The sequence below is a fragment of the Dryobates pubescens genome, chromosome 8 (genome assembly GCF_014839835.1).
Source record: "Dryobates pubescens isolate bDryPub1 chromosome 8, bDryPub1.pri, whole genome shotgun sequence".
Taxonomy (NCBI): domain Eukaryota; kingdom Metazoa; phylum Chordata; class Aves; order Piciformes; family Picidae; genus Dryobates; species Dryobates pubescens.
The window spans coordinates 26,069,617-26,138,821 of NC_071619.1; the positions used below are offsets into that span (position 1 = coordinate 26,069,617).

Here is a 69,205-nt window from a genome sequence, read left to right on the forward strand (position 1 = left end):
CATATGGAAGACCTCTTGTGCTGAGTAGAAAGGCTATTTAAATTACCAAAAATAACTCTTAAGTAGCAGTATATTATTGGATAACACTGGGAGGATAAACTTTTGCTAGCTACTGAAAAGTGAGTGTTTGTTGCTGACATATGGAAATCACTGTGACAGATTTTCTGTAGTGAGGATGACAAGCCCTATCCTGGAACCCTGACTCCCTCCCTTTAAGGTCAGCAGATGACAGTATGATGATTTTATTCGTATCATTATTTTTGATTAATTTAAATAGCAATACAAGGGGGAAAGTTCATGTTACCTGACAAGAGAAGGGAGGGGGGAAAAGAGGGGGAAAAAAAAAAAAAGTCTTATAATAAAAGTATTCAGGAAAGCTACTAAAAAATTCGGTGTTTTGGTTATTCCAGTTTATCAAACAAAGACAGAAACAAACCCAGCTTTAAAGAGCATCTCTGTTATTATGCTTATCACCAGAAGGTGGCATTAAATTGCCACAAATCCGCGCCAAGTGTCCTCAATTGCTGCCTGCAAGAGACTAGCGGGGAAGAGTCGTGGCACTTCACAAGTCGTGGCACTACAAATCTGTCATTTAAGCTACCACTTTAGCAGATTCTGTGGAAGAGCAATACAGCCAATAACTAACTCATGCTATACTGGCAATAAAAATGCTTTATTTCTTCCCTCCTATCTGCTCCCCTCGTGCAACCAGCTTCTAGCATATATGCCCTGGTTTTGCTGGAAGACTGCTAAACTCAGGACTCAGAATGACCCTAAACTCAGGACTCAGAATGACCCCATGCCCCTTAGTGTGCACAATACATGCAATACTTTCTTGTATCAGCAGTGGAGTAAAACCTCAAAAACTTTGGGGAGATTGAGAGGAATAGGTTCCCTTTATCCTTAACACTTACTCCCATCATCTCTAATGAAAAGGTCACACTACGAAAACCAATGGTTTGGCTACATCCTCTTGGTCTCCAGCAAGTCTGATGGCCATGCTGTCACCTTGCCTCTCCTACCATTTTTCTGTGTAGCTTCAGGGATGTGTTTGATTGATTTCCCAGAGTTTACTGAGAGAAGAGTTATCTCAGTAACTGGTTCACAGTCTACAGCACTACTGAAGTGCAATGGAAAGAATGCTGGGTACACAGGCCAATATCATCTCTCAGATGGCTGAAGTTTCAGGGAGGAAAACCCACACATACACACCTGTACACTGACACCAAAGAGAGCCTCAGAGCCCTCAAGGTTTCCTTCACATGGGCCACTTGAGCTAGAGGCTTGATTCCCTCCTGCACTGCTCCAGATCTGCACTGCTCCCCTTGGTCCCAGGGCTGATATGGACTTCTGAGCAGTGTGGCACCCTAGGGCAGGCACTGCTTTGGCTGCACTACCAGCTGTCAGTCATGGATGCATGAGAGCTGTCCTGCAAAGCATACATAAAAAGAGGTTAAAGGGATGCTAGAAATACCCTGACAAATCTGCTGTTACAGAGCAACATTCACTCCTGCACTGTATGGAAAGTGAATGGCAGGGTGTATGAGCAGCACTGGAGACAGGCACAGCTTGCCTGGCTCCATGCCATCTCATGGTGCAATGGCAAGAGCTCCAAGGAGACTGCAGCAAAGAGCAGAGCAGGCAGAGGTTTCTAAGTGTTTGGAGGTCTCTTTGTTTTGAAGAGAAGGAAGGGACTCCAGTGTCAAACATTTAAAGAGATCAATTTCACTCATGTAGCAGCCCAGACAAAATAAGTGCATGGAGAGGGAAAGCAGAGAAAATTCAGGGTTGGAAGAAGCCTTGCCATTTGGTTTGCCAGTCATCTGAATCAGTACAGCCTACTGACAACCCACAAATCTGCATTTCCTTTGCCTGGAACTTTGTGGTGGAAGGAGAGAGAGGGCAGTCAGCATGACATGAGTGAAATGTGGTCAAAAGCCACACCGGTACCCAAAGTACAAATATGGTGGTGGGAATTGTTTATGTGTGAGCCCCATTGCTGCTACCAGAGAAAATGTAAGGCAGGGAAAGGTTTGTAGTGAACAGGCAGTGGCAGACAGCTCTGACCAAAAGCACAGTGATGCTCAGTTTGTAGCACATGAAACTGCTGAAAGACTGAGTGCTCAGAGAGACTGAAGGAAATGCAAACAGAGCCCCCAGAGGGGAACTATTTTTCAGCAGGTCATGAGCAAGCCAATAATGATTTCCACTTCATTTGTATGTGTGCTAAACATACTTGGCATTACTTCAGAGACTGGGGTCAAAAGTTCGATGATTATAGATCTTTGCTAAAGGCATTTTGCTAGAAGATGCATCTAGATAGCTGCTAGGGGAGGGTCAGAGCTGGGTTTGCACTAACCCTTACCCCTGTACTGTCCTGGTAGGTTTTCCCAGTTGGAATCCATTATATATGTTAGCTGACAGTGAAAAACAGCACAATTCTTGTCTTGCATGTTACCTTACTGCCAGGATGCTTCAAAACAGAAAACAGGAAGCAGAGACATAGGGCCAGCATTCATTTTGCATCTCCCATGCTGCTCCCATGACTTTCCATGCTGCCAGTCTTCTGAGGCAGCAAGACATCCTTTGCTCCAGACCTTCTTCAGCACGTCCTCCAAAAACATATCTGAGTACAGCACACACAAAAATTAAGTCAAGCATATATGATGAAGAAGGAAGGATAGCCATCTTCCTTATTAGTTCTCAGGGAAAGTTAGGTAATTACAGAAAAGCAAACCACAGTAGCACCTGCATTGCAGTTAAGGCCCTTGTACAAGTTTTAACACCCACTGCTTTCTCACCACACAGTAGTACACCCATTTTCCAGGTACGAACGCCACATCTAATCTGGACAATATCCTTACAGGGTTTAAAATGGAACTTAACTAACTGCTGCTAAAAGAAGCTTTGGACTAGACTCATTCCCTCAAGGGAATAAGTAGCAAATGCCTGTTTCCAACCCCAGAGTATCTCTGCAGAAAGCCAACATCCCTCTGAGCACCCCAACACCCAGAGCAGTACCAGCAGGGAGCTCCCTCACAAACATTGCCACAGCTTCTCTGGAAATGGAGGATACTGCACCTTTAACTGCTTCACTGCTTGCCTCATTGTAATGAGGCAGCAGCAAAGTCAGTTCCAGCATTAGCTGATTTGCCTGGACCCATGAGAAACACGTAGTAAACAAAGGGTCAGAGAGCCAATCTTGGAAACACCCCCAACATTTTAACCTCACCCTTTAGGCTTTGGTGGTCTGGTGGACTCACATCATCAATGCCACATGCTCAGAGATACATGGTGCAGTTTCTCCAACACCTCCAAAAAAAGGGGTACTTACATCATGAATTCATAGCACTTGGCTGTTGCTGCTTGAGGAGAAGCTGAAGAGAAGGTGACCTGCAAGCACAGGTTTCTCTGTCTGAGGAAGGAAACAGCTGACGCAAAAAAGAGAGTCAAGTACATAACCACAATGCTGGAAGTGTCCATTTGCATCATCTCTTGATCTCTTGCCATTCTCTGAAACATATCTGTGTGACAGAGACTCTTAAGTCACTGCGTTTCAGCACACAGTTTGACTTAGTTTATACTGAACTGGCAGGAAAGAATATTTCTGTTGGCCCCAGGTGCTTTACACTGATTGTGTTTTCCAGCTGTAAATAGCCTCACAGAAAAAAAATCTTCCAGAGAAATCTCAATCAGCCTCAAGGGAAATGGAGGACCAGGGGGCCTTCATTAACTCACACAAGGTTTGGCTGAACTGGATTCAGGTAATGAAAACTGGTTGGGGAAGACTTGGGTTCATTTTTCAAGGATTCCTCATAATTGTGTTGAACTGTAATGGGAGCTCACAATACATGCTCCAAGGGTAGAAGCCTGATAGACACACATTGTCAACTTGAATTTTCACAAGCCAGGGGCAGGGGGGGCAGAAGCTACAGAAAATAAGCCCATTTCTTTAGAAATTCTCCACCCTTTGGTTTTGTTGGGGTTTTTTGTTGTTTTGTTTGGGGGGGTTGTTAGTTTGGGGTTTTGGGGGTGACTTGGGGGTGGGTAATTAAATTTACCATAAAGACCACTGTAATCTAAATTTAATAAGTCTGTTTTCCATTGGTAGCCATTTGCACCACTTGATTTAGGCAACTCACTAAAGCATATGAAAACATTGCGAGACAACCTTCTTGAGTCAGTGAGTAAGAAGAAAAGCTTACCTAGACAGTATTAAATCACTAAAATTGATTGTGCTCTATTACTCATGCTCTGATTCCACTGGCAGAAAAGGTATGAGCTGGCTTATTTACAAATATACACTAGTGTACTAATTCACACAGGGCTGCTTTCCATCTTGGAGCAATAAAAATTAATAATAAAAATAATTAAACCTCATCAGCCTTCAAGCATTTGAAAGCCCCAGAGCCCCATCACCAGATCCTCTGAAAACACAGCAGTCTCCTCATGAGAGAGACTGGGGCTCTGTTCCTGCAGGGACTAGCTACCAGAACTGCCATGGCGCCTGGTCGTCACACTCCAGCAGCAGATTATTCCCTGGTATCGACCCCTCTGCTCTGGGTTAATTCTTTTAATTGTCTCACCACATCTTTTCCCATTAGGCTGATGTAACTTGTTTAAGCATACAGAGATTGATTTATGATAGCACTAGGAATGTAAATCAGATGTCTGCTCTCCAGTTAATGCACACTCTGTAAGAGATGCAGGACCATAGTCTGGGAGCTCTAGCCTTTTGCCTTGAAATTAAAGGCAGCCTCACAGTAAGAGCAGAATTACACCACACTAAGAATAGGCAGTTTCCACCAGTGTTGTGGGTAAGGTAACACCATTACCTCCTGCTTTCAATTCTCAAGTGCCAACTTCTTTATATATATATCTGCATTCAAGGAAATAGAAAACCTCTCTTTTAAAAAATCATCATTATTAAATTATCGGAGGCAACTGAAATCCTAACATTTCTGCCTTCATATGCAACCTCATTTGTCTCCAATTAAAGACATACTTTCCTTCACACTGTATGTTCAAGATCCTTTGGCTCATTACTGCATGTTCCCTGCATTTTCCTTTTATGGAAGTGATGTGCATAGTGTAGAAGCTTGCATAAGAAAGCTTTCTTTCCCATACGTATACTTTAAGTCATGCATGCGCAAACAACATAACGTTCAGGTAGTATGGAGATAGTTGGAAAAGAGAGTTCTTAGCAATACCAATAAAAATGTCTTTGGAAAACTTAGGACACATTGCAGATCCAAGGTACTTTTCATTCTATAGCTGTTTTCAAAACTAAATCACTTAAATACACTCAGTATGAATTAAGTTCATCTGCAAGTGTTACTGTCTCACTTAAAATAGAAGAAATTTTGCTTTCTAACTTTGTGCTTCTAGAAAACAAACAAACAACAAACTCCCACACATCCACACTGCCAAAATTCTAAAGAAAACTGAAGCCCTGATTCTGACTCTAACCTACATAACTGGATACTCTTTGGGATTTCAAGCAGGACACCACCAGTCCCATCACATTTTGACAGCAAATCCCATGCATTTCCCCACCAGCCTGAGGGTTCAGAGCAGGAACTTTCTCAGCTGATTCTCCCAGGTACTCCTCCTGCTACACAGCTGGTCCTGCTTTGGTTAGCAAACAGATTTCATCTCCTCAGATCTACAGATCCTCCAGAGAGCTTTCAGTACAATATCTACAGACAAAGTTATCGGACATGCTGAAAAATATCAGCACTTCTTAAAAAATTTATTCCACTTATGGCCTATCATTTCAAATTCAAGAAGGGGAGGAATTTGTTTTAAATTTTATTTTAAATTGTAGAAATGGTATCTTGAACTGACTTCCAGATCCATCTCAGATTTATTCCCTTTTAAACACAGCAAAAGAGAAGCTAATTTGGATACAACCAAGAAAAGCAAATACAACAAGGCCTAAAACTGACCCAACTGACAGTAGCAACAGAAGCTTTGTGGAGAAGAAACATTCACCCAAAGCAGGGACATGTTTCCAAACCAAAGAAACAATAATTACACCCACCCTTTCACTGTCACTCACCTGACATTTTCTGCAGCCAAGCTCCAGTCAGCAATGTCTCTCCATCAATTCTATGCAACCTGGGGCCCACTAACAGCAGCCTTGCAGCCTAAGTAGGTAGCAGAACATCACTCCCACAGCCTTGGCCAGGCTCAAGCCCTAGCCAGCACTGCCTGTTGCTCCACTACCAGGCACAGCTCTTGCCCGTGAAGGGGTTCTAGAAGCATCAGTCCCAAGAAAGATTTCCCAAAGCCCCACATAAGCATAGCTGCACTAAGGATGAGACACTAGAGAGGATTTGGGAAACTGGCACTAATTCCACATGTTTCCAGCCCAGGCAGGGAAGCAGAAATGTTGCACAGCCCCTGAGAGCCAGTCATCACAGTCCAGGTTTCTAATGTCAGTTATCCTGGATTTACAGCAAGTTCTTTGAGTACAACCTTCATGCTGGGAGCAAATCACAACATTTTTCAAACAAAATAAGTACAACAGTTGTAAAAGTGCCTTCAGATGAATCATGAAAAAAAAAGGCCAAAGAAAAGTTTCTAATGTATTATTAAGTATGGAGTATTATTTATCACTATTAAAAAATAGCAAAGGCTGCTTTGATAGCTCTAAAAGCACCACTGCCCCTTGCTTAAGAAGAATCCCCAGCTGACAAGGCCCACATGGACCATAGGCTGCAGCACTGAAAACAGATAACTCAGCAGATACCCCAAATGACAAAAAGTTCCATGAAATAGCTATCTTCACTCTTCTGCCTCTACCCACAAGCTATTCCAGGCCCTCCCTCTAACGGCAGCTTTAAACCAGCACTGGCTTATTTCAGCCCAAGACTGGCCCCACCTGTTGCCTGAGCCCATCCTCCCTATCAGGATATGACTCAGTCTTACACCTTCCTGAGAAATTGTGACGCACACTTAATGTCCTTTCCTATATTTGTGTGGATACTAATGCTATACACCTACAAGTACCTACAAGGTGACTTCAGACTCTGCTGACTTTATCTGTGCTGCAAAAAGAAGCATTTTGTCCCCTCATTCTCAAGTGTTTCCAATACTTTGAAATGCCACAAGCATTCAAAATGTTAAAGCAAAGGATGGAAGATACAGAAATATAATTCCTATGAAAAAAAGAATGCAATGAGAAGAGATGGGAAGGACTGGTATTAAATCCAATGTGGCCACATCTAACATGTCCATAATATATGCACACAAGTAAATACCTAAGGCAGTGAATAATTAAGTAGGTTTCTCTCTTCTGACTTTCATAAGTCTCCTGGAAAAGTAAGATCCACTGCAACATTCTGTTGTTTTTTCTGCTGGCACTAATGTCTATTTCATTCTTACTCAGAATAATTTTGCAATAATTTTGTAAAGACATATTATATAAGTGTTAAATGCCAGAACTTTTCTTGAAGAGAAATTTCACTTAAATAGTACACAAGCTGATTTGTATCCTGTCACTGGGATATGTTACATACAATATGTCCTGCAAACACATTTCTCATTCTTTGCCCATATATTTGCCTCCCTATTTAAGTTCAGTTTGTTCTGCTTGGGACAACATCAATGACTTCACAGATTACCTAATCAAAATACTTGACACGTTATTGGAAGTATCCTTCTTCTGTAGCCAATACAAGCAGAATGCCCAGCATCATGGGAACCTACATTTAAACTGCTAGTAAATCAGATTGCCTATCTGATACACCTTTTAAAGCCACAGGAACTATTTGTGAGTGTGTAGAAGGTGTAGTTAATGTTACCATATAGTTCTTAGAGGTTGTTAGGCAATGAGGAGCTAATGAGTTATTTAATTTGGGCTAGAGAAAAGCCCCAAAAGGTAGCAGGCAGGAGTGGCTGGTCAGTCTTTCTCAAAAGAGAAAAGAAAGACATGATAGGAGAAAAATGATCAAGTACTAGGAAGAGAATCAGTGACTGGGAGAGCAGGATCTTCCCAGATTTTATAGCTGTTTCTTGCATCTCAAAGATGGACACCATTTGCTATAATCTAGTCCAGGACTGACAGAGTTGTTTGAAAGATGTAAAGAAGAGACAAGGAAGATGATAAAGGTGGTTTAAAATGACACACAAATAGACATAGGCAGGAAAAAAAAAAAAACAGGAAAAGACATTTCAAACTGAACATTAGGAGACTACTCAACCTGTGAATTTTCTTGAACAGCTAAGTAGTCTCCAAGGAGGAAAGTGGAAATTCCACTTCTTCAGCCTTTTAGAAGTAGAGGCATGAGTTTATCATAGACAATAGCCTGCATCTTTAGAGTTGGAAGACATGCTGTAATTTAATAGCTCTCATTGACTGAACAACTGTCTGCTACAACTAACAAGAACATCAACCATTACTGGAGCTAACATAAGATTAGACACAAACCCTTTTCTCCTCTTTTTCATACATTTTTCTGTGTCTCTATAAGTGTTATTGACAAAGAGGTAAGCAGCATGAAGTATGGGTGCAACATTTTAAAAAGTAATAGATAATTTGCCATTCCCAAAACCCAAACAAACAAAAAAGGTTATGACAATGCTTTACAAAGAGCAGGTTTTTTTACTGGACACAGCTTAAGCTCTTACAGAAATGAATGGGCATACTTTCGTGTACAGTCCCCATCACTCACCACACCTGCACCACACGTGAAGTTTTGACAGAGAACTACAACAGCCACAGTTTCCCCAAAAGGCTGTGCCTAGTGGCTACTCTCACTAATGCCAAAAGCCCTGTTGGGTGGGGGGGGCTAAGGTTTGTCTAGTCAGTACCACCAACCAGACCCGCCCAGTAGGAACTCAAAGCATGAACAGGGGCATTGAGCCCTGCCTGACATTCCCCTGCACAGCCACCAGACACAGAATTTGCCAGCCCTCTCTGTCTTTTCTCTACTCTCTGAAGATCCTTTGTGTGCCTCTGCCTGCACCCCTGTGTCTGACTGCCTTGGGAACAAAGATTTTAACTCACATCAAGGAAAGGCAGGAATCTCAACTACCACTGCTGCACAGGAATATGCAAATGGCTAAGGAAAAACACCCAATATTGTCTCAATAATTCTACTCATGGCTAAAATTTATTGGTGTCTGCTTGACACCCCAGACATTTTGTGCACAAAACCACTTTTGAAATTAAGTTGTTGAAAATTAATTCTGCTATGTGCTCCTTTTTCCTCTGTGACACTTCTAAAGACTATAACATGCTTGTCAAAGAAGGTGAGCCTCTCCTATTTGGCAGGATAAGATTAGCTGGTCTTTTAATCAGAAATTAAATTTGGAAAAGAAACACATAATTAGTTTAGCACTTAGTGCTAAAAACTACTTGCCATATCCTTAGGAGGACAAACTCTCTATTGCAGACATTAAGTACTCAGGCCATCAAGAAAATTAGTATTTTGCAGACATTTGGAACTCTTAACTCTCTGACTCATGGTGTTTGGACTCCTCACAGCAAAAAAGTTTTTCTTCTGTGGAAGAAAGACTCTTAAGGATGCAGAGTTAACTGAAGTCCATTCCTGACAGCAAGTCATCATAGTCCTTGTTGCTTCTCTTTTTCTTTCTCTGTAAAACTACCCTGATATAGCATCAAAAAAAAGTTGTCATTCCAAAGTGCAAGGGCTATCAATTCAGCAGGTAGCAGGACAAGCAAGTGCAGATTGTACACAAGCAGCTTTTACTGTTCAACTATTCAGATATTTAATTGATGTTTAGAGAGAAACTGTCTTCTTTTTTCCAGAACCCACAATGTAGGTAGGCCTTAGTTTTGAAACAGAAGTGCTTGTTGGCAGTGAGACCAGCTGGGTATACTAAACCCCACTTGCCCGTCTCTTTCAGCTTGAGCTGATACCATTACCAGATGTGTAGGTTTGTATAATTATGCGTGTGTTATATATTTTCTGTTGTTTCTGAAATCTTGAAGATCCTGAAGGTAATTTCCCTTTCTGGGCACTGGTCTTGTTTTGCACTAAAATAAATTCCTCTCTATGCCAAAACAGTCATTATTTTTGTTCATCTACAGTGTCTAGAACAATAAAGTAGTAAGAAGTCCTGGTGCAGTCAACTCTGGTTTTTATAGACCTACAATCTTTTCCGTCTCCTTGACATTAACAATGGCTTTCCAAAATCACACAACCTGTACTGGAGGTCAAATGAAGTATACCGCCTCTCCTGCATTCCTTCTTTTAAACCAGGAGTGTCACATCTTCTGGGCTTTGGGATAAAAATACAAAATTTTAAAAGTGGTCTCATCTCACCCTGAACTCCCTTCCAAATATAATGATGACTTTCTAAGCCAAACGCCAAGGAGACTTTATTTTTCTACTTTTAATTTACTGTGGGTCCATCAGCTTTGACCACATGTGAAGGTACATTTTCTCCCCATTAGTTCTGTCTAGTCAAAGAAGCTCACATAGGGATGACGCATCTCTTGCAGATAAGGGTATCTGCTGATTTGATTTACTAAGAAGGCTAAATTTATTATGCAACATTTTACAAGTATAATTCTGCTTTCCCTTGATGGTAATAAATTTGATATTAGCTCCCCTGAGACAAGAGAAACTGTCCCTTTATTATCCAGACATGACCCCCAGAGCCAGATTCCATTTTAGAGACGGGAAATGACCATATCTCTGATTAAAAGGGAAACTTTAATCAAATAAAGTGCCTCATCAAGCAAGAGCCAAGATTCCAATACTCCTGACTGCAGCACAGCAATGATCCAAAGTCATATCTGCCCCCAACCCATTACTGCTTACTGCAAACGTGATATCCATCCCAAATAGGAAGTGCATCCTTCAGCGATTTCTTTATTATCCTGGGAGCTGCTCCTTCTGTGCCCTCAGCGCCTTGGAGAAACATGTTCTCGGGCTGCTCCCCCGGGATCTGTTTGAGGAACCTGAGGAGGATGGACTTTGCAACAGCAGGAACATTTTTTTCCCCCAACTAAATCCATTTAGGAGGTGACAGCCTGGACCACACAGACAAATGCAGCACCCCTGGCCTTTGGCTCTGTGGTGATTTTAGGCTGTGCCTTTAAAATTCAGACTCTTGGGTTATCTCAGACACATTCCTTCTACACTCTGAAATGATCTTCTAAAGCATTTATTAGCTTTTTTAAAGTCCCAGGTTGAGAGCTTTGTCAGTCATGTCAATGCATACTTCCACGGTTTTACACCTGGGGTAGGGGGTAGTAGATGAATGACAATTAATAACAACGACAATGTGGATGTTTAGGGGTATTGTTATTTTAAGTGTTTAAGACTCCACTTTGGTGTAAGCAAAATCGGATCTCTGTGATACATCTATCTAGACAGTTTTCTTGCAACAGAGCAAGACACAGGAACTGACAGATAAATCATCTCCCTTTCAACCGTGGAAGCCCAGCTATGCAAGCAAATGAAGGTGCCCAAACTCCACATCTACTCAGGAACTGCTCGGCTGAGAGATCCGTACAGCCTTTTTCAGAGATCCTCCTTGGATCTGCCCGCATGTCGTTGCTGCTACAGGAGTAACAAAACTGACCCTCTGCTTTATGACAGGAGTATCTTCCTAATAGCGATGCTTCTGCACCGAGTGAGGCCCCTTGCTCCCCCGGGCTTCTAGCAGCAGCACTGGCCCGGCAAAATGCAGGAAGAGTGTCATATACCACTGCAGTTAAAGATTATTTCCCTGGTATTTGTCTGAGGGTTAGACACGCAGGCAGGAAAATGGTGACTGTGTTCCTCGCTGCTCCCCAGTACAGCTTCAGCGGTCTCTTAGGGGAAGGCGCTGTCGCCGGTAGGGCACACACCCTCTAAAGAGGGGTAAGGCTCAGCCCGGCCCTGCTGAGCTCCGTTCCCAGTTAGGTCCCCCGCGCCCTCCTCTGGCTCGACCACGCCGTCGAGGGGGCTTTCCGGGCGACGGAGCTACTCCACGTGTTGGCGGCCAGCCCTGGCGAATATCACCGGGGTTAAACGACGATCGTTTAACGGGCAAGCACGGGGTGTCCAGGGCGGTGGATCCTCACGGCGCCGGCGCGCGGGAAGAGGACACCTTTGCAGCATCGCAGACCCCCGGTAGCCGAGTTGGGCTCCGGCCAGCCGCGGCGCAGGGCTGCAAGGACAGAGGAGCGCTGCCCACAGTCCCGGCGGGCGCAAGTCGCACTCGGCCAGCTGGCCCCGTGCCACTCAGGCCCAAAGAGAACTATAGGACGAGGGCTCCGCGGGGGAGCATATGCTGGGGAAGTAGGGACTGCTTCCAGTGCCGCCTGCAGACCCACGGGTAGCCGCGCCGTCGGGGCGGCAAGAGCTGTGGTCAGGACTCCGCCTCCAGGGTGGGGCAAGTGTCGCCTGCACCGTCAGGGACACCCCCAGGGAGGACAGGGACCGGCGGCATTCCTAACATGCAGTGCCCTTAACTCTCAGCCAGCCCAGGCTGGCATCGCGGCCGCGGTACAGCGGGCGGGGCGCGGAGGGCGGGCGTGCGGCGGGGCCGGACTAGGGGGGGGTGGACGCGGGGCCGGCGCGGTCGCGGGGGCGGGTGGGGTTTCCGTGCGCTGTGCTTATTAGTGTGGTGATGGAAGGCCGGCCCCTCGGAGCCGCCTCGCAGCGGCGGCACGGGCTGGCGGCGGGCGCCGGGAGGTGAGCGGCGGCGGCTCGCGCGGCGAAGACGGCGGGGCCGCCCCCGCCGTGCCCCATGCGGGCGGCGGCGGGGCGGCGGCGGCGCTGAGGGCAATGTCGGAAGCGGGGGGCGCGGACCGGGCGCGTGCCGCCGTGGCGCGGCTCGCAGAGGCGGTGGGCGACCGGCGGCGGCGGCTAGGCACCGCCATGGGGGAGGCGCGGCGGCAGCGGCGGCTACTGTTGCTGGTGGTGTGCGTGGCACTGCTGCTGGACAACATGCTCTACATGGTCATCGTGCCCATCATACCCGACTACATCGCGGCCATGCGCGGCGGGGAACATGCCGCCCGACCGTCCACGCCCGCGGGGGGCAACGAGAGTGGCAGCAGCGGCGGCAACCGGAGCCTCCTGCCGGCGCGGTACCCTGCGGGCGCAGGGGGCAACGAGGACGTGCAGATCGGAGTGCTCTTCGCCTCCAAGGCCATGCTGCAGCTGCTGGTGAACCCACTCAGCGGCACTCTCATCGACCGCGTGGGCTACGAGGCCCCGCTGCTGGCCGGGCTGGCAGTCATGTTCCTCTCCACCACCACCTTCGCCTTCGCCCAGAACTACGCGACGCTGTTCACGGCGCGTAGCCTGCAGGGGCTGGGCTCGGCCTTCGCCGACACCGCGGGCATCGCGCTCATCGCTGACCGCTACGCCGAGGAGCCGGCGCGGAGCCGTGCCCTGGGTACGGCGCTGGCCTGCATCTCCTTCGGCAGCCTCGCGGCCCCACCCTTCGGCGGCGTGCTCTATGAGTTCGCTGGCCAGCGGGTGCCCTTCCTGGTCCTGGCCTGCGTCTGCCTCCTCGATGGTGTGCTGCTTCTGGCACTGGCGCCACCCTGGGCCTCTGGGGCGCGGGCAAACATGCCCGTTGGCACCCCCATTCACCGTCTCATGGTGGACCCCTACATCGCTGTGGTGGCAGGGGCCTTGGCCACCTGCAATATCCCCCTGGCTTTCCTGGAGCCCACCATCGCCAACTGGATGAAGGAGTCCATGGGGGCCAGCGAATGGGAGGTGGGCCTCACCTGGCTACCCGCCTTCTTTCCCCATGTGCTGGGTGTCTACGTCACTGTCCGGCTGGCTGCTGCATACCCCCACCTCCAGTGGTTTTATGGGGCCTTGGGCATGGCCATCATTGGTGCCAGCTCCTGCCTGGTGCCAGCCTGCAGGAATTTCGGGCAGGTTATTGTTCCCCTCTGTGGCATATGCTTTGGCATTGCCCTTGTGGACACAGCCCTGCTGCCCACCCTAGCCTTTTTGGTGGATGTGCGCCATGTCTCTGTCTACGGCAGCGTTTATGCCATCGCAGACATCTCCTACTGTGTAGCGTATGCTCTGGGGCCCATCGTGGCTGGCCAGATTGTGCATACCATGGGCTTTGCACAGCTCAACCTGGGCATGGGGCTGGCCAACGTGCTTTATGCCCCTGTCCTCCTCTTACTCAAAAACGTCTGCCAAATGAAACCTTCTCACTCAGAGAGGAACATCCTGCTTGAAGAAGGACCTAAGGGACTATATGACACCATCAAAATGGAGGAGCGCAAAGGCATGAGCAAAAGCCTCCAGCCAGTGGGAGAGACAGAAGAGAACAGCATGGACTCTTACCGTAGAGACCTGACAGGGGCATCTGAGGAGGACTCATCAGATTATGAGTATAGTTAAGTTCACCCACACAGCCCAGCTCCAGGAGCAAGAAGGGGGCATGTGGGAAAGAGGAAAAGGGGGAGAGGAAGGCATTATTGCATTGTATTTCTGTACCAACATGCAATATATACAGTTTAACCTTTGTCATGATGTAATGGCTTTCTTCTAGACTTATTTTTAGTCGTTATTTCCTTCAGCGTTCTTGCAAGGGGGAGGGGTTGGGGAATGGGGAGACAATCCTGAATACAATTATCTGAAGAATCATTATCATAAATCAGGGGGATTCTTCCAAAGGAACCCCCAATACTACCAATAAACCAAAAACTTCAACAGCCTTGTAGTTGGGATAGAATTGTGCAAAGTTTTTCAAGCTGAAACTGTGTGTGACATACTGTATATCTGTAAAAAAATAAGCAAAAAAGTGTGTAAAAATTTTTGAATGGTATATTCAGGGACTTAGTAAAATTTGTGTACATAGAGATTTTCATTTGATTTAATATATTTAAGGAGTGAAATGTCTATCGCAACATCTTATTCTTCCTCTGGAATAAACTGAAGTATTGTAATTTTTTCTCTTTCTTGTGCTGCTCTCTGGTGAGTGCAATATGCTGTATTATGTTGAAGTCCAAACTACAAGAATAATAAGATCTGAATAAATGGAAGTGAAGGTGATTGATTGTCTTTGTTTTGTTGTTAAGGGCTGCTTGAGGAAGGGAGCAGGTAGTGCTCAGTGTAACCCCTACGGTAACAATTTTTCTTAACACAAACCTCATCGGTTACCAAAATTGGCCAGGAGAAAACCCCGGTACAAAATGTTCTCATTCATTCTTCAAAACATATGTTAATGACTCTGAGCAAACAAAATCGCACTGCAAACACACTATCGATTGCTTAGAAAAAGCTCCTTGTATTCTCATGCGAGTTTAATCTTAACTCTCACAATCATAATTTTCGAATATTCTAAGAATTACATTAGCAGCAGTTTGAAACCCTACACTAGAAAACACCTTTCTTGGTGCTGAATGCCGTTGCAATTGCAATGTAACCACTGCAATGTAGCCGACAGGGATTAAGCAAGCAAAAGATAGGCGAAGCGTTTCATTCAAACCTTTGCAAAAAGTTGAAACCTTCGATCTAACCGCAATGGAGCCAGAGTGCACATTTTGCCCTGTAAATTTGTCTTTATATACAATAAAATCGTTTATTTAAATTCCTAGATTATTAGGAAACAAAATTAATCACTTGTAATCTCAAGAGAGTAAAAATATTACATCAACGGCTACAGCACCTATGAAAGGGCTCCCCCAGCGCCTGGGAAGCTGGTCGCGGTGGGGGAGATGCAGCAAAACCTCTGGCGGGGTCCGCCGAGATGCCGGGACGCGCGGCCCCGCCGCAGCTCCGGCCCCGCCGCAGCTCCTGCTCCAGCGGTCGGGTAGCTGCCCACGCAGCACAAAACTCCCGTGAATACCGCGACGGTGCTTTGTCACGGCGGGTTTGGCTAAGGAGCAACGGCCACGGCGGCGGGAGATAAGCCCCGGATCGCTTTGTGGTAAACGGCTACAGCGGCGCTCCTCTGGCCCACCGCCCCGGGGTCGCACCTGCTCCCGCTTCGGCATGACCCACTGTTGCCGCCGACCCCCTGCCAGGACCGCGCCGCCCCTCCTGGGCGCGATGCGGGCAGCCCGCTTGGCAGCGCCACCCGTGCTGCTCGGCCACGGAGCTTTCAGGAATCGCAGGTGCCCCACGGCGACACTGCTCGACGCCGGAGCCCCTTGGGTCACCGAGTGCTGCACCGCTCGGGAGTTTCCCTCGTTACTACCGTGAAACCTCTTAGCTAACCCCATCGACAGTAAGGGCCAGGGCAAACTCGCCTCTGCCCGGTTCATATCGCTCTCGCTCCCGGGCCACAGCCAGCACGGGGCGAGCAGTCGACGGTGCCACCGGTAGCCACCGGTAGCCGTAGCCTGCAGCAAGGACAGAACAAGAACAGCAGGACCCAGGCGGGGACGCGGAAGCAGCGCCTGTTGCGCGCAGAGGGAGGGGCGGGCAGGGCCTGGCCGGGCGGTGCCGGGCCGTGGGGTGGGGAGGAGCCAGGCGCCGGGGACGAACTGTGCTCCACACGCCCCCGCCCAGAGGGGACCTAGTCGCGGAGAAGGCTGCGGTACCTTGAACAGAGCCAGCACGGTACTCACCACGGAGCCTGCCCGGGAGCCGCTCCGGAGCGCCTCGAGGAGCAGGTACGGGCAGACGGGCTGCGTGCCCCGCGCCTCCGGCCGCCCCGGCTGCAAGTGTCGCCTTGGGAAAGTCGCGAGCCTGGGAGCGGAGGGTGGCGGGTCCCGCGGAGCGGAGCCGAAAGGATTCCCTTCGCCAAACTCTGCGGCGCCGACGGCACCCTCAGTGCCGTCGCGTTGCCATCGCCCGCGGGTGTCGCTGCAAGGGGAGGTCCTGGGGGAAGAGGGCTCCCCCAGGCTAATGCGTGGGAAGGTCTCGGGGCGCTCCGCAGCCTCCGGCGGAGCATGAGCTCTCTCCGACTGGCCCGGCCACTGCTGAGGTCCTCGGGAAGCTCACGGCAGGTGACAGGGCATCTCCCTCTTCCTCAACATGCCAAGGGCCACAGCAGCACACCTAGCACACACATTCTTGATAACGCACACATGCCACTTAACTTTAAATATAGCTTCCCAACAACTTAAAGCTTATCTTTTTGGTAACACTGAGAGTAAAGATGAATAGATAGGAGCCGAGTATAATGTTTCAACAATATTATATACTGCAAGCTGCCTCCCAAGTCCACAGTGTGTGGATAACTTGAGCATAAGCACATGGGCTTATTTCAGTCCCTTTGTGCTATCTGCTGACAGAGAGAGCAGTGCCTTTTGTTGTGGATTTGAACTGCTGCTTTGAGCTGTGGGGAAGGCCACTCAGCTCCCAGCCTGCTGTGACTTACAGCCACCCCACTAAGCCACTTGCCCTCACCCTCCTGTTAAGCCATCTGTAAATAAAACCAGCTAGGATTATTTTTTCCCCTAATAACTTTAACAGTGATCCTCACAGCTATTCCACTGAGCAAGTTCGAAGTCATCTTGAATTTCTGCAGGATTTTCTCTTGTGTAAGGTTCCTTGTCCTTTATTAAGCAAATACAGACTTGAGCATGATGCTAAGCTGGCAGCACCTGAACCACACACAAAGCCTCAGTTCATTCTCATGACAGAAAAATATATTGTTCAGTCTATCACCCCCAAACTCTTTATCACACATATTTTACAGCTCCTCGAGTCTGTTATTAATTGCATTTCCCATAGATAAAGAGCCAACATAGACTTGCAATTGGTGTGACCCCATATTGCAGTTTGCCAAAAAGAAAAAGAGAAGAAAGAACAAAAGTCACAGTGAAAGCAATACTAGCAGGATTTTTCCATTAGGAGAATACAGTTTTAGGGGCTATGAATACAAAATGGCTGCTCTCTATCTGAACACAGATGAGAAGCTGAGGCCAGCTTATTGGCAAGCCAGTCTTCCAAGAGTTACAGGAACATCCATAATTTGAAATGCCTTGAACTCATGTTGCTAAGGATAGAGCACATGGGCTAAGTGATGAGACCTGCGCAGCACACAAGAGGGAGAAGGGCAACACAGCGGGTTAATGTGGCCTTTCCATGAGGGAAATAATCTCTCACCTGGGTTGAAATCATGAGCAGATGACAGATCAACATGAGTTTGTTGTGTGGCTCATTGCAGGGCCCCAGGGATATCTCTCAATCTTATACAACCTATTTCACAGCACATGGCCCCACTGGCAGCCAGCTTAGGACAGGACCTACAAAAGGTGTCAGTGCCCACATGCACATTGGCAGAGCCATGCTGAAGCTGCAAATCTGGAATAAATCAAGCTGATTCCTTAGAAAAAGAATAATGCAAAACTCAATCTCACTTTCATACTCTAGGGTTTTATCCAAATTGTAATTATTTTTACAACAGCTTTTAAGAAAAGTGTCCGGAAAGCATAGTGCCAAGGGTTTCAGACAACATGTGTTGACTTTCCTTTCTTTTATATTTTGCATACAGAGTGTAAAGTAGTTAACAAAAAAACCCCATGATCCATCAAGTCCTGATTGAACACAAAGAAGTTATTCTGCTTTAAGTGACAGATGACTGCTCAACGTGGGCACTATTATAGTGCAAGAAATATGTATGTCATATAGCTTATTCTTGTGCAGAAAAGGAGTAAGAGACATCTTTAGAAGCAGAAACCAGGATGAGCACAATACCAGAGAAATATAAGTAGAAATACTTGTTTTGTCAGAGATGACTTCCGTGACTTTTGGCAGGTTAAGCCATTTCCCTGGATAGGTGTATGCTATTTAGAAATGGTGCTGTGCAAAACAGCTTCAAATGTGGTGAATGCCGTCCTTCCCAGTCCTCTCACAGGCAGCCCACCAGTCTAGGCAGGCTCAGGGTTTGTCCAGACCTATGCCCCAAAGCACTGGCATCCTGTGAACTTCTAGCCTGCATGTGGCAAAGGCACATCTCCATCAAGCTCCTTTTCACAGCTTCTATATCTTTAATGTGAATATGGCAGTATCTTTTTGTGTCCGCAGAACTACACAATGACAAATAACACTGAAAAAAACCCCAAAAGTGGTGGTTTCGTACCTTCATATTACCTGTGTCTGCATAAGTATAGTCAAAGAATAGTCACCTCTTTCTTCCAGATAACATAAAGCAGTAATACAAATCACACACAAAATGGCACAATGCATTGCAAAGTAAATTTGAGTGACAAAATGAACCATGCTGAGAAGGGACCATTTATGTACTTTAGATAGTTCTGAATAAAGAATTTACAGCAAAATGAGACAAGCAGAATGTCAGAGCAATCTCCATGGGGCTCAATTCAGCTACTTCTGAACGCTGTACTTCCATTTCTCTTCAGTTTTGCATTCTGGAGCTTCTGTGTATGTTTGTGCAGGGAATGCTCCCCTTGTACATTTTGGCTATAAATAAGGGGTACTGATGGGACTTTAAATCTTTTCTATTTGCAGAACTGAGGCGTGAGGCTCCATAAGTGCCCCCAAGCGGCCTCAGTTTCTGTCCTCAACAAAAGATACCAAAAGAAATGCAGGGATGCCTGTCCTAGAAAAAAGCATGCAGAAGAAAGAGAAAGATACGGTCTCATCTTTACTGCAGGTAAGTGACTGTTTCCAGGAGAACAGAAAGAAAGAGAAAACATTTATGAGTTCAAGACAGATGACTTAACAACTCTTGATGCTGTAAATCAGTGTAAAATAATATAATAATTGTAAGCCAAACTCTGTTGCAGAGCTGATTTCTTCATTTCAGGGAACACTACTTATTCTGCAAGCATTTTATAATCAGAAACTTTGATCTAACATTAGTGCTCCTCATATCCCAATACATTCTTCCTCCCAACATCCTGTGAAGAATTCCAGTAAATGAAATATTATTACACAACTGCAGATGCATTGCTACACAGTCAGAGATGACATGTAATTATTTCTTAATACTACAGAACTAGCAAACTATTATATGTGATTAATTTTCAAGCTGGTTTAAAAGATGCCAGATGTGTATGCATGTAAGTATTCAGCCCCGTGTGTTGAAAGCTTTTTTCCTAAGCAGAGTCATGAACTCCACAGTAATCTTACCCAAAAAGATAAAGCCATGTATTAAAACCAAATACTATTTGGCACATCTATTTCCAGTGACTGAAAAAATCAATGACAGAAAAGATATGCCCTGACTAAATATAGCTTGAAACTGTAGAATTTCCATTCTTTCCTTTCTGAGATCTGGGGTGCATTACAGGCTAAATTGGATTTGCATTTCCATTAATAATCCTATGACACTTTTTATGAGTATCTGAAATATTTGGTTTCGAGATAGAGAAACATAATGCAACACTGACTTGTCTGTGGATGCCAAAAGGCAGAGCTGCTATTTGAACTCAGAGGACAACCACTCCCTTCCTTCTGTTCAGAACACTTCCTCCACCATCTCCCCCTGTGCATGCTCTAGCAAAGGACTTTGCAGCTAGCCTTGCTCTGAGCAGCAGGTGGGACTAGGTGACTGCCAAATTTCTCTTCCACTGAAATCACACAATTACATTGGCAGCTATCAGGTGTCTCAATTGCTAAAAACGGAATAAATGGATTACGAAAGGGATAGAATATATTCATCAGCAAGAGAAGGAAAAAGAAGGGGGGGGGGGGAGCAAAAAAAGAAATAAACTCAGAGTTTGGGAACAAGTAGAATCACTTTCTAATATCTCTTTTTTTAATGGTTAGGCAGTGCCAAAACTTCCAGTCCCACCACTGCAACAGACCTTATGCACGTACCTGCAGTGCATGAAACACTTGGTGCCGGAAGAGCAATTTAGAAAGACCAAGGTCATTGTGGAGCAGTTTGGAATTGCAGGAGGCCTGGGGGAATCTCTGCAGCAAATCCTCGAGGAAAGAAGGGAAAAGACAACAAACTGGGTGAGCAAATGCAGATGAGAAAAACAATTTCCGTCTTGGGTGACGCTCATGTACAAACTCTTTGTGATGTCCTATATGCGATTACTGCTTTCTTTTAGTAGGTCAGTGCAGGTGGGGTCACATCACATTCTTCTACAGAGAATGATTATTTCAGACATATTGGGCTACGGTTATCAGACAATGTCAAAATCCAGGTCATTATTATGTTTTCAGATCAACAGTTGGTTGACATAAATGAGGGAATTCATGCACCTCGTGTGCATGCATGCAAGTGTCAGCCCTACCTGTAGGGAAGTACTATATTATACTATTTTTTAATGCAATTCATTCCTTTCTATTTAATAACATGATTTAGAGCTTTTATTTCAATAAAAAAATGCTTTCTGATGGGCCTTTTAAAAGTGCCCTGCATACCTGTGTGGCCAAAGCTCAGTAAAATTATTATGGAATGGAATACTTCAGGATGGGAGTTGCTATTTTAAAATTACACTGTTACTTGCCATTCATTGTCACATGTAAAAGATAGGTAGTTAGCCTGAACTATTTCTGTCAAACACATACATACAAGTATACATAGAGATTTATATAAAACACATAGATCATGAGAAGCCCTCAGCCTCTAAACGCATCCATCTTTCTGCTACCCAAGACATGAAACTTATTTAAGCCATAGATAAAACAGATTTTATCATTCCACTAAGTCACAGTTCATCCTGCCTTCACTAACCATGCTAGAATATGGCAGCTGAAAAGTAGAAACGCTGGTCCTACTAAAGTCCTTCCAACCCAGCAAGGGAGACACTCCATCAAATTCCTGCTGTAGTCAGGAGAGAGAGGGGGAAAAAAAGCCTATAGTACAACCAGCGCTTTCATTTTAAAAGCAGTGCTTGATTTTTGAACTACTTGTTGCCACAGTCTGAGGAGTCCACTAAATGCCACTCGCTTTAATTTTGTTATTCTGACCATAGAACACGGTGGCTATTCCAGGAGACAAGTGTTCATTTAACCATTCGCAGCATGCAAATCACAGAGGAACTATGTATAAGCATTTTCTGAAATGTCTCAGCTTTAATTACCAGTTATTAAAATCAAATATCCAATTCTTAAGATAAACTGGAAATGTTTTTATTTGGATTTTAACTTGCTATGAGTTTAGCTCTAGTCAGTTCTCCTGAAGACTCCAGAGACTATAGGGGAAGCATCTGTTGTAACAGCAATGAAATATCTCAGAGGAAAACTTTTACAACTGATGGATGCATTCATAATTATTTTTGCATAATTTCATTGTTGTTTATGGTTACTATATGCAACATATGCCTGCTCAGAAAGACCACTTCATTTTTTTATGAAAGCCTCCATTTTCCAAATGATTCTTCAAACTGCTCAGACATAAAGGATTGCAGTTACCATACATCTGTGTTTTCAATAAAAATGGTCAGAAATTTAATATGTGCATCTGTCTGGGTCAAGCATCAGTAATCTGCATTTGTGTCAGTGGACACAGAGGGAATTCTGCAGGGGCCCTATCCACATGCCAGTATCTGCAGGACTAAACTCTTAGGCTCAGGAAATTCTTTTCCCACTATCTTTCTACAGGACAATCTGATGACTAACATCAGAGCATCTCTGCTTCACTGACAGGTATCTGAAGCCCTCTGAGGAAAGCCATTGCTAGTAAAAATCTGTTTGTGTCTTAAATATATCCCAATCATTATTCAAGAGCCAGCAGTGAGCACATTGTACTCAAACACTTTTTTTTGTTGTTGTAGAGAGAAGCAAATAACAAAATACCCAAACCACCACAATATGGAGCTTGTTTACTTTTCAATGGAATACACTGGAAATTGCCATTGATTGAAAAATAGGATTATGGAGTTGCAGCTGATTTCAGCCGAACTGAGGTCACAGAGCCCAGACTGAAAATGCACAGCAGCCCTGTTAATCAGAGGCCATGCTTGACACCAGCAGCCCCAAGCACTCTCCCCACACTGCCAGACTGCATTTTTGCATGTTGTTCATAGTTTTCTTGTCCCTTTCCCTTAGGTGTTTAACTACTGGCTAGATGACATGTACCTCAACAACCGGCTTGCTCTTCCAGTCAATTCCAGCCCAGCAATTATCTTTGCTCGTCAGTATTTCAAGGATGTAAACGACCAGCTGAGGTAATCTGCTACAACTTTGCAGCTTTTACTAAATGAGAGGATATTTTCTATGTATTGCTTTTGCAAAAAGACAATCAACTTTCATTAAAAAAAAAATAAGGACTGTAACCATTAAACTATTTCCTTCTAGGGCTGCTGAGGTCAGTGTTTCTGAAATTACTCATACTGGTATTCAGAAATGAAAGTGTCCTTACATTTATTGCAAGAAAAAATATGCCATGGGATTTCTTTTTCTTTTTTCTTTTTTTTTTTTTTAAGGAATATTGCAAAGCTTTTAATTGCATAATTCAAGTAAGTGATTTTACAGTGGAAAAAGAATTACTAATTTCTGACACATTAAGGGATCTTTAACATGACATCACTGTGACTCATCATCACCCTGCAAACTGAAAAGACAATGCTGGCATTAAACTGTCCCTCTCAGGTGCCCAGGAATGCACCAGAAACACAGAGGATCTAAGAATTCAGAAATCATTCCTTCCCATAATACTGCTTCCTTCAGGACTATCCTTCCCAGCCCAGATCTGACCTTTGTCCTCTGAGCTGTTGTAGACAATTACAATAATTTTTAAGATGGAAAGGTAAGCAAGTAGCCAAGCACAGAACATGCCTCACAAGATGCCCTTGAAACAGGACGTCATTCTTCAGCCTTTGTCAAAACAGTTTTTCCTTTTAAAACAGTAAACCAGATCAAATCTACCTTCATATAGTGCAGTTTTCCTCTTTGCTTTTAGTACTCTCTAGCTGCTCATTACTGAAAGAATTAACTGCGTGCGGATTTATGCTATTATAAACCAGCCAAACCTTGAAGCCAATATGTGTTATTTTAACGTTTCACTTAGCCAGAGTATCTTTTTTATTTTAAACATAACTATAAATGCATCCATTCATTACCGACTACATTTATTGTGCATGCAGCTTTTGAAAAACCTCCACCTTGCATTTTGTAATGCACATGCTTTAGCAAAGAAATATTTTCCTCAGAGCCTCCCATGCAGGCACAGTGCAAATGGGCAGTGTCAGGATATAATACACCTGTCCGCAGCTCTGCAGAAACAATATCTGCTTAGGACAGGAAGTACTCTAATAAATTGGACAGCTTATGAGTATTGATATTGAAACCCACGTTAAGGATTCTATTAAATATTCAGCCTCTGCTCCCATTCTCTAAATAAATGCTTTCAGGCTTCCTCCTGTGGTAATCTGTTTAACCATTTGAAGGGATCATCTCTAGGATTTCATATTTCTCTTGACATGAATTAATTTAGGGCTTGGGTAGGAACAAGGGGCTCTTCTTGCCAAGCCAGTAGACTTTCTCACCTTATGCTGTGTCATCAGTCGTTCAGGCTCCCCTCTGTCTCTCAGAAACAGCTCAGTGTTGCCAAATGACAAAAGACTGATGTTACTTCTGTCTGCTACTTGCAGGTTTGCTGCCAATCTCATTTCAGGAGTACAAGACTATAAAGCTTTACTGGACACGTAAGTAGCTTGGATGGAGAGCTGCAGCTTGAGTATCTGCAGACCTTCTGATTCAAGGTAGCCATGTCCAAAGTCACACTTCATTGCACCTCTCCACCCACCCCAGGCTGGGGCTCCAGCATGCTTCAGGCGAATGCTTCTGCATTTTTTCCCCCTCCACTTTCTGCTTTATTGCTACAATCGAACAGGTAGGAGAAAGATCTTTTTTGAAGCCTGGTAGTTACCACTCTTGCATGCACAGTGAATGTCTCACACCATCTGCCTATCAGAGCTATTGATGATACATTGGGAAGTCTTTGCTCCCCACTGCTGAAGAGAAGCAGCACTGAGGTCACACAGCCTGCACACCTTCCTTGGCATCAGACACCTGCCAGAATGCTGATCCCTCTCCACATAACACATGCCATGTAGAACATCAGCCTCCCCAGCTCTCTCCCCACAAGAAAGAAATAACACATCCCATCCAGAAAAGGAAGCCTCCCCACAGACAGGCTAGTTAAAATAAGAATCTACTTATACCATTGTTACTTTATGTACATAAACACAGGGGAAGTCCATAATTCTTCAAGTGATGTACGAGGTAGCTCATAACAGCATTTTACATAGCCCTTCTTAACCTCACCAAGTGCATTCTGAACTTACTGCCAAAATCACTGCTTCCCAAAGAATAGGAATTGTGAAGAGCCAAGCACAACACACACTGCACCATAGTGGGGAAAGAGGTAATTTTCCTTTCTGGAAATACAAGAGTCCTGTTTGATTTGCTTTAACCAATGCTTACTGGGACAAGGAAGGCAAAGTTCCTATTCAAACAAAGTCCCTGTCTTCTATGAAAATAAAAGAAAGGAAGAGGCTATTTGATGTTTCACTTGAGAAGTCTGACAGCCACTGAGACTATAGAAGAGGTGCTTATTTAAGAACACATGCTTTTGTCCAAGGTATGACATGCAGCACTGGTGCAATGTGAAATACTACTTCACACTAATATAATTTGTGTGACAGCATCTGAGATGAGATAAAGTACACACCGCTCAGACAAAGGATAAATTCTTAGACCTAGATTAGTGAGCTCAAAATACTAAAGGTGCCTGTGATCAGATTTGCTTGCCTATAACCAGTAAACTCCCCACTACCATGTTTCCATACTGTTATTGCTGTTTCCTTATCACCCCTCTTGTATAATTATGATGGCACTATAATTGTAACATTTTCACTTCCCTTTTGCTCTTAAGGACTTCTACCCTTGACTGTGCTGATAGATTCTCTTGGCTCATCCCCCATGCAGATGCACAATATTCCAGTCCAAACTTGGGCTTTTGAACTGTACAGATATTTAGAATAGAATAGAATACAGATTTAACCAGGCTGGAAAAGACCTTCAAGATCACCGAGTCCAACCTATCACCCACCACCATCTAATCAACCAAACCATGGTAATAAGTGCCTCAGTCACTCTTAGTTTAAATACTTGCAGCGATGGCGACTCCATCTTAGATCTGGCAACTACATGAAGTATTTCAAACAAACCCAAACTTGGTCACATGAGAGTTACAGACACCTCCTAAATCAGTAGAAGATGTTTCTAGTGTCATGGATTAATAATCCCTTTCTCAATTGCTGTAATTACAGATTGACTCATCTAAATCTACCATGTTGTTCAACTCTTTCCAATCACCATAGATGCTCTTTAGAACTCTGTTAAATATAAGAGCACTTCTACATTATGCAAAATATGTGAGGAGAACATTAGTAACACTGTTTTGCTGAGAAGGAATAAAAGAAATTTTATTTTTTCACTTAAGCACCTATACAAGGAATTAAGTGATACAAGTTTGAGAGCTAGGAACTGAGAAAAATGTCCCTGATTTACAACTGCCACAGTTCTAAAAAGACAGTTAAGATAAAACAAGCATAAAATGTTACCCCACATTAGCTATATGACAGTAACCATTCTTGCATGCTTCTTTGCCTCTGCCTCCTCTCTAGCAGGCTGGAAGCTTAGCTCTGTTTTGCCGAGGGAAAACCTCCACACCACAAGACCTTCTTCCTGTGGTCTTTGCAGCCTCTCCCAAGTGACAGCACCGTTATTTCCTGCTGCAGTGCCAGTGGAATATTTTGCAATCTTTTTTTCCTTCTTTTTCTTTTTTTACCTTTTTTTTTTTTTTTTTTAAATTATTATTACTCCTGTCCACTGAAGAAGCCTTTTAGGAGGCTTGGTTTTCACATGTCTTCCAATAGAAAAGGAATAGGTTTTCAGCACTTACTCCCATATAGGTCTAAGTAAAGAATAGCATATAACTGGGGGTCTGGAAAACAGGAATACCCTCTGTATTGCCTGTCACTGCTATTTATCAGGCAAGGTCCTCTCAGAGACTCTCTAACCATTCTGCACAGTACAGGACAACAGTGATTTGCAGTGAATTTCATCAGTATGGTTTTTTTCCAAGGCACCATGAGTTTTCCTGCTGTTCTGCTAACTTACATCCTGGCAAGTTACTGGGGGCCCAACTAGGCAGGCTTACCACACATTGCAAAGCTGCTTGTGACCTGCTACTTTTCCACATTTCCACTAGAAGATATTGCAATTACTTAATGAATATGCATGAAGCTTCTAGGAATGATGCATTTAACTTTGGTATGGGAATTCATCTATTTTCCTTATACTGTAATCTCATTTTATTATTCAATTTGTGTTATACCTGATCTAATTGTAACAGAACAAAGGACAGATTAGATTTCCTTTCTGTCTCTCTCTCTTTCTCCCCCTCCCCTCTCCCCTCTTTTCCTCTGGCTTTGTTTTTCTCCTTCTCTCTCTCCAGCCATGCTTTACCTGTTGATTTTGCTCGTGGACAGCTGTCTGGTCATCCTCTCTGTATGAAGCAATACTATGGACTCTTTTCTTCCTATCGTCTTCCAGGACATACCAAAGACACTCTTGTGGCTCAGAAAAGCAGTGTAATGCCAGAACCAGAGCACATCATTGTTGCTTGTAACAATCAGGTAAATGAGTGTTCTTTTTTTATACCTTTCTATATTTCTTAGCTTACTTAAATTCACTCACGAAGAGGCTAATCTAATCACTGCTCAGAAACACAATTAGCATGCTATATATGAGCTCACTTCTTACTAAGCATTCACTGTCAATATATTCCAAAATCTGCTTCTGCAGCACTTTTGTCCTTAGCCCACATTATATTCCAAGTACAGCAGTGCAGAAAGGAGGAATGTGGCAGAATCAGTTTGCTTTCTCATTCAAACAAAAATGTTTATCAGCAGAGATGAAACCACAGAGAAAAAAAAAATCTTATTAGAGTGCATTTGCTGGAAATGCTCTTCTCTTGACAGTCAAGTATTGGCACAGAATACATGGTGTATATACCACCATCCCATGTAGGGGGCCTAAGCTATGCTTGAAGACGTTAGTACAGGTGCAGGTAGAAATACTGAAGAGTTAATCAGTCCCAATCAATAAATGCCATCGAGCAGCAGAATACATTGGCTGGGCAGAGTACTTTTATAGTCCATCTTAATTATGTGTAGTACTGGAGCTGTGCCCACAGGAACTCTCAGAATGAAGGGGCAGAGCCCAGTGGTCTGTTTGCCAGGAAGTCCTTTTCTTCAGTTCAGTGAGAAGTTCTTTAGTTTCTCTGCATTATTTTTAAACAAATAATAGCATGGAAATTCTTTACATACTTACAGAATTTATCTTTTCGGGGTTTTGTAGGCTTATTCAAATAAAGTATGTTTTATTTGAGCCTAGTATGCAATACAAGCAACTGGCATTTACACTGGTGTAAAAACACAGGAGGAATGATCCCCAGACCAGTTCCCAGTGTTTTTGTGTTCCGTTGCCTGGAGGTACGGCTATCCAAAGCAGGGCTTCATCTTAGAACCTATCCAGATGAAATCAAAACGTTGGACTAACAAGGGTCCAACCCATCTGTGACTGTTCTCCTGACTTCTGTTATTTTTTTGCAGTTTTTTGTTTTGGATGTTGTCATTAATTTCCGTCGTCTCAGTGAGGGTGATCTTTTCACTCAGTTACGAAAGATAGCCAAAATGGCAGAGAATGAAGAGGAAATGCTGCCTCCAATTGGCCTGCTGACAACAGATGGAAGAACAGAGTGGGCAGAGGCCAGGACAATCCTTATGAAAGGTTAGCAGCAGCAATCCCAGCTTTCTCCTCTTCATCATCTTCCTCCTCTTCATCATCATCATTGCCTTTCTTTGCTGGGAGTGGACATTACAGCAAGTATAGGACTGAATGTGCAATCTCACTGCTGAATTTTTCTAGAAGGCAGAAACTCTGTAGCTGAAGGTGTTCAGATGTGTGTTACCAGGGAAGCAGAAGATATGCTTTGACCCTTTGGCTGTGTATGACTTTAATTGTTATGCCATGTCAATAGCGCTCACTCCATTCTCTGTTCTTCATCACATAAAGTACATTACATCAGATTTTGTGATTTGTCTTTTTCTTCACATCCATTTTGTACCAATAATAATGAAGGGGTTTGGCAACAGACATTATTCATCTCATCTAACAAAGCCATCTACAAGTTAAATACCTATTAAATCCAGCTGTGTAGTCAATGCAGAGAAACAGAAAGTACCAAAGCTTATTAATCCACATCTTAAGTAAGTATCTAGGAAAGGTTACACCAATCATTATCTGTACAAACCTCTCTCTCTCTTCCAACAACAGGCAGCATTTAGCTGTCTTGGATTCTGGATCTGAATGCCTGACTTTGAAACAGATTAAAATAAAGGGTGGGATTAGTCACCTCTATCACTTCAGATGTATTTTGCTCTGAAGCCCTCTTTTTACCATTGTAAGTTACTTAGATATTCATTTTTCCCTCCCAAAAAAGTATGTTAACTCATCTCTTTATACCCATGTCATGATTTAATCCCAGCTGGCAATCTAGCACCACCCAGCTGAGTGCTCACCCACTCCATGACAATACTACAGAAAATGCTGCTTTTTTACCAATGCCCTGGAATACACAAAAGTTGCCTCTAGTCTCAAAACACGCCTACCATCCCAGGGAAGACATTCTCTTTTCTTTGCCACGTTTATCTATGCCTTTAATAACTTTATACGGAGACCCCTCGCAGTTATCACAGTATTATTACAAGGTACCAGCCTCACCTTCAGGCTTTCCCCTTCCATGTCTTTTCTTTTTAAAGAAAGAGAAAAGAATACTCATTAATGAAAACTGAGATAAAGGCATATTCATTTATTTTCTTGACACACTTTTAAGTAAAACAGTGAACACCATGAAACTTGCAGCAAAATGATCTTTGTAAACCTACATCATCTTAAATTTAAAAAAACCCAAATCAACAAAAACCAGCAGAACCATCTCTATAGTGTTTTCAGATTGCCTGCTATTTGCCAAAATACTCATTTTAATGAGAAAGCAAACCAACTCAATTAGGAAGCTGAAAAAAACCACCAGATTCTGCACTAAAAAAATAACCACAGCCTTCTCTAATCTAAGCAGGAATCCCAACCTAGACAACTCATATTATCACAGTTTCTCTATATAGTATAAAGTATTGCTGTTACACATGGATAGGTGATTGTTAATAACCCTCTTTCCTTTCTTATCTGTGCTGAAATGTGCATGTAACAATAACAGAGGAAGAGAAAAAACTCTGTTGAAGTAATGTGAGGTGGAAGGAGTTACTTCACTACTCTTCTGTACTGGACAGGAAAAGAGGATGCTTTGGGAGAGAGATCTCTACAGTGCTTTCTAGAGGTTATGATGAAGATATACGCGGGCCTGCATAGACATACAAGTAAGAGGACAGGTCTTCTCATTGAGGAAATATCAAATAAATGGTTATAAACCTAGCCATCACTGATTTATAAACACAAGCAGTATTTTAGCTGAATTCAGTCTGCAGTACTAACTCTCATTAGTACAGAAAATGAACTCTTTCTGCTGTAGGGGCTGCTGTCCCACATACTATATCTGATTTGGATTCAGAACCATCTTCTCATTTTCCTTCTTAAAACAAAGGCCAAAAACCTCAGCTAAGTGAAAGATGAGTGGTCATTTCAATACAATTGTATGCAATGGAAAGGAAGAAGGACAAGAAACATCTTACAGGGCTTTAAGCCTGTTCTTGTGATTCTCGTCTTTCAGCTCTTTCTCAAAATATTCATATTTTCCATCAGAAGTCATTGTTCATGAGTTTTTTTCGTGTGCAGTTCATGGCCAACTTCACATGATAATTTTTTTAGTGTTGATCAGCTCTCTGGACATGTCTGCTTCTTTCTTTAAGGGCATCATTCCCCTGCTTTTTGAGCAAAACTTAATTTTATTCGCTCAAATACCTAGATTAAAAATACCCTGAAGCCATGCCAGAATAAGGGCTTCATATCTGTTAAAGATATGAACAACCATATAACAGCCATAATACAATAACAGCCATAATAAAATATATATAAACCTATCAAACAACATAAAGCAGAACACTGAGCAAGATGCAAGCAGTTTTTAAATCCCCATCCAGTTTTCCCTTGAAGGTGCCTGTCCACAAATACCAGCAACTGAAGTACACAGGGCAACTTCCATTCAGTTATTTTCAGCCTTTGCATTGGTGTGCCCAGACTACCAATAGAATGAATACCATATTTATGGTCAGTCCATCAAATGTCCGATACTAGAAGAACTTTACAACCAAGAGAACAGGGACATGTGTGGCCTCCTATAACACTTCTGAACGCTTTTGAGGAAAATTCATAGGGACATTCTGGCAGAGAGTTCAACCTATTTGCTTACCCCATCAGTTACAATCTCCTGGCTCAAGTCTTTGTAGGGTCTGGCAGGAATGCCAGGTGCTTTGCCTAGGACTCTGCTGTTCTGGGAAAGGGAAGACAACACACTATGCATTCCATCAGATCCCCATCCAGTCTGTGAGAAGTCAGGCTGGCCACCCCTAACACTAGGGTCCATGGCTGCCAATGCTCCCCAATAAGAACAGCCAGACTGCACCTTACCGTATCTGCAGGAGACCAGAGCTTTCCCTCTTCCTTCTCAGCCATTACTATCACTTGCCCCTCCTCCTCTTTTAATTGTGCTCTTTTTTTTTTTTTTTTTTTTTAACACACAGCACCTGGAGAGTGAACCCAGGTGATAACAAACATCTAGGGTTTTTTGCTAGCTCCTCACTAATCTGTTACTCAATCTGGGAAGGTATAGTTTTTCTTACTTTGAAAAATGCTGTTCTTTCAACAAGAGGGTAAAGCTACTTTTCTTTCATATTTGCAAACAGTAAAAATTTGCACGTTTTGAAATGGTTCCATATTTCAAATGTTAATTGTTTAATTGTTTCTTCCATTCTTTCAGCTGAATTAATCTCCTGAATTGAGCATAAATTTGCCAAACTTAGTACAGGCTTGCAAGAAGTTTTGATCAATCCAAATTCATATCTTTAGTTAAGAACAGTCTGATATTAAACCATTTCCACCAATATCTAGAAAAGCCACCAGATAAAAGCTGATCTGTTATGAATGGCAGGAATTTTAAATTAATATTTGAAAGCCTTTTTTCCTTTGATCTTGTTACCAACCATTTAACAGCAATTAATGATGTTCTATGCTTTTGAATAAAATCCGTTCTTGTTATAGGTTTCACATTTTGATACAGCTCACAATTAAATATTTGCTATGCCTCCAACTGGCCCTCAGAAACAAACAAACCTTTGCCTTCATAACTGAAAAGGGTGGGGGAAAGGAAATGAAATAATAAACAAACAAAACCAGCCAAACAAACCAACCAAAAACACCCAAACCAAACAAGGAGGAAAGCACTGAGAACAATGTAAAAATAGTCTTTCCAGTCCACCTGTAGAAACAGAAGGGCAGGGAAAAGAAGCAAAGAAAGAGAGCCAGAAAAAGCAAATTTTATTCAGCAAGACTCTAGAGATAGGAGGGGAGTGGACCATGGCAACCCGTATTTTTGGCAATACCATGTTCAAGAAACCTTATTTTCAGATGCTTTCTCATGCAACATAGGCAACATACCCCGTCCAGGACTTATTTCTCTAAAGCACAAGAAATCACCAGCAACAGAAGAAGAAGGTTTTAATACAAGAATACAAAACCAACATGGACCTTTCTGTTCCGAGTCCAGAAAAGGGTTGTAATGGCAGAACAGCACAAAGCCAGTACAGGCCCTGCTGTTTCAGAGCAGGATACTGCACCACTGCAGCAATAGCGTGAGCTCTGAAATTCTCTATTTTCCAAGTGTACTCTCTACAACTGTTATGTATAAAATAAGTAATCATCTTGGCTTTAAGAGTAAAACAGATCTATTATGTAATATAATTTCTTCAGGAAATGAAAGGCAGAAAAAGAAAGTGGATATTATTGAATCACGTGGAAGATACACAGAGATATTGCAAAGGTTAACATGAATGAATGCCTTGGTGCAATGCTTCCTTGCACAGCACAGAGATGTTCTGCAGACACCAACTCATTGCAGAGTCAGGGTCAGATCTTCAGTGCTCTTTAAGGCAGCAGGATTCCCAGCCAGCCCTTCACTACAGGTAAGAGGATGTGAACATTTCACTCTCTTGTCCCCAGACTCTACTAACCGCGACTCTCTCGACATGATTGAACGGTGCATATGCCTGGTGTGCCTGGACAGCCCAAGTGGAGTGGAACTCAACGATACAAACATGGCATTACAACTGCTACATGGGGGAGGCTACCATAGAAATGGGGCCAATCGTTGGTATGACAAACCTATGCAGGTAAAAACCTTACAGTACTATGATGTTACTTGCCAATAGCAAGGGACTCCAATTGCTCTCATGGCAGTGACCACTTAGAATCCAGTGTGAGAAAGAGGGGAATGTGTTATCAGCATCTTCCAAGGCAGGGTTGGAGTGAGCAGCACTGTTTCTTGCAAGACAGGAAGAGCAGACCTACTGCCTTGTTGTCACTCGGGGGGCCTTCTTTAACACAGGCATGCTTTCACCTTCCCCGAAGCTGCCTTTTGACCTTGAGGAGGCAGACAAATAGAAAGACATATAGGTAGGTATATATCTGATTAAAAAACAAAACAAAACAAAACAAGGCAAATAAACAAAACTATGCACTTTTAACTAGACTCAGTCAAATTACATAAAAATGCTGGATGAGCATCCCAGCACAAAACCAGAAAACCACAATAGCTTTCTCTGTTCTCTCACACATTTTCCTGATGTCCTAGAAATACTACTGATAATAATTTGGTGTGTATTTAAGTTAGTAGTAAGTTCTTCCTTAATGGACTGTTTACCCATTTAATGACATTCTTGTTGAGACTTTCCTGGAAGTATTGATTTTCTTCAGCCTGTTTCCCCAATCAGATTTTGATTATCATATTTGAAAGTGCCACGATTATTTTCCATGTTTTGCAATAGATCCAAGGTGAAGCAATGTATTCATCTCCAACTGTCAACAATGTTGACATCTCATGAAAAATTGAAAGAAATTGTGGTGGGTTGATACATTGCTTGTACAATGTTTGTTTCTCATCCCATATTTAAGAATGGCAATATGAAAAGAGAAACCACAAAATTAATTTAACTTACACTGACTTATCCTAGTACAAATACATTTCAGTAGTCACTCCTGATTTATATCACTGCAAATGACATTATCAGCAGACTAGTGCTGTGTTTTTGAAGAACAAACCATTTGTCTTTAGTTAGAATCCTCTAGTATTTGTCAGGCCACTAGTTGAAGAATTTCAAGCAGATGACAATATACAATATTTTGTTGTTGTTTACTATCAGAAGGAAGAAGAAAACAAATAAATTTACATAGCATATGGGAGAGCTTCATCTGTCTAGATGTATTCAGGCCATAAGTAGTTCAAAGGTAAAGAGAAATTTGTAGGGGGCAAAATGCAGGATGCATATAATGTAGGAAGCCATTCTCACAGTAGAACTTGCTCTTTCTCTTTATATTTTTCTTCAACTTTGCAGTAAGGCATTCAAAATCATCCAGTTATGCTTTTTTGCATTGCATGCTCTGTGAAAACTTCATGGGAACCAGGGAGGCAGGATGAATATGAGTGATACAAATGCACAGGGTGAGCTGAGTGGGAGAAGTGGAGGGAAAAGTCCAGGAAAAGGACAGAAAACATATGAGACAAGTAGCAGGTTGGTCTTAGACATCTGCTTTTGTTCGAGATGCAGAAGTAACCAACTGCATGTGTATCAGAGAACTGCAATGCAGCAGGTTGTCACCAGTGTGTGCAATGAAATCAGGAATGAAGACAAGCCAGGGGAAAATGAGAAAATACCACCAAACAAAAACAGGTAAAGAAGAAGCAGGACAGTAAAACAAGCTACGAGAAAGCTATCAAATAAGGATGAACTTGCTAATTTGGTACAATATTTGTAATAAAATGCACTCCAAGGGGACTTCCCAGATACAGATGTTGTGTTGTCCCCAAATGTCAAAAGAGAACTTAGCCTGTCTTTCCTGTGATAGGTTTTCTTTACCATAAAGGAGGTGCTACATAAAATTTCCAGACTCCGGTAGGAAGTGATAAATTTTACATTCTTGCAGGATTCAGTCCAAAATAGCAGCATGAAAGGGATCAAATGCAACACCACTAACAGGACAAGAAAATCACCCACTGATCTGTAAGTCAAGGAAGTTCTTGATGTGACCAATAAGAAAACCACAGGAGAACAACATCCTTTGTTAGGTTACCATCATGGGTAATTTACTGAGAACATGATTTATTCACTATATATCTTGCACTTGTTCTTCTCCTTACTTAGTTCGTGATAGGAAGAGATGGAGTCTGTGGTATTGTGTGTGAACATTCCCCTTTTGATGGCATCATACTGGTGCAATGCGCTGAACACTTGCTCAAGCACATGTGAGTCCCTTTCTGTGCCTGCTTCCAGCCCCCATGAATTCTCTGCCTGCAGCAAATTTCCCTGGGTCACTAAGACCCATACATCTCTTGGAAATCAATCCTGCTAAAAAAAAGCAATATTTAACAACCAGATTATTCCTGTTACTTAAATTACTTTTCTTTCACATACTAACAGGAAAGAAAGCTCCAAGAAATTAGTCCGAGCTGATTCAGTGAGCGAGCTTCCTGCTCCACGGAGACTAAGATGGAAATGTTCCCCTGAAATTCAGACACATCTGGCATCAGCAGCAGAAAAACTCCAAAGGTAAAGAGCCCCATTTTTCTCAGCAATGACTTCAAGCTGGGAATTACTCAGCATGTGGTGTGCACGCATGGGTTTCTTTCTTGTCTCCTGCTGCTCCTCATCTTTCCAAGGTGGACATACCTCACATCTTTCCAGGATAAGATCCTTACAAGCTGGAGCTACTTCACTGTATTCAGGAACTGCATTACCATTGTTTTCCTTTCATGTAAACATTAAAAAGCTAAAGACCATAGAGGATGCACATAGTGAAGGTTTTCGGGTTTTGTGGATGCACTTTATGGGTTTGAGCCAACAAAAGCCAAAGCTAAGGCAATGGGCTACATATATGAGGCAGTAGAATACAACTGGTTTGAATAAACAGTTTGTTTACATCCATCTTGCTCCTACAAAGGTTAGTTCTTCTGACTGTTTCCTGCCTGTAGATCCTGCATGATCTTAGGGGGTGGGGATGGCAATGAGAGATTATTTTTTCTTCCAAATTATTTCATCTCAACAGTCAAGCCTGTGATCTCTCTGTAGAGAATGAGCACATTGGCTCAAAGTATGTTGTGATTGCATCAGATGAGACCCCAAAGTAGATAGAAGCATGCAGGAAAATATGAAAACGTTCAGAATGCAGAGTAATTCCTTCCTGTTTACAAAGGTGGTAGCCCTCTAAATTGAAACTTGCAAGCAACCTTCTTTGGGTTTCAAAACCACTTATTTCTCACACTAATAATGTCAGAGAAGTTTGTGGAGAAAGCAGGCCCTGGCTTAGATTTCAGGAGAGGAAACACTAGGGTTTGTTATGTTTTATTTTTTCTTTTTTAAAAAAGGTGTTTTACTTAAATGAGCAGAATGGCCTGAGTGCCACAACTCATTTAAATGCTGCAGAAAACAAGGCCAGTCTAGAACCTGTATGAATAAGGTATTGACTAGGAACAAGTTACCAAAGGCCAGGATTGCCTGCAGAGCAGGAGCCAACTCACCTCCAGGTGGGTACAGACAGGAAATGATCTCTGAGTTTTATTTGCAAATAGAAATGGAATATAAGGTTCTTGCATCTCCTGCTGCAGTAACTGCCTCTGCTTGTTTTCCAGGCTAGTAAAAAATCTGGACTTTACTGCCTACAAGTTTGAGAAGTATGGAAAAGAATTTATTAAGAAACAAAAGATTAGCCCAGATGCCTACATTCAAGTAGCACTTCAGCTGGCATTTTACAGGTAAGGCTAATTAAAACCATAGCAACAAGATAGCACAAGAGGAGATTCACAATTTATTTTTTTCATACAGAGGGTCCATTTTTATCTCAGAACCCAAACAAATGTCTCCTGCATGCAAATGAGCGATCTTGCCTCACGACTGTAGGTCAGACAAGATAAAAATTGCCACCTGGTTCTGTGAGAGAGTACTCACTTCCTTCACTCCCTTTCCCTCTCCCTGCTCTGCCTTCCCATCTCTATGTCCCACACACACCATTCTCAGCCAGTACCCTACATCCAGCTGTCTCTGCACTTGGCATAGAGAAGAGGGTGAGGATGTGGCAGGGAGTGGTAGACAGCCTTGCTACCCACCAAAGCAGAATCAGCTAGGGAGTCCAAGTTTTTGGAGCAGAAATCCTTCCTTGCCACTGTGCATAGCTTGGGAGGAACCACAACAGTAACCCATAGTTTACCACATATGTACCCCTTGCATTCAGAGCAAAAAGCATTCACATAGAAAAATACTGCAGCAGCATATCAGAGCAAGAGTTCCTACGCAAGGTGGTAACTACTGCTGCTTCCTTCTTCACTGGTTACCAAGATTTCACAACATCCTCGAATTTCCACAGTATTATGAAAGTTAACAGCTCCTTTCTGTGTTGTCAAAACAACTAACACTCCACACTAGAGGCTGGTAGCATGTTTCCTCCAGAACAGCCTATTACACAAATAACTCTTTATCACGTCCAATTAAAACCTGAAGTGGTCTTTACCAGAGACATCTAACACATTTTACATACTCCATTAACATCTGTTAAACATCCATTTTGCAAATTCTGTTAACCAAATTCCAACAATGACCTGGTCTAAGACTTTCATGTGGATCCCAGCCATGATATAAAACCCACATGAGCAACAAAAACATTAGGGGACAGTTCTGTTCTGAGAGCCTTGCTTCAATGGGAAGGTGCAGTAGGTTTCCTGAAGCAAGGAACAGTAGCTATATACCTGGACCCAAATTAAACAATAGCCTTCACATGCCGTCCTATTTGTCATGTGGCTTTTCATTCCAGCTCACAGTCTCAATTATCACCCTTTTCCCCTTTTAGTTTTCCATTTTTCTTTCACACACAAGCTGCACTTTTTGTTTTAAATAAAACATATTTCAAGCCCATAAGTATATGATTAATTACACTATTATTTTATGGTGCAGTGCAAATAAAACATTCCTTGAGCTCTTTCAGTAAATTTAGTTTTACTAGCCTTGTTTTCACACATCCAGTCATTTTTTTACTAGTAGTGCATAACTAAAATGTATACAACAGTATGCAGCTCCTCATATAATGAAGGAATGAGCATCCATCTTTTTTAAGTTTCTTATGGAACTCTATCAACATTAAGATGAATACTATGCAAAAAATAAATCATGGCTGTAACAATAAAGCATGCCAACCCTTTCTTTTAGTATTTATGACCCCTTGAAAATAATTATTCTTTGTTTTGCTTACTTCATTCTCTCAGATGCCACAGGAGACTTGTCCCTACCTATGAAAGTGCTTCCATACGCCGATTTGATGAGGGCAGAGTTGACAATATTAGGTCTGCTACCCCTGAAGCATTTGCGTTTGTAAAAGCGATGAGCGATGAAAAGACACCTCTATCGGTATGTTGGTCTGGCTCCCTCTGCCTTCTTTGGCAAAACACTAAGCAAACAATGTATTTGTGATCCCTCATCTCTGAATTTTTAGTGATGAACTGAAAATGTAGGGGCATAGAGCAGGATAGTTGCCTTACAGAATTTTGCTTTTTGTGCAAATCTACCATGAAGCTAAACATAAATATTCCCTCATTTTTTATTTACGTCAGAAACAGTCAGAGGTGCCTAAACATGGCATTATAAGAAACAAAACATTGGAACTTAGTGTTAGTACTGTCTTCTAAATGATCTATCATCAGCTCCACATTCTGCTCCCTGGAGAGATCCAGGCTGAACATGCGAAGTTCAGGTTCATTATATTGCCACACCAGGGGATGTTCCTGGCAGGGCCCCTGCAACCTTGGTGCAGATTGCACTATGTATAGTGGTATAGTTCACATACTTTGATTTCTGGGTAAGGTGGATATGTTCTGGCTGATCTTTTTGGCTTTAAAGGTACATTTCTTCCAAACAGATTTCATTTTATAAGATCCTAGAGGGGGGCTGAATCTTCATGATAAAAGAACTTCATCAGACTAATAGAACATCTCCCCAAACCATCCTGACATCATCCTGAAAAAAAAAAAATATAGAAAAATTAAATTGCCTTGCTTTGAGACACCACCATCTGTTTGCCAGAAGTATGAGTACTGTGCATGAGTACTGTACATAGTAGATGGGGGTGCAAAGAAGTACAGCTGAGAGAGTTGAGACTATAGCTGCACAGCTTTGTGCACTGTCCCGCCCAACATCCCTGGAGAGCCTTCCTCAACGTCTCTCTGTATGCTGCTTCTATCCACTGCACTTCACTGCTGTACAGGGAATTTCCAGGTGGCTGTTCAGATGCAAAATGCTGCCACAATATAGATTACTTTGCACAGTATGCCCACTCCAGTGACAACTGTCCACATGGCTGTTCTTTAGAATCTAGCACAGCACTGCTAGAAGTATTAGTGGGCTGTAGATTAACAAAACTGTAAACGAAGCTCTAACATCCCAAAGGATCAAGAAAATTTGCCCAGAGAAGTGCTCTGCTCCTCCACTGCTTCTTCAGTCTCGTTAACTTTACCATGCCCAGAAGTCAGCTTAGGATGAATGAGACTGGAACGTGTCCAGAGAAGGGCAACGAAGTTGGTGAGGGGTTTGGAACACAAGCCCTATGAGGAGAGGCTGAGGGAGCTGGGGTTGCTTAGCCTGGAGAGGAGGAGACTCAGGGGTGACCTTATTGCTCTCTACAACTACCTGAAAGGAGGTTGTAGACAGGCAGATCTTGGTCTCTTCTCCCAGGCAGCCAGTACCAGAACAAGAGGACACAGTCTCAGGCTGCACCAGGGGAGGTTTAGGCTGGATGTCAGGAGGAAGTTCCATACAGAGGAAGTGATTGCCCATTGGAATGGGCTGCCCCAGGAGGTGGTGGAGTCACCATCGTTGGAGGTGTTCAGGAGGAGACTTGATGGGGTGCTTGGTGCTATGGTTTAGTTGTTTAGGTGGGTTGGATTGGTTGATGGGTTGGACACGATGATCTTGAAGGTCTCTTCCAACCTGGTCTGGTCTATTCTATTCTAAGACTCAAGTAAGTTCTATGTTAAAATGATAACTCAAAGGAAACCTGAAGTAATTTCCTATGCTCAGTGGGGAGCTCAAGGCAGACTATAACCATACTATTATGCATAATAGTGACTACCGTATGGTAGAAAAGAAGAGGGTGTTGTTACTTGCTGTCAGTGTCCTTCTAACAACACGGTTCCTAATCATATTTCTTTAGAAGCTGCTGTTATCTGTGCCCACCTTCCACACCACATTTGGGCACCCAGCTTTCCTCCAGACCCAACGCAGAATGACTGTACTCCAAGGAGGAGCTAGCCTGCTACCAGCACATTGTTTTGCCAGATCCTTCTTGTTCCCTTCAACAATTTCTTCCTACCTTCCTTACTCCAACACTTGCTCATGATGGAAGCTATCCCAAAGCCTCAGCATTTCTCATTGTTCTACCACAAAAACCTGGGATTGTGTTCACTTTTCATGGAATCATAGAATTGTTAGGGTTGGAAGGGACCTCAAGGATCATCTAGTTCCAACCACGGGTAGGGACACCTCACACTAGATCAGATTGTCCAGAGCCACATCCAGCCTGGCCTTAAAAACCTCCAGGGATGGGGCTTGTACCACCTCCCTCCACCCACCACCCATTCCAGTGTCTCACCACCCTCATGGTGAAGAACTTCTTCCTAACATCCAATCTGAATCTACCCATTTCTATTTTTTTTCCATTCCTCCTAGTCCTATCATTACCTGACACCCTAAAATGTCCCTCCCCAGCTTTCCTGTAGCCCACTTAGGTCTCCTTGGAGCCTTCTCCAGACTGAATAGCCCCAACTCCCTTAGTCTGTCCTCATAGGAGAGGTGCTCCAGTTCTCTAATCATCCTCATGGCCCTTCTCTGGACACATTCCAGCACCTCCAGATCCTTCTTGTAACAGGAGCTCCGGAAGTGGATGCAGTACTCTTGGTGGGGTCTCACCAGTGCAGAGTACAGGGGGAGAATCACCTCCCTCAACCTGTTGGCTATGCTTCTCTTGATGCAGCCCAGGATGTGATTGGCTTTCTGGGCTGCGAGTGCACACTGGTGGCTCCTGTTGAGCTTCTCATCCACCAGCACCCCCAAGTCCTTTTCTTCAGGGCTGCTCTCAAGCCAGTCCCTGTCCAGCCTGTATTGGTGCCTGGGATTGCCCCGACCCAGATGCAGGACCTTGCACTTGGTCTCATTGAACCTCATGAGCTTGTCATGGGCCCAACTCTCCAGCTTGTCAAGGTCCCTCTGGATGGCCTCCATTCCCTCCAGCATGTCTGCACACCACACAGCTTGGTGTCATCAGCAAACCTGCTGAGGGCGCACTCAATGCCACTGTCCATGTTGCCAACAAAGATATTAAACAAGTACTGATCCCTGAGGCACTCCACTTGTCACTGGCCTCCACTTGAACATGGACCCATTGACAGCCACCCTTCGGGTGCGGCCATCAAGCCAGTTCTTTACCCACTGAATGGTCTATCCATCAAACCCATTCTGCACCAGCTTTCCCAGCATCCTAAACTGTGCTGCTTCACACAAGCAAGCAGAAAGCCATGCATGTCTAGAGTGAGCTCAGTCACAGCCCCCAGGTCTTTACATTTCATGCTTTGGCAGTTCCAAATATGGAGAATGATAGTTTAATTCCCCCTGAAAAACCTGTAATCATAATGCAAACCAATACACTGACAGTTATCCGGGCTTCTTCTCTGCCGAGAGATGTAAAGGGCATTTAAACTGATCCACAACTGTTCTTTCCCACAAACTTCTAGAAATCTTTGTTTTGATGTGAACATCTTTATCATTCCCTTCAAAACTATGTATATTATTAACACAGAATCATTACAAACAAAATGCACTTCATACAACCCTGTTCCAAGGTGATTCTTTAGACCTATAGATTGTCTCTGGATGTGAAGGGGTTAATTCTATTTTTTGGACTGAGAGATGCATTACTTGCTTTAAGCAGTCTTCAACTCCCCAAAATATTGTTTGTTAATTGTCATTAATCCAAATCAAACAAGAAAACCAATTTTCTATCTGATGCTAATAAAAATCATCTTCAAACAATAGTTTGAACCAACACCAAAGATTGATTGAGTCAGACTGATACAGTAGCAGGAGAAATATCTCATGCATTTGACACTTGTAAAAGAAGCAGCAACTGACACTGCAGAGATTGCTTGAATAGCTGTGAATTAATCAGATTTAAAGATTGCATTTGGTAATTTAATCTGTCTAACGGAACTAAGGCCTAGCTCTAGCCCTGTGGGGAAAAAAAAAATCAGGCTCTGTACTTTGAAGGTCCCTGATGGCAGCCTTGAATTGCTTCTAAAATGAATTCTTTGTTCAAAATATCATTCATCGTCCATAGGAGCTGAAGGTTCCCTGTTTATCTGGCGACCCAGTCATTTCTGGCTGTTTCAGGGTCTCCCAAAGATGCAGTGTCGGGCTTGATGTACAGCAGGGCAGCACTTCTTAGGATCATTCCCCTAATATAAAAGGCTACCATTTGACAGGAGTCAAAATTTATTAGCTTGTTAACTGAAAAGTGAGGCTTCTGTGGAGGTTAGAGCAGCCTTGGAAAATTCTAGATGCCCTTCTACACACGGGAGTGATTTTTTGACAGGCTGGTAAAATATCAGTAATTGCTTTCATTAATATCAATGTCACTGTCTGTATGAACTATTCTGAAAAAAAACCAACAACAAACAAACCACACTTCCTGGTTGTTTTGAAAACACCAAATTGCACTTCTTCAGATGAAGCAGTTTAATTAGTGATAATCTAACACCCTTGAAACCCATGGAAGGAATCTACAGAAGGAACTGCTAATCTTTCCTTGATTTCAGACAAAGCACCACCAATAAACCTTTGCACAACCAGACACCACTGCCGATCAGGACATTGAATCCTTATGGCTTTTCCTTTATAAGAAGTGCTTACACCTGAGCCAGGAGCAAAGGACATTTGAGAGTGCTTGCTGTCTGGCTGATGGTTAATTGATGGAAGATACTACATCTTTGAGAGTTTGTTCAATAATAGGTATATTTTGATTCCCCCGACAGGATTCTGAGAAGATGCAGAGATTTAAGGATGCAATTGCAGCTCAGACTAATTACACTATTCTGGTGAGTAAAACACTGCTTTGTCTGGAATAAGGACTAGTTATTTTTTTCAAAAAAAAGGTACAAAGATGCAACCATTAACTATTTAAGCACTAGGAAAAGTAGGCACCTCTAAACAGGGAAGTAACTACTATGTCAGACTGAGGAAAATTTCTGATGACCCAAATACTCTCCAAACTGTCACATTCAACCAACCTCATCTTAAAACAATACTTGCTGGAAAATAAGATAACAAAATTCTCCATTAGACATCAGCAGCAAGACATTGGCATGGGCATTAGCCCTCTTATTTAGAACTCTGTATTTAATATATCCTCAGGGAATGTGCATCTGTGAAACATTTATGATTTGTATCTGTGTCATAATCAGGAGTCATAGCCACAAATTAGGATTCCCTTAAGCTTGGTGTTGTGCAACCTATCAGTTCAAAAATTGCCTACATCTTGAAGAGCTTGCAATCAAAATTTAATGAAGGGGTGTTTTTTTATAAGTACTGAAAGGTTTGCAAGGAAGAACAGCAACCATGAAATAAGGCATTATTCTGTGTGCTCAGAGATCAACATGACATGTTAGCTATGAAGAGAGACAAGAAAAGTGGCAATGGACTATTTTAATGGGGACAAGCTGAGAGCCTTATTAGGATGAGAAGTAAGAAAGGCTTAAAAGGAGTCAACTTAACTTCTGTGTAACATGCAAGAGAAATAAAACTCTAGCTGCAAAATCCAAATGCCCCAAATTTACAGATATTTAGACCCATAAGCAATAACATTGCAGATAAGCTCAAGACAGCTGTAACACATTGGGAACTGCCCCCCACCTCATGTAAAACTAACCATTCCTGCATTTTCTGATGTTTTACTTCCATAGAGGAGAGATGTGTCTGTCTGGAACCTGATCCTCAGATGGATTGATAATCTGGAAAGTGTGTCCTGGCATTCCAAAGTGCCATTTCTAATAAAGACCCTTAACAATGAGGGAAATATGATAAGATTTTTCCTTTTAAAGACCTGAATGCAGTATCTAATAACAAGAAGAGGCATTTTCAGGTGAAGAAACCAGTTTAGTATCAAATACAACTCATTTTCTGTTGATCAAAAATGGGATAATTCAGCCTGGCTATTGCTCTACATCCCACTGTGCCAAGACAAAACACAGACTTACTCTACAAACAACTTAAGTCAAACCAGTCATGAAATTAATGAATGTTAATAACAAGCTATGTTAAGTGAATTTGCTGCCTATGGTTTTGCCTCAGACCATTACCTAACAAACTCACATTGCTGATTACTGTTTAAATATTCATAATATTAAAGAAATTGTACACTTCCAGAAGTGGTTCCAAAGGTAAACTCAGAGCACTGGAGATGTGTTGTTTTCAGGCAGGATTTGTTCCTAAGACCATGAAACAAATGAAGCAGGGAAGAAAAACAATTTAGTGCTGGGAACTCTCACCTTAGGAGCTGAGATTCCACATCCCCTTTAAAGCAGACACAAGTCTTATTTCAGGAAAACTGTCTCACCTGAACCATCTCAGGGTATAATGAATACAACATACTGTAGGTCTACTAGATCATAGGGGAATTCCTACACATCTTTAAAATAAGAAAATTCCATATATTCCCCCCTCCAAGCCATTTCAATTTCAGAAACTGTTATAAAATTCAGCCTCCAGTGTTGCTCATAGGAAAAAATTAAAACCATGATCAGAAAATGTCTCCAGGTATTTCCACTCACCAAGCTCCCCTTGCTTTTTCAGAATAGCAGAATGTAATTGTGCCTTTAAACTATGGGCAAGACTTACATGGTCTGACTAAATTGTGTGTAACAGACTGAAATGTAATAGCTCCTAAGAAAAACAAACAAACAAACAAACAAAATCTACTTCATAAAACAAAAAGCAATTTAATGATTTTATTTCCCCTTGTTAGGGCTTACTAGTAGCATAGCTATCTTAAATGTGGAGCTCTAAAATTCAATTTAGCACCGTTTTTTCCTATGCGTTGACTCACAGTTTATTTTGTTAGCCTGTCTCGGCCTCTCTTTAGACATGACATTGATCTATGTTGCAAAAATGTCATTGCTAACAGCCTTATAAATCTTGTGTGATAGCAAAAATATTTCCCTTGATTATCAAGTCAGTTTCCCTCTATGGAAAAAACAACATAAATGCTGCCCTGATGTATGCTACCTTTTTGCAAGCATCCATGCTGTGTCTGGACTAATGAACAAACAGGCCCTGTACCAATGGGTGCCTACTCCTCAATAAGCCAAACAAGATTATGCACTCCTGCTCCCCTGCTCCGGGCACTTAGTAATGATTAAAAATATTCTTAAGAGGAAAAGCAAACTTGTGTGCCTTTTTATTTTCCTGTTGTTTTGTTGTTTATTTTTAGATTCTCCCTTTAAGAGAAAGGAAGGGGGGGGAAAAAAAATCAACCTTGCACTCTTTTAAATCCTGCCTTGTTTCCCTTATTACATGGGGCATATGCCACAGAGACATCAGTTCTGCTCTTGGTATAGTACAAGGTCTTTTTCTCAGCGTTCTCTTCCTACCTGACTTCATATTCTTGCCAGCCAGAATAAATCTAAACTGAAGGATTTTCAGCACATGTTTTAAGGTGGCAATTCCTGCTTGGATGGAAAGATTTTTTTATTTGGTTTCCTAATGAAACGGAGCTCTGTAATTCTTTTGCCTGTCCCTTTCCCACTACTGACTTTTGATCCTGTTAGCCATCTTCAGTCACATTTGTTTAGCAGGGTAAAGATCTTAAAGTTAATAAACTCCTCAAGTCTACAGCATTAAGTTGGATTGGAATGGGCTGCCTGGGGAGGTGGTAGAGTCGCTGTCATTGGAGGTTTTCAGGAGGAGACTTGATGGGGTGCTTGGTGCCATGGGCTAGTTGTTTAGGTGGGTTGGATTGGTTGATGGGTTGGACGCGATGATCTTGGTCTCTTCCAACCTGGTTTATTGTATGTATTCTAAGTGTCTGGATAGAGTAGAAAGAGCCAAGCCTAGCAAGCTTATGACAGAAAGACTAGCTGCAGGCTCAGCAGTAGTTCTTGTGAGCTGGCTAGGTAGCCACAACCATGCCCCTGCTGCTGTTGTTCAGCCACTGCACATGCCACTGATGACCCTGCCTGTAGCCAGGAGACAGGAGATGAACTTGGTGACATTCAAGAGAAAGGTTTTGGGGCAATCACATCTGGTTCTGTGTGGGGGATGCTGGCAAGCAGAGACACAGGCAGACAGGATAGCAAGTAGACTGCTCTAGGTCTCTTTCTTATCAAGCACATTATTCTCTTTTGTTAAATCCTGTTTAATCTGATTTTACACTCATGGTACCTGGACTATGGTACCATCCAATTAGGCTATCCTACACCTACTGTTTTCAACTGACTTATTAGGATGAGGGCTAAAGTAATGGGTACCCTGAAGATAACCCTGTTCTGCAATGAAGCCAGCACAGGGAGTAGGGGAGGGAACTGGGATGCTTCAGTGATGAATTAAATTGAGAAAACTTCTGTGTTCCTAATCCCTGACTTCTCAAGTGGTGGAGCATGCAAGCAGGTCTGCAATGGATCACTGGTAAATCTGTGATCACTGTTAAAACTTACAGACACATACCCACTCTTTGGATCTAAAATTTACAGAACGACAGATGCATTACCTATCTGAGTGAGACACAGGCAGCAAGGCAATGACAGATTAATTCATTCCAATTTAGAGGTGTTTTGGAGCCTCTTATCTTGAAATATAAGTGGTGCACAGGAATTCCCAAAACACACTTATACGATTTAAGGTGTCCCATATGCTCCCTTCAGCAGCTTTGGAAGCCCAGCCATTGATACTCAGCTCTGAGAAACAATGAGCACCCAAGAACACTGAATATCAGCACATAATACATCTCAAGATCATCTCCTTCCTAATGTTTATGTCTGCAGAACTCCATGTGAATTTCTTGTTACTCAGCAGCAGCAAAGTATATGAAGTAATATCTGAACATTACATTGCTCAAACCAAGTTCATCAACTCTGACTAGAAAACCATGCAATAACAGCCAATAAAATGTCTCCATACCCAGTTAAATGCTGGTGTCTTACATATTGTACACAGGCTATTACTGGAATGGCAATAGACAATCATCTGCTTGGGCTCAGAGAGGTGGCACGGGAGCACTTCAAGGAACTGCCAGAGATATTTACAGATGAGACATACTTGACAAGCAACCGATTCATCCTCTCAACCAGCCAGGTGAGTTTCTCCTGTCCACTCACTGGTCTTGCCAAGCCAAGACTAATTTGTGTTCTGCGAGACCAGACCCTGTAGCTCACAGTGATAATTTTAAAAACAAAACCAACCAAACAAAACACAAACAAACAAATCTAGTACCATCAAGAACCACCAAGAAGTCTGCAACATTCTCAAATTGGATGCATTCTGAAAAATCAGCACAGTAAATACTGACTGAAGCTACCATGTCCCTTGCAACATCTTAAAGCCTTTCCCAGAAATTCTGGAAACATGCACAAACACAGTCACATTTCCATGAGGGTTTAGTGTTCCCAAACTACATTTCTTTCTATTTCCTTTCTTTTTTTCCTTCCCCTGGAGTGACAGCTCAAGTGGGAATTCTTTAATCCGGTGACAGTACAGCCACAAACCACACAGGCTGCCACTCTGAGATACAAAAGCTAAGAGCTTTAAGGTAGCTGTGCTTGAAACCTTCAAGACCCTTCAGCTATTCAGTGTAAGAGTGCAACCTGTACAGGCATGCCTCTTGGATTTACAGACATTCTAATCATTTACAGACATTTAAAGAGTTACAGTTATTTGCAACTATACTGACATTGTGTAAGAATCAACACTTCCTACATTTGATGTTCTAAATAAATAAATGTCTTTATAGCATACAGCCTAAAAATTGAATGTTTCATTGCCTGTAGTAGCAGTCCTAATGAAAGAAGTCTGCGTAGGAATTCATTTACCGAAACACTAACCCAACAGCACAGATTGGAACTTTGCAACAAAAGAGACTTATAATACCATGCTACAGCATAAAACCTTAATAAGTAATTTGATCTTGTCATAACGTTTGTAAGCTTTCAGACATGAGTGAATGTAACCAACATACTACTACATAAATTCTCCAAGAAACTATCCATGTGCTTCTGAATAGCTTTATGGCCTTCGGCTGTTGCACAGCAAATTTATCTGACAATTCTGTGGCTCTATTAGGAGGACTAATAGCTTGTTCTACACCATTAAAAAGCCAAATGTCATTTGTGAAGGCCCATGTGCACAAAGTCTGAAACATACAGATTTCTAACACATCTCTTTTTTCCTGCAGGAGAAAACATTTCACTCCTCTATTAAGCCAGAATTAAATTAAGGTGCAGGAGAAATTTAGCACCTAGATGCAATAAAATGTGGTTTTATACAGCATTCCACTAGAAATTATCATTAGAAATGCATAATATTACTTTCCATAATTTATAACAATCTCTACATGTTTAACATAATTGTAAAATAAGCTTTAGAAGTTAAATACCCTAGAGAAGCTTTATGTATCATAATTTTCCATATCAGAATTGCATACACCCTTAAAAATTCCCTATCAGTAACAAAGCCCATATCTGTTAAAGAATATATAAAGTGAGCAAAGAAATGCATTACATGCACTTGGAATGATACAGGTTTTCAAATGGTGGCATATAAACAGTGCTGACAAATTCTATACTGCGATTGGCTTTGCCTTCCAAGTATCAGCTGCAGGTCTGGGGTTGTGAAGGAAGTGATATTCTTCAGGGAGGATTCACCACATTTCCAGCATTGGTAGCATTTCCTTTTCTTTTTCCTCTTTCATAACCAGTTGATTTCAGGTGCTGTGATTAATCAGAGATCGCTCTTTACCTTCTCCCTGCAACCAGGTTCCAACTACTATGGAAATGTTCTGCTGCTATGGGCCTGTGGTGCCCAACGGTTATGGGGCGTGTTATAACCCTCAACAAGAGCATATATTATTCTGCATCTCAAGCTTTAAAGACTGTAAAGAAACCTCCTCAGATATGTTTGCAAAAGCTGTGGAAGAAAGCCTCGTAGAAATGAAAGATTTGTGCAGCAAATGCACTTCTACTACAACAAAGCCACCTGCTAAAGAAGCAGCAGCCACAGAGCAGCAGAGTGATCGTAAACTCTAAGAGGCTGTGGGAATTATTCTCCTGAATCCACCCTATGAAGAAACCATGATATAGTTGTTCAAAGGCAAGGTAGTACTAGTAATGTATTAGTATAGAATCAAAATGTCGTTTGTTTTACATTGTTCCCAACATTTAAAACCCTGTGCATACTAAATCTACTGTTTCTTGTTTGCAAGTAAGCAAAAAAAGTATGGTCTCACTGGCTGAAATGAAGGAGGAAGTAGTACGAGTATGTGTTGTACTACCATTTCTAACCATAATTAACTTACACCATTTTATCACCTAAAAAATAGAGAAAGTTTGTGTATGACAAATTAAATACTAAGGCATAGGAATTAATTAGTATCTCCTGCAAGTAATTCTAAAATATTCGCACCTCTTCCTGCAAAATTTCCATGTTAAGGGGGAAAATAAAATAATGTCCCCTAACAGGAATGTTGAGAGTAATGTTGTAAACAATAAGCTGAATCTATTACAGCTTGAAACCTTGCATGAAGAGTATTTAATGCCACCATGCTATAAGAAAAACAGATTATTCTTAAGAGTGGCTGCTGCCTATTACCACAAACAGAGTTTAGGAAGATTAGTGTTCACATATTCTCTCAGTTCAAAAATGCTGCTGAATTTGGCCTCTATTCCAGTTTGTTCGGGCCTCAAGCACCATTGTGTTCTGAAAGGAGCATATCAGAGATAAGATCCATGACAGAAAACTGGGATAATTTTGTCTGTAATGAGTTGACTTAATTATTTCTTTGTATTGGTGAGGAAAGTCCAGTTTGACAGAGAAGCAAAGCACAAAGCGTGAGTGCAATTCAGCCATACTTTAGAATGTTTTTGTTTGCACAGGAGTGAATTTAGTCAGTGTGACTAGCAGGTGAGTGTATGCAACCACACAAATTTAAAGAGCAAGCAATAAATAACTAGAATGAAGAGGCAAACTTGGAATACTGGGCAGTTTCCAAACTAGAGCTATAAATACCAATTTAAGAGTAGTGGTACTCATATGAGCTTTGTATCATCCCTCTTGGGATGGCTTTATATTTTTACTAGTAGATATAGGGTATCATAGTATGCAATACACAGTAAATTCAATCAGGAAAAGAATACAGTATCTGGTAATTCCCACATTCTGTGAGTGCTATCCTGAGGGTTGTCTCTTTATCTCTTTCATTCCCTACAAATCCTTCTAAGGACTGATATTTTCAGTTACTTTATCTCAAGCTTAAATATGTTCAGTCATCACTGTTGGAATACAACTTACTCATGCCAGCGCAGATCCTTTGCAAGGCAAGCTGGAGCACATTCAGAAGCCTGGCCAGGGACTGCTTACTTGACTAGGGAGAAGTAAAGATGTTTTGCATTCCTTTGTAGATTGAATAATCACATGCTTAAGCATTCTCAAACCTAAAAGCAGGAGAACAGATTATACATGTGCATTCTTATTTTACTGCCTCTGTGGAGTTTCCTACGTCCAATTAAGCAGCCTGATGAATAAAGGCTATCCACAACCCCATGTATGAAAGCACAGCGGGCCTGGTAATCAACTGGACCAAACCAGATATGATGGTTTACAGTGATTGAGAATCAGGTTTTTTATGAAGTTAATGCTTTCATTTAAAAAATATGTATGTTTCATTACTCCATGAGCTGTGCTTCAAAACAAAGATTAAATCTATTTATATGAATATTATGGTATAAAATCTGCTTCAGAGTTAAAATGTAAAACAAAATAAAAATATTCTAAAACCTCAAGGAAACTCTTAGTCAAAGAGAATGCTCACTTAATGACTATACTGTTCAAAATGTGACTTTAAATTGTTCCCATACTATAATTATGAAAATTACTTTGAAACATTCCTGGCAATTTTGCTTCATTCTGTCTCACATTAATACAAAGGCATTCTGCATCTTTATTCTAAACTTAGCACTACAATCTCAAGAGTCCATAAAATCATTTGTTTTAAATTATATCCATATTTCAAGTGTATAAAAAGGCTGTGAACAGTTATTTAATTATTAATTTACTTCTAATTAAATATATAACTTTATTTTCTACTCAACATTCCATAGGTACTGATTATTCTTTGTAAATATTACCTGCATTTTCATTTTACCCCTTTGGCTGGAACTTTAACAGTGACTCAAACACTGCCTGACACACAGTCACTGAGAATTCAGGCAGAAACTGCAACCACACCTGACATTTTATGCCACTATCATTAAGAGCCCCTTACTTGTCTACAGCTGCTCTAACAGGTGTCTTGGATTCTCAAACACAGGGAAATTATAGAAAATACTCAAGGAAGAAAACAGTGTCCACCCACACTTCCTATTTGTTTAGCTAGCCATTCCATTCTTGTATCATAGATACTTACTGATCTGGTTTTAGAGTTCAGCCTGAATATCTGAAATGTGAAGCTTCAATGAACTCGGTACCTCCAGAGGAAAGCACACCTTACATGCTTAACCTTAGTTACTACCTGTACTAAATTCAGAGGCAAAGCACCTGACATTTGTCAAGGAACTTCAGACTCTGGTTAGGTATGTTTAAATTGGAGAGCCCTGATTAAATTCCAGAAGGATAATATTAATGGCACAGGGCATTATAGAGTCCTTGGTTTGCCAGCAGAAGCTTCATAAGGGACTGTGCTGTTTCTCAGTTAATAAAATCCTTACTCATCCTTAATTATTATTAACAAAATCATACCACACCTTTGTGGTATGATCTCATGCTGCAGTTGCATCTGTTGAGGATTTCGGGAAATATGTAGTTTTCATAGCTAGCTATTTAAAATTATCTGTATTATACAAATCAAGTTCTCTCCTGAAGTTTAAAAGTACACAATCTGTGCACATGTTCTTACAGAAATCAAATGTGGAGCTTGTAAAATGTTTCCAACTAGAAAGCTATGGAATAAGTTGTTCATTATAGAAAGGGGGAAAATCATGATTGTCAGAATAAGGATAATTACATTAATGTAACAAGTGGCAATGATTTAATGAGACCTCTCGGTGGGACCAGGAGACATACAAATGCCCTGCAAGAGAAATCCGAGGCAGCAGTTGTTCCACTGTATTCAGAGGGTACACCCACATACACGCAGTAGTGGGATATAGAAATTTAAAAGCCAATTTTTGTGAACTGCTATATTCACAGTGAACTAAAGCTTCAAAACAGTGGTGGTTTAAGGGTGTAAGAACCTGACCTCACTCCTCCCAGTGCTGTCAAAGCCCCTGTGCGATCTGTAGTTAAGCAGGACACGGTGACAACACAGCTGAACTTCTGGTGAGTGACTTGAGGAAAACAAAAATATTTTAGTGATACTGTTATTTTTATAACATAGTATAGATTTATGATAAATGTAAATGTGTATTTATAGCATATTTTGTTCCTATTATGGTTTGTGCTCTTTTGAAACTTACGTACCTGTCTATGTTACTGCGAGTGACTAGATGTGCTCGCTGGTACCACGAGTATTGCTTGTGTAAAGATGGAGTTCTGCACCGCAAATAAAAACTCCGCGAGGAGAGTCCTTGTCGCATCTTTGTGCGGGGCAGCCCCCGCCACGTCCCACCTGCCGCTGGGGAGCCTGTCGGAGAAGCCCCTGCGCCGTGGCTCTGCGAGCTCCCGCCAGGGGAGCCGCGGCCCCGCGCGGGAGGGAACCGGGACAGCTCCTCCCAAAGTCCGGTTGCGAACGGCCGCGGCGCACTCCGCGCCAGGCGGGTGGGGTGTGCGAGGTCGCACGGCACGGCACGGCACGGCACGGCACGGCGTGTCCCGCAAGCGCGGCTCCGCAGGGCGGCCGACTTAGAAAGGTCTCCAGAGCCGCGACCGCCCGCCTGTTCTGCACCCGGAGCCGAGGCTCCGCCTGTCACCGGACGGAGGGGAGGTGAAGCAGGCAGAACGCCGCCTCGCTGCAAGCAAAGCGCAGCAGGAGAGTGCTGCGGTTGATCTGGGGCCATGCTCTCCTGAGCAGGGTCTCGGCGTGGTGCAGCCAGTGGGCTGGAGGGAGGCTCTAGCTCTTGCTTTCCGTGAGCGATAGGAAAGAGATGCGTCGGGAAGCGCAAATGCTCTTACGTTTGCTAATTGTGTTACAGCGTATATATATTTTTCTTCTCCAATTAAACAAACTCCATTAAAAACACAGTTTGAAATAAGCTCCTAAATCAAAGATGAAAGTTCAAAATGAAATTTAGCTATAAAGCAAAGTACTTGGCGGCACTAAGTTGCTTTTGTGGCGTACAGTCCAAGGGCAGTTGCCAGCAAGTGAGACAGTGCAGGGGGCAGGTAGCCCAAGCCCGGGAGAGCCGTGCCCTGCCGGGGAGCCGAGCTCCCACTTCCCGCACGGGCAGCCGGCCTCGAGCTGGGAGCCCTCAGCCAGGAGGCATCCTGCGGCTCAGAGCATTGCTACAGGACTTAAAATTACCTCGCTGCAATCCAGCAGTCCAGCACTGCTTCACGGTACTAGCAAAGGAGTCCATACTGCAGAGGTTTACTACCCCTGCCTAAAGTTGCAGTGAATCGTAGATCACAGAATCATAGATTTGTTTCAGTTGGAAAAGACTTTAAAGACCATTGAGTCTAATCATTAGCTAACTTCATCACGTCTGATGCTCAACCATGGGTGACATGTCACCCACAGAAGAGAATGTAGGGGTTGTTTTTTTCTTATTGATCGTGAATAAAGGATTAGTGTAGACTATTTTGTGTTCATTAAGGAATGAGCAACAGTTTTCTTCTGTTCTAATGCTTTCCAAATCTAACAGGATACACAATAAAAATTTCTGCCTAGCAAAATTACTCTAAGGTTTGCAAGACAAATCAAATTGTATGTGTGTGATCTAAAATAGCCAACTAAGTAAGATTTTGTGATTGTAAAGGCTTTAGATCATGTATCAAACAAATCACTCTTTAGGTGCCACTAAAATCTTAGAAAGAACATGAGATAATGCAATCTATAGGCTACTGGCAATTCACTCAGATTCTTTTACTGGGGTGGCTGGATCACTGCAATGGACCTGACATGAACTGAGAGACCAGGCCTCAACCTAGGGAAGCTAGCAAGGGTTTTGTTTTTTTTAAGTAAGAGGCAAGAGTACAGAGATGTCATCTCTCTCATTCCTTTTATAAATGTGTATTAATTCTCAGAAATTGCCATTTACACTCCTGGAGAGCAGAGAGAACTGTCTGATGAGGATGATAAAACAGCAGAAGCTGAAAGCATGATGCTTTATGAACTAGACTCCCCCCCTCAGTCATTTTCTGTAGTTTTTTTCAACTGGTTGAATTTAAGTACTGCCAACAGCTGTTAGAGGTGTCAAAATGTTTAGGAAACACCAGCCCTTGGAAGTCATACAGATACAGTGGAACCAAGACAGAAGTGGTACCTCTCTGCTGCCAAAACAACTGACACATATTGGTCAGCACACTGCCTCAGCGTGAATACATAGCTGATGAAAGCCTGGAAAGGTGAGACCCTGAATGTTTGGCTATACAGAAATCTGCTTCTGCCTTGTAAAAGAAGTCAATAAATAGGATGAATAAAATAGGATGAAAACAAATCAATTAAATAGGATGAATCTTTGAGAACCCAGGCAGAAGTACATGGCATTCTGTGTTGCTGGAATGGCATTAGCAACCAGTTCTGATTAATTTACAACACTAAACAATGCAGTGTAATAAGCCCCAAAATCACCTAATTCATCTAAACAAATATATAGGTCAAGAGAGGATTTTGTCCCTTCTGGTTTGATTCTCAGCTTCACAAAATCTGAAGTCTTTAACATCCTGAGGTCTTACTCCTTCAGCAGAAGCAAAATGAATTATGCGTCAACGAACAATTGGGTTATCAAGGTTGTTCACTTACTGCTCCAGCTGTTCTGTAGCACCACCTTAACATTTATGGGAAATTTCTTTTGAATTTAGTCTTATTCTGTGGTACTTATGAATAAATACATTGCATTTCTTACATCTGCTGTGGCAGTTAATAGCAAATACAAGTACATAATTAATTTCTTGCCTTTTACCCCTAGAACTAGAAATGACAGAGGGTGGAGGCTTCATTCTAAGGAGATCCATTAGTGTAATAATAGTGAAGATAGAGATTAAAGCTGATAGGATTTGTGGGGAGTTTTGTATGGTACTTAACTACATCAATGATGTTTTTTTCTCCCTGCCTTCTAGCGTTCACAGGAAACCAAACAAATACAGTACTGGCCACTGCTTCTTTGCCCTTTCCCAGCTGTCCAGTAGAGCTGGTGGTCAATGGGGAGACTATTTCACTGCAACATCAAGGACCTGGATTTTGGTAAGCACAGAGTTTTAGTCATCAGTGTCTTGCTGAAAGCACTTACGTTTTGAAATTAATGCATCATAGGCATAAACTGTCCATATTCTGTCAACATTAATGCTTTCAAGTTCCTCACACCTTTGTATTTGAGGCAGTTTTAAGGTCTCAGTCAGGAAGAGAGAGGATGGTTTAGGAGTTGAGGACATGCTGGGAGAGCACCATTCAGGGCTGAACCCCTGCATTACTGCATTCACCTTTGGCTCTGTTTCAAAACCATACCAACACTGAATCAAAGCTGATTATACAGCTAACCGTGGCAGAGCCAAGCTGGGTCCAAGTGCTGTGAGGGAGAATACAAAGGAATAGAAATGGGACAATAAGAAGTAAAAATGTAAAATGAGGATAAATTTACTTGCATGTACTTTTTAAGTTGCGGTTTTCTCCTTTAGAAGGTGATGGCTGGTTGGATTCACTTTGTAAAGCAGTGTTCAATGCTTGCTGATTTACAGGAACACATTGCCTTTTACCTTGGTTTTCTGTCAATTTACTTGCACTGCAAAAGTATTAGAAGTTTTAGAGTTTTAGGATACAGTTAGTTCTTTACACTTCTAAATCTCTTAATGAAGCTCTAGATAATCTTACTTGTTACACCCATGTATCTACCAAATAAGAATACGCCACCTTTTCCAGAAGTAGTTACCGCCTTGGACCTTCCATTTTTTTCAACTTTGAGAAAGCTTCCTATGTCAAAGATAATAATTTGAGTCATTCATGGCTGATGATCAATCCATACATAGTCATACAACTGTGTCAGTTTCAACCTTCTCTGGGCCAAAAAAATCTCAAATAACTAGAATATGATGCTTCCTTATTTGCTCCTGATATGTCAACATATACACTTAAGTGCAACTTCATTTAAAAAAAACGTTCTGACTAAGGTCTAATTTCAGCAATTTGACAATAATCATCTGCCAGAATGCTGGTATCCTGAGCAATATTCAGGTTGGCCTGTAGTTAGTTAAGAAAGAAGTGGTTAGTCTTTGCTTCCTAATGGAGTGCTGTGAGCAAAGAATCAGAGAATTTGCTCACCCTCAGGAGCACCAGGCAGCAAAACTGTAATTTATAGTGTGGCTGCAGGAGAGACTGTCTGCCTAGCATAAAATCAAAGACAGAAACCCTGTTACTTGGTATCTCCTATCAAATGTAACCTGCAGGGAGATTGCTGCAGTTACAAATAACCAAAATGAAAAGAATTATGCTGATCCAATACAAAAGTGTTGTCAAAGTGACACTTTTGCTATGTCCAAATACAGTTCCTCTCCACCAATCTAGAGATGACAGACGCATTAAAACAATATTCTTTAGTAAGAAAATACATAGAATACATAGAATACATAGAATAAACCAGGTTGGAAGAGACCTTCAAGATCACCGCGTCCAACCCATCAACCAATCAAACACCACCCAAACAACTAACCCACGGCACCAAGCACCCCATCAAGTCTCCTCCTGAAAACCTCCAGTGATGGCGACTCCACCACCTCCCCAGGCAGCCCATTTCAATGTGCAATCACTCTTTCTGTATAGAACTTTTTCCTAACATCTAGCCCGAACCTCCCCTGGCACAGCCTGAGACTGTGTCCTCTTGTTCTGGTACTGGCTGCCTGGGAGAAGAGACCAACATCCGTCTGTCTACAACCTCCCTTCAGGTAGTTGTAGAGAGCAATAAGGTCACCCCTGAGTCTCCTCTTCTCCAGGCTAAGCAACCCCAGCTCCCTCAGCCTCTCCTCGTAGGGCTTGTGTTCCAAACCCCTCACCAACTTTGTTGCTCTTCTCTGGACTCGTTCCAGCAAGTCAACATCCTTCCTAAACTGAGGGGCCCAGAACTGGACACAGTACTCGAGGTGCGGCCTAACCAGTGCAGTGTACAGGGGCAGAATGACCTCCCTGCTCCTGCTGGCCACACTGTTCCTGATGCAGGCCAGGATGCCATTGGCCCTCTTAGCTGCCTGGGCACACTGCAGGCTCATGTTCAGTCTACCGTCAACCAGTACCCCCAGGTCCCTCTCAGCCTGACTGCTCTCCAGCCACTCTGACCCCAGCCTGTAGCTCTGCATGGGGTTGTTGTGGCCAATGTGCAGAACCCGGCACTTGGATGTGTTCAATCTCATGCCGTTGGACTCTGCCCATCTGCCCAGCCTGTCGAGGTCCCTCTGCAGAGCCTCTCTACCCTCCAGTAGATCAACTCCTGAAACAAAGTCAAGCAAAGCAGAAAGTGTACTGCCATATGACTGAAACATTTTTGCTTTCTACAGCTCTAATTTAACAAGATTTTTAGAAAGTAAGACCATTCAAACTGAAACACATTGAGAAGATTAATACAATTAAGCCCAGCACAAGTGAAAAAGGCATTTTCTGCAGCAGACATGCATACAGAGAGCACGCTGAGGTTTCAGCATCTGGCTCTAGTCCTGCCTCTGACAGCTGTTCACACCTCACTGTGACCCTGCCCTGTAACTACTACGCAGGCTGTCCTGCACCACAACCCAGCTCCATCCTCCAGCACAAGGAGGGGCTTTTAGAAAACCACTCTACTGCATTTGTTGGTGGGACACCAACCAATGGCTTTTTGCTCTGGCAGTAAATTGTTTATTGGCCTCTTAGGTAAATGCAAATTAATTAGACTAAGATAGCTTAAATAATGTTAGTTCTGGGCAGAATTTACTCCCAGAAATAGAAGACTGAATTCACCAGGCCTCTTGAGCATGAAACTCTGTGAACATCAGTGTAAAAGCTCCAGAAAGATTAACTCACCAGTGTAGTTTATTTTCATTTAAGTTTCAGTTTTGCTGTGCTCAGTGCTCTCTGCAACATCACTCAGGACATTTCTGACATACCACCAAGTTACAATGACAGCAGTTTTGTAGGGAGATAGTAAGCCATAATAGATCAATGTGTTTAACTGTAACAAATACAAACAAGCTTTGAGGAACACAAGGCTTCGTGTCTGGGAGAGAAGCAGCAAACTTCAAGACATATGTGGGTTGAGAACAATTGCTTTAGAGAAATATTATGACTAGATTGTGAAAGACTAAAGAAAGATGAGAAAAGATTTTTAATATGGCAGTGAGATATCTCCCAGTGAGATAAAAAATCGGTTTCATCAGACATTTTGAACAAAGCCAGGTTGAGAGAGCTCAGGCCCTGTTACTGTGCTTTTGTTACAGAGGGAAAAAGAAATACAAATTTGAAGTAGCCCTTTCAGTTTGGTACCTCTTCCCCAAATGCTGCCTGTGATTAGTTGCCATAGCATTAGCAGGCAGCTGGATATTTGAAGGCACTGTAGTAGCGCTTGGACAAAGGCATTTACTTTTTTTATATGCGAAATAACCACTTTTTTTTCTTCAAAGTCTCTCACGTTTTTAAGGGGATTATCTGCCCCACAGATAATCATGGCCATTTGAAAACTGAGCCTCGCCTGAAAGTCCTCTCTACAGTGACTTTCATCCAGACTATTGTGATAAAGTCAAATCAGGAGGAAGAAAAGAGCAGCAGCAAATTATTCCAGTAGTAACACCAACTAAATTGCTGTGCAGCTTTTATGGCTTCACTAATTGTCTCATTAAGACACATTTCTGATCACTGAAATGGATCTCAAGTATTATTAATCACTGAAAAAATGGTACCATTAAGAGCCTCTCTCCCTCCTATCCTTGGCAATATTGGCCATGGAAAACACACAAAAGCTCCCATTGATTGGAGCCCCACTGCTACACAGTTGGCAGTCGAATGGTACTAATGGCACAATAACACAATATAACTAAAATAGTTTGCCTTTTAGAGTAACAATCTGTCATAAGATTAAGCTCTATCTTGTGTGTTTCCTTATGTTTTGCAAATGGCTAAAAAAAAATAAATCTGAGTTTTACCAGTAATTTCTTCAAAAGGGGAGAGAAAATAAAAATTATTAGCTAGCAAGAAACAACTGAACACTTGATATGTCAAAGAAACCAAAACACCCCCACCCCACCCCCCCGACATTAAAACAACTGCACCAAGCACAGGCTGCACAACAGCATGGTTGTGTGGCACCCAGTCCACTCCCCCCTGGCAGAATGCACCTCCAAAGACCAAGTTTGTCACATTTAATTGCAGACACTTTTTGAAGCATTCAGTTTAGGAGCTGGTTTGCCCTAGGCTCTGTAGCTGATGGAGAGAGACAATTCCACAGTGCAACTCAGATCTCTGCTAAGTAGAAATGGTAGGATCTCTGGTGGGTTTTTTTGGTGTTTCAAATATTAAAAGATGTGAAGCTTCTTCCTCATATGAGGAGCACATTTTGAAAGGAGCAAGCTGCCATTATTCAGCACAACACTGGCATGCTTTTCACATTCTCAGCAAACAGGAGGTTTTTGCGCTTAGCCAAGCGTGCCAGCGGCTGCACAAGCCACAGCTTGCAACAAGACATTTCCCCTTACAGGACTTGTAGGTGTGTGCCCCATACATTGTTCTATTAAAGAGAGCAGCCATTTAATTTTCAAATAGCTGATCCTCAGAAGCCTAATGCAAAAGTGGTACAGCTATTGCTAGGAGAGATGCATGCTTTTATGGTGGTCAGCCTGATCAAAAACACCTGCAAATGCCTTCTGTGGAGATGACAGTGATGCATGGGAAGGGAATCACTCCATACAATTACTCATGAGTTGAAAGAAAAAATCCAATTTATTCTGGCACAGAATGGTTTGGATTGGAAGGGGCATCCAAAAGTCATCCAGACCAATGCCCCTGCAGTCAGCAGGGACATCCTCCACTAGATCAGGTTGCTGGGAGCCTCATCAAGCCTGACCTTGCATATCTCCCTGGGCAAGGTGTTCCGGTGTTCTACTACCCTCATGGTAAAGAACTTGTTGCTAACACCCAATCTAAATCCATCTAGTTTCAAAACATTGCCCCTTGTCCTATCACTAGAAGCCTTCATAAACAGTCCCAGCTCCTTCAGCCTTTCCTCATAGGAAAGTTCCAGCCCCCTGATCATTTTCATGGCCCTCCTCTGGATCTGCTCCATCAGGTCCCTGTCCTTCCCATGTTGAGGGCTCCAGACCTGGACACAATACTCCAGGTGAGGTCTCACCAGAGCAGAGTGGCAGAATCACCTCTCTTGACCTACTGGCCACACTTCTTTTGATGCTGCCAAGGATGCGATTGGCCTTTTGGGCTGCAAGCACACACTGTTGCCTCATGTCCAGCTTTTCCTCCACCAGCACCCCCCAAGTCATTTTCTGCAGGGCTACTTTCAATTTCACCACCCCCCCAGCTGATATTTAGGACTGCCCCTATCTTACTTGTTTTAAAGTGATTCTAAAGTGGTACTCATCAACTTCCTATGGGTGCACTTCTGATCTACTTGGAAAAATAAGGAAACATACAGCTGCTATCAGCACAGCTCTCAGAAAAAGGAACTACATTAGAGAAACAAAGTTGAATTATTTTTCATTATATGAATAATAATTATTATTTTAATAATTGGTGATTTACTAAAAAATATTAACAATACTATACATACTTAAAGTTCTCTCCTGATAATTTTGTGTATTGGCCACCCAGTAACATGGTATTAAACGTGGCCACACTAAGAACTTCCATGCATTATTTTTACATATTAAGAGAAAATCTGTGACAGATTTCCTTTGCAAGTCTGTAGGAAGCCACTTCTGCACTCAACTTGGAGCCACAGAGCTCCTGTGTTCCCTAAAACATTTTCCTGCTCTTCACTAGAGAGTGATGTTCAACTAGTTATATGGCACTCTACAGTTAGTGTGGAGAAAAGCTTTATTTCAGTAAATTAGTTTTTACCTTCCCCCCCCCACCAGCTTAAAAGAGAGGCAATAAAGTGATAGTTTTGTTTTTAACAGTTGCTTTAAACTGTCCAGGTTTCTTTTGGTTATTTTAAGGTACTTTTGTTTAAAACACAGAACATTCCCTATTGATGCTCACATGTCATGAGCTAAAAACAGCCCAGGAGAATACATGCCAGGTTCTTCTGCTCTGTCAAGGCGCGTATTTACAAGGCTCATAATTCAGTATAGATTCATTCAAGTGAGAGACAAGATGCATTACTAATTTAAGATGAACTTGAAATGTGGCTATTTACTTGCTACAATTTGCAGTTTGGATCAATTTTCTAAGGCAGTTTTACGAAAAGACAGGGTTGTTCTGCACCCACCCACATGTAGATACTATTCAGACTCATAAATATTACATATACACATGTATGTGAACAAAATGTACCCAGGAAGGTATCCAACAAGGTCATATGAATTAGAGCCAAAAACATTACAAATTGTGGTCTTTGTCACAGGCTAATTCTGGGGAACAGAATGCTACAGAGATCTCCGTTCACCTTGGGCTTTGTTACAGAGACAGGTACCACAAAATTAAAGTTCTGCATAGACCTACTGAGCTCATGAGCTGCACAATATTGTGGTCACTATGAAAAATCCATGGTTTTCTCTGATAAATCAAATGAGAGGCCTAAGATACAGACCTAAGAAAAAGGAACAAAAGGAATTTAAAAAAAAAAATTTAAAAAACCATCACATTTCTTGCAGCATGTCCTTAGTTTTTCAATGCATCTACAACATTAGAACAGCAATGCTGAAGAGACAGAAAAATATGAGTGGTTTGGGTTTTTGTGCTGACAGTTCCAGCAGAAGCTATTTACGTGCAGTCATATATTGATGTGCATACTCGGATATATTTTCCTGAAGCCTGTAGAGTTTTATCTGAACAAGAGCTTCAGAATGTGTGTAAATAAAGACTGTCTGGTTTATAATGCGAAGGGTGCCTTGTGGTATAAATATTGCAGAGCACATTAAATAAACATGGTCACATATGACCAGGTATCTATTAAATGAGCACATCACAGGAGAAGTTAATTACCTAGGAGTGTAAGTAGGAACCGTTTAGAATCACTGGAGATTACGTTGCTTTATTTCTGTTTATCTTTTCTTCTGAACAAGCTGTAGGTTTTTGCAGTGAAGAGTCCCTGAGCAACACAAAGCTTCAGCTCTTAATCAAGTGTAAGGCAAGAGAGTTTTATCAATCGTCTGAAGTCCTGATAAACCAAAAATTTTCCTTACAGTAATTTTGTGGAAAATATGGTGGCACAAGACAGCGCAGCCATTATCCCCTAACCAATGACATACAACGCAACTCAAGGTAAGACTTATTAGGGGTTAGGGTTAAATATTTACAGGGATTTTGGATACCTTGGTATCTTAAGCTGTTCAGGGGAAGGAAGACTTAACGGTAAGTATGTGTTTCTCTCACATATTGCACCACCCTATAAAGTATATACAAACAATGTAAAAGCTGATTGTTAGTGTTGGAGACTATTACCCCAGGAGTAACGCATAGCCACTATATTAATCCGATTTTACTAGTCTTAAAAAAACCCTGTTGTTTCAGTCTGCATGTGAAAACATGAATTTGGATGGAATATGATTTTGCACAGGCCATGAAATTCACAGAGAAAAATGTCCAGTATTCATCCTATACAACATAATCGACATTGCAAACACTGCTTAGTTAAGGATATGCTTGTGCAAACCACTCTCGCACAAAGAACAACTGACAAAGAAGGATTTAATCACATAAAATTCTTGAAAGCAAGATAAAGCCAATCCCTTTAAATTACTTAAGTACTGCTTAAACCCTGCAATTAACATATAGTAATAAATATTTCATCTTTAACAAGCCTATTGGGAGCAGTTTGTTAAACATTTATTTCTAGTCACAGGGAATTATGTACAGTCATTTTATCCTGTTCTGTATTAGACAATTTTATTTTATCCACAGCTGTGGAGACACTCATCTGGGAAATACACTCTTTCCTCAAACTCGGGGAAACACGAAACATGCTTTTTCTTCACACGTGTTGTTCTTACTAATTGAGCTTACCTTTGCAAAGTCCTGGCCATCACACAGCCATGGTTCAAGTTTACTTGATACCCTCTCCTATGGAATTTACTGACTACAGATATGAGAGGCTTACTGAAAATCCCAGCTAGACTACTATAGGTATATCACTGCAGGAGCAACCTCACAACCTTTGTAAGGTCATTTTGGGAGGCTGGAAAGAACTGAGGTCTTCTCTATGGCACAGCCAGCCCCCAGACAGAGGATGCCCGAGGGGTGTTTTCATGCACTTTTTGACACCAGCCAGCATCGCAGATGCAGGGAGAAACCTATTGAGTGCATTAAACATCATTGCCCCTCAAACACGGCCCTGTGTAGACAGCTGTTATTCCACTGCAGACAGCTGAAATGTGATCATTGAAACCACCACTGAAACAAACCCATTGTACTGATAATGTCCGATGTCCATCCAAGGAAAGTAACCAAGAGCCAGGCTGAACTCCTATGCAGAGCTTCATGAGTGTTTGTTTGAGCACACTCTCCCTCCTGGAGGGGATGAGAATATAAAGCTGGCTGTGTATGACACAGGCAGAAAGTTTCTCTGTGCTCCTTTATGAAAGTAACAGTGAATTTATGGGCTATTGAATAGGAAGGAAATATTTCTGCCACAGAAATTATATTTCAGTGTTTCAAGCAGCATCTTTAGTGATGACTACAGTTGTTTTCCCCTCTAAACAAATTAGAGCTCCATTTGCCATTAATGACTGCATCACTTAACTATCACAAAGGAACTGCCTGGGTGCACTTATTAATAATTAAAAACTGACAAAATCTCTGAAATATGAAACATTTTCAACCAAAGCTAATCTCTAAAAATATTTTTTTCCCAAACAAATTTCCTTTATATTCTTTTACTCCATTCAGATAATAGGCTACATTTTAAACAATGGCATTCAGGAAAGCACAAGCTGAAATAAAAGTTGATGAATATCTAAAATCAGAAGTGGTTTCAACAGCTTTAAAAAAAGCAGAAATTAGAAGAGGTGATATTCAACTGTTGCCTTCTTCCAAGTATGTTGAATTCCTACTTCAGTCTGTACGCTGCACCCACTTAATCTGTGTCCTTGTTCTACCTAAACATGAAATCAGTCAAGCCCATCAAATCAAGACTCCTATTCCTACACAATTGTATTTTGTTGAACTACTAAACAACCAAAGGGAGCAAGAAAAAAGCACAGAAAACTTTTTGATCAAACAGAAATCTTGAATGCCTTTTGCCATTTAAAGTTCCACACTGAAGTTATTCTACTCAGTAACAAAATAACCCTCATCTGCAAAAGTCTTTTGGTGTGCTATAGGTCTACTTTTTCATCAGCACAGAAAGGCTGTATGACAGGTAGTCACCAAAGCTCCAAAGCTGCAAACTTGTCCATGGGATACACAGAGAGAGAAGCTGTCCTGTACCTGTCCAACCCAGCAGAACTCACGAGGGGGTGATGGCTGCTGCCTGGCAAAAGGCAGCTCATTCTTCACCTCCCCCACAAAAGGAGAATTGGTTTTTAAGTGCTTTTGTTGTTGGTTGTGCAAATTACAAATATGCATTTCTCTACCAACTTTCACCCAAAGGATTGTTTCCCCTTTGTGGTAGTTTTAGGCTATGCCCTTAAAAATTTTTCACAGAACTTGAACAGAAAATAGTAAAATGTAAATAAATCACTATTGGGTGTAAAAAGGAAAATGATAGTTCTAAACAATCCCACTGCAGACTTATCTACCATAACATTTAGTTTGCAAAACTATTTCCCTCTCTTCTCTCACTTATTCTCTCTGGGAGAGATACTAACTTGCTTCTGCTTGACCTTGGCTGCATTGTTTTGGCTAAGTCTACTGTCTCTCTGCTCCTTTCTCTTGTCCCTTTTATGTACAGGGGAGTGAGGGAGAGCAGGGAGAATCTATTAGTTTCCCCTGGTCTTTGGCCACGGGGGGTCCCTGTGCTGTTTATTAATTGTAAATACCTGTAAATATTGTAAATACTGTGTATTTTGTACATAATCACAGGATCACAAGATGTCAGGGGTTGGAAGGGACCCAAAGAGATCATCAAGTCCAACACCCCTGCCAGAGCAGGACCATACAGTCTAGCTCAGGTCACAGAGGAACACATCCAGACAGGCCTTGAAAGTCTGCAGAGGAGACTCCACAACCTCTGGGGAGCCTGTTCCAGTGGTCTGTGACCCTTACAGTAAAGAAGTTCCCCCTTGTGTTGAGGTGGAACTTCCTCACAGGAAGCAAGTGAGAAGAGCCTGTCCCCTCCCTCCTGACACCCAGCCCTCATATTTAAACATTTCTTAAACCCCCCTCTAAGTCTTCTCTTTTCCAGACTAAAAAGCCCCAGGGTGCTTCCAACTGAGCTGGTCCAGCAAATTTAATATTGGGGCAGGGGGAATTTCAATGCACCACACCCTGCTCCAAAGAAAGCTCACTGTACTTGCACTGGAAGTGGCAGTTTTCTACATCCAGAGCAGTTTTTGCCATTGGCTCACATCAGAAATCCACAGACATACTGTGTGTTTCTGTAAGTCTTACAGTCCCCAGAAGCTCTGATAATAATTCAAAGGGTGGTATTCCCTTCATCCTAGGACAAGGACCCCCTACCAGTTCCCAGGTTTCTTACCTGCCCATCGAAAGCACAAGCAGCTGGGAGCCTGCATGTCTCCTTCCCAGCCTCCTTCACCAGTTACATTCTGTAACTGTAGTCCTTCATATGGCAGAAATGACCAGCAATGTCCCACAGAGGCCCATGCAGGGACCTCCTGCCCCACTATAGGTCCTCAGGAGCCCCAGCTGCAGCCCTCCATTCTGGGAAAACAATATGAAGTTTTCAGGGGGCAATGGCAAAAGTGGTGGAGACAGGCCAAATGGGACCTTAACTAGCCAACCACAGGTAGCCTTTGCTTGCTATCCCCACACAGGCCAGTCTCATCACTCATAATTACGTGGTCATTTGTGCTGGATAATTCTTTAGCCTGACAGGTACCCTGATAGCCCTAACATGGCACTCCATAGCCCAGTACCACCTGAGGAGCTGCCTGTGAAATTAAAACATACCGAATTTACTGAACTAATACCCAAGACAATAGCAGACTTTTCCACCCCCACCCCCTGACCAGACTTACTAACTTTAAAAACACCTTTAATCAGGTTCTAAGGATTTTCTAGCTTTAGATAATCTTTGAGTGTGCCTGTATTTTGATCCTCACATTTGCTGTTTTTTCCTTCTGAATAACAAAGCTGTGATTTGGATTTTAATGCAGTCTGTTTGGAGAAGAGGCCTATACAATACTTCAGCCCCTTTCAAACACTCTACAAAGATTGATTGCCGTTTTGTATGTAAACAGTATTTAACTTGTCAGCTAGTTCTAATAAAGTATTTGTTTTCAGTGAGACCAGAGATATTAATAACCTGGTTTAAAGCTGCCATTACAGAAACTTGCACTCATTGTTGATAATACACCTATTTAATGTGCATCTATTTAAGATCTAGAAGAGTTTTTCATTCAAAGGGTCTCACTGAAGAAAAGTAGCAGAATTTTGCAATTTATTCTTATTTATGATGCTTGTGGTCGTTTGAGGCTGTGCCTTTAAGAACAAACACTGCTGGAACACACTGGCTAATGTTTTTGGTACTAGAACCAAAACATTCTGATATTCTAAACGAATTTCATTGGTTGATAAACAAAAATTCAGCTTTAGATTGTGAAGCGGTTGGAAAATTTTTTTTTTCCTCAGTGCAGTTCGGTTTGGGAGTTGGGGGAGTTTGGTGTTTCAGCCTGTTCTCCCTGCCTGCTTCTTCTGCGAACTGCTGGACTTGGCCTTCAGATAAGCAAACACTAATCCTGCATGGGCTTTTGAAGCTTGCTAACAACTCTTTTCCTTAGTAACTTGCCTTTCTCTCTCTCTAACCCCTTTTTGGGGAAAAAGGGAGGTAAGGGGGGGAGAGAGGGGGTTCCAAAGAGGGGAACCCTCCCTGAGGGAGGGATTTTTGTTGTGTTATTTGTCTTTGCTGTGTATTTCTGTGTATATATTGTAAATACCTGTATATATTGTGTTATATATAATCTGCTTTCCATATATGCTTGTAAATATATAGCTTTTGCTCTTCGACTGAGTTAGCTGTGGTTTCTTACTCTGTGGAGGAGGGAGAGCTAAGCCCTCTCTCAACCTACCACATTTATTGGCTGCCCAACTCGGGGCTTGCTGACAAATTAGTTTGATTTATTGCTTGCTTAAGTCGAACGAGCAAACATGAAGGTGTTTTGGCTTTTTGAGCGTCTGTTCTTCTCGGTCTTTGGTGTATTGATCTACAAGTATTGCCTGGGTATGATTATCGATAAGATAGGTAAATATATAATGCAAAAATTATATTTGTGGTTTAAGTACAAGATTCGGCTTCTGTATGATCAGTGCCTGGAATTCTTTTATGTTAAAAAGTACAGGAATGTTACATCTAGCACACTCCCTATTGAGATAAAAGAGTTTAAGATTCCGCTCGGTGAAAGGGTAATTTTAAGTGATGGCTGGGATCCAAAGCTGATTTTCTTGATGTGTGTAGTCCTGCTGCTGATGATAATTAATGTGTATTTGTTGGTAGCACTGTACCGGGAGAAAAAAGTGTCCAAGGCATGTTTTGTTATAAAACGGAGGGTTAAGAGACGAAAACGCCACCCTAGCTCTGTTTCAGGAACATCCAGTGAGGATGATAATGGAGAATCTGTGTCAGTTAAAGATAAAGCTAAAAAGTCAATCGGCAAGGCAGCTCTGAATAGCAATGGTGATGATTCTGGCAAGCAGCCAGGGGCTACAGTAGCCCCAAACATGGCGGCTCCTGTGTCCCAGGCAGCCACCATTAACGAGGCAAAGTCATTTCCTCCTTCTTCCATGGCAGGAGCGGAAGCGTCCTCCAAAGCAACTAATCTGTCTCAAAGCTTATCAGCTTCTGATAATAAGGCAGCTGGAAACCCAAACACAGCTCCAGTAAAGCAAGTAGCAGTTTTAACAACAAGGAAGGGTAAGACTAAAGCTGATTCAGGAGCTGACGGGGATGCACAGCAAGGTTCTTCTGCTGGGGAGGAAGATAAAATCTGTCTTAAAAATATAGCTGAGTTATTGAGATCATCAGAGGATCGAGATGCATCTCTTGGTAGGACAGCAGCTAGTGGTGGTGCTTCTCAGCTTAAAGGGATCTTTGAGAGGTTGTTGGGACCACAAGTTGAGGAACAGGAGGCAGAGGAGCAAGAACAAGATGACATAACCGACTGCTCTTCACCCCGGGAGGAGCTTAGAAATGTAAGAAAAGACTATCTCAGAGCAGATAAGGAGCCAGTTCTCGCTTGGCTTGGTAGATGCTATGATACAGGTGCTCCAGCTCTAATGGTTGGAGACAAGTCAGCAGCCCAGCTAGGAACTCTCTCGAAGGATAATGGAATAGATAGACATCTAGGCAAGGCTCTCGGTAAGGTTAATCTGTGGATACGCCTTCTAATGGCGGTTCTCATGAGATA

At 42.4% G+C, this 69,205-nt stretch overlaps 2 protein-coding genes across 2 annotated transcripts; both read left to right on the forward strand.

Annotated features, from left to right (window-relative positions):
* Positions 1-12,607: 12,607 nt before the first annotated feature.
* SLC18A3 (solute carrier family 18 member A3) lies at positions 12,608-14,530 on the forward strand. The gene has a single exon (XM_009901728.2). It carries the CDS (start codon positions 12,753-12,755, stop codon positions 14,343-14,345), a length of 1,593 nt encoding a protein of 530 aa, XP_009900030.2. The 5' UTR covers positions 12,608-12,752; the 3' UTR covers positions 14,346-14,530.
* A 4,842-nt stretch (positions 14,531-19,372) lies between these two features.
* CHAT (choline O-acetyltransferase) lies at positions 19,373-49,590 on the forward strand. The gene is made up of 14 exons (XM_009901718.2): positions 19,373-19,515; positions 20,634-20,825; positions 22,869-22,987; positions 24,413-24,466; positions 27,286-27,466; positions 28,445-28,622; positions 33,063-33,232; positions 35,261-35,361; positions 35,537-35,665; positions 36,745-36,867; positions 38,368-38,509; positions 43,180-43,242; positions 47,354-47,491; positions 49,168-49,590. Exons 1-14 carry the CDS (start codon positions 19,453-19,455, stop codon positions 49,435-49,437), a joined length of 1,923 nt encoding a protein of 640 aa, XP_009900020.2. The 5' UTR covers positions 19,373-19,452; the 3' UTR covers positions 49,438-49,590.
* Positions 49,591-69,205: the final 19,615 nt, after the last annotated feature.

Coding starts and splice junctions, on each gene's coding strand:
- SLC18A3 (XM_009901728.2), top strand. CDS start 12,753: ATGTCGGAAGCGGGGGGCGCGGACCGGGCGCGTGCCGCCGTGGCGCGG.
- CHAT (XM_009901718.2), top strand. CDS start 19,453: ATGCCTGTCCTAGAAAAAAGCATGCAGAAGAAAGAGAAAGATACGGTC. Junction 24,467..27,285: donor TATAAAGCTTTACTGGACAC/GTAAGTAGCTTG, acceptor CTCTCTCTCCAG/CCATGCTTTACCTGTTGATT. Junction 43,243..47,353: donor AGACTAATTACACTATTCTG/GTGAGTAAAACA, acceptor TATTGTACACAG/GCTATTACTGGAATGGCAAT.